General features: G+C 39.3%; 3 protein-coding genes and 2 long non-coding RNA genes across 7 annotated transcripts; 2 read left to right on the forward strand and 3 right to left on the reverse strand.

The window, feature by feature from the left end:
- Nucleotides 1–22967: 22967 nt before the first annotated feature.
- On the reverse strand, nt 22968–23663 carry LOC122025418. Of its 3 annotated transcripts, none has more exons than XR_006123702.1 (3): nt 23295–23663; nt 23089–23191; nt 22968–23015 (listed from the first exon to the last, which is right to left on the reverse strand). It is a non-coding gene; the product is annotated as an uncharacterized LOC122025418 (long non-coding RNA). The 3 variants fall into 3 exon arrangements; XR_006123701.1 differs by having other exon boundaries at nt 22968–23023; XR_006123703.1 differs by having other exon boundaries at nt 22969–23026.
- A 3699-nt stretch (nt 23664–27362) lies between these two features.
- On the reverse strand, nt 27363–28149 carry LOC122025005. Its single transcript, XR_006123572.1, has 4 exons — nt 28079–28149; nt 27873–27975; nt 27715–27799; nt 27363–27427 (listed from the first exon to the last, which is right to left on the reverse strand). It is a non-coding gene; the product is annotated as an uncharacterized LOC122025005 (long non-coding RNA).
- A 13648-nt stretch (nt 28150–41797) lies between these two features.
- On the forward strand, nt 41798–42844 carry LOC122024696. Its single transcript, XM_042583369.1, has one exon. The coding sequence runs from the start codon at nt 41918–41920 to the stop codon at nt 42662–42664; it is 747 nt and encodes a 248-aa protein (XP_042439303.1). The 5' UTR covers nt 41798–41917; the 3' UTR covers nt 42665–42844.
- Nucleotides 42845–44068: 1224 nt separating this feature from the next.
- LOC122025278 (metallothiol transferase FosB-like) lies at nt 44069–44806 on the forward strand. Its single transcript, XM_042584056.1, has 2 exons — nt 44069–44264; nt 44396–44806. Exons 1-2 carry the CDS (start codon nt 44107–44109, stop codon nt 44673–44675), a joined length of 438 nt encoding a protein of 145 aa, XP_042439990.1. The 5' UTR covers nt 44069–44106; the 3' UTR covers nt 44676–44806.
- A 4099-nt stretch (nt 44807–48905) lies between these two features.
- Nucleotides 48906–50529, reverse strand: LOC122025125 (probable protein S-acyltransferase 22). Its single transcript, XM_042583887.1, has 5 exons — nt 50445–50529; nt 50095–50223; nt 49918–49998; nt 49386–49580; nt 48906–48923 (listed from the first exon to the last, which is right to left on the reverse strand). The coding sequence occupies exons 1-5, from the start codon at nt 50463–50465 to the stop codon at nt 48906–48908; spliced, it is 444 nt and encodes a 147-aa protein (XP_042439821.1). The 5' UTR covers nt 50466–50529.
- Between the last annotated feature and the right edge of the window lie 10419 nt (nt 50530–60948).

Consider the following 60948-nt stretch of genomic DNA (forward strand, 5'->3'; position numbering starts at 1 on the left):
ATAGAATATTGTCATGTCCGAGAGTCGAGGCGATGAATGTTGTGGGACGTGACGCTCCTGTTGACCGTGCGTGGACTCCAAACTAGAGGGACCTGCAACCACAGCAGCGTTAGTGCCGAGCCAAGGAAGGGTTCCTCGACGATGACCCTCCAACACTCAAGTCAATCACCGGCGGTGTGAAAGCAAAGAAGCGGAGTAAGAGAAGCAGAGTAATAGTGTGGCTACAGTAAAAACTAGCATACCTTCGTTGAAGTTTGGGGCCCTTTATATAGGGCTCCAGAGGCGCGCGTGCACGCTCCTCGAGGCATGTACGCTTCTCAAAGCTTTCTTTAACAAGACATGTCTGGAAAGTGTCCCTGACACCATACTTTAACGATCCGAGCATATCTCTGACGTGACAGTGGAAGCTTCCGTCGTACGATCCACTGCCAGACCATGCCGCCGACCATGTCCTCTGTCGGTGGCACGGGCTCCCAGAAGGATATCGGCAGATCCTCCTTTTGTTCGTTATTGGGCCGGGGGGGCCCCTGGCCAACCATCAGTCGTCCGACCGCTATTGTCCTCGGGCCAAGTGGGATAGTCACTCGGCCTCCCTTCCACTGGCTGAGCTTTGAATGTAATCTGCTCAGTCGTGGCTCCGCTTTGCTGGTTCCGAGACTCGATGTAAGTTTGAGCGGGCTCGTCGTTCGGCGTATGCCTCGTCGATACTTCTTTCTTGAGCGTCAGAAGTTCAGTAAAAGGCCGAGCTATGATGATATCTAATCGGGCCTTCTCTATCCTGGTCGGGCGAGTGGGTCGTCCGATCGGTCGGTGATACAGGGGCGTTGATTGCCCTGACTTTGACCTTTGACCTCCACCGTTGCAATGACACTCCACTGGGTGGGCCCCTCATCATCGCATTAGAATACAAAACATAATCGTCTATCTACAAATTGGGACCATAACCCTTATTTATAGAAGCCTAAGTTTGCTTACTTCTAATTTGACCCTTCAACAAATTAGAAATTGCACATGATATCCACATTATTATATTCATAACAATTAAGCTCTTATGCCAATCTTTAATTCTAAATTTGACCACATTGATTTATAATTTATTTAGATGATGACATTAGGCATTTACAATTACAATTATGGTCCCAAAATTCTAATACTGGCTAATCTAGGAAATCAGATTAAGCACTCTATCCTATCACCACAAAAAAAAATGCTCTAATGTGAATTCTCTATTTGTAGGAAAACTTGGCTGATATATGAGTTTTTTTGTCAGATTATTCTTGAGGTATCATAGAATCATTTGCTTAAGATCATTATAGAATGGATAACCGACGGCTAATGACAATCATCTTAAGATGTATTCTTGAGTTAATAGCATTTTTGAAGTATCGCAAGATTATCTTAAGATGTATTTTAAAAAAACTACAAAAGCTTAGATGCGACTGAGTGATCATCTTGGTGTCACATAAGGATGTCGCCAATATACAAGTTACTAACTAGAGTCAAGTTTCATATATATCAGGAGAATAAACATTGAAAAATGCCCATAAGGCTAGCGTTAATGGACTAGCAAAGGAGGGTTAGTTATTAATTTGGTATCATTTTGCTTCATTAATGGCAAAGGAGGCTTTACTTTCTATCTGTGAAAAGTTTGAGTAGGAGAGTGAAGTGTACATTTCTGATCCTTCTGCTCTACTTATATACTTTGAAAATTATATTCCACCAACAACTTATCTAAAAAATTGGAAATTAGGAGACACAGAGAATCCTAAATCAGCAAGTCACCCATGTGATGAAAATTTAAGTCCTACTATGCAATGTAGGAGATCTGTAAACAATTATTCCCCATTTGTTTAAAACCCACAACACATGATTGCTATTATTCCAGTGACAATTATGATGTTTAGGTTGCTTCTTGTCTCCTGTATATTTCTTCAAGATGCCTTGCCATTGTGTCCTGCTTGTCTCCTACTGCTCTTCCAAACTAATCCAACACCATAACTTGCTTCTCGATCTCACGTATAGGTTTCTAGTTCATTGAACTTGAGCACTGAACTTATTATTTGTCAGAAAACCAATTTATATGCGCTAAGCTTCTTGCTCATTTCAGTGGTTGCCTAAAGGTTGTCTGCTCGAGTTAAAATAATAGCTGATGCTGGTCGAGCAACGAGCATGCTGTGTACCTCTGTTATGAAGAAATACATTTTGCCGTACTTGGATGGTACATGCTACTGTCAAAAATTGTAAATGCAAAATGCTAAGGTTTCAAGGTAAAGGACCTCTTCATCTTAAAGCATACTTTTCAAAGTTCCGCTTTAGCAATGTCTGAATATAAAGGTAAAATGAATGACCTCTAGTATTACTCTCAAGACTTTTAGACATTAGACTACTTAGATTTAGCTTTCCAATACCCAGCCATAAAGATTATAACCTCTGATTAATTTAAACATAGTTGTTCTATCAGGTCGAGGACTTTTATCAGTGTACATGATGAAAACCCACACTTAAATACCATAACAGACTTACTCATCAGTTTAGGGAGTTCATTAGCATCTCAACAAAAACAAACTCATCACATATTGGAACAAGTAGCCAATAATTTCACACAACAAACACATACTTTAAGTGACTTAAAAATAATATAGACTTCTTGAAAGAGTCACAAGATTCTTTAAATAGAAGGTTTAATCAACTTAATCTACTGAGTATTCCAATTAAGAAAGAAATATTAAATCTCTCAAAACTTACTGAAGAAAATAAACCTAGAAATTTCGAACTTCAATCCAAAGTTATACTACTTTAAATCAAAGAATATATTACAACAAATAAAATACAAGTAGGAGAAGAATTTAAACTTGTACATATTATATGTAGAAATCAAGTATAAATGAACAAACTGAACTTGAAAATATTATTATGAAGAAGCGTTAGAAAATTCAAATAAATTCAGTGGAAACACAAATTCAGCTAAGTGGAAACACAAATTCAGATGACAACTATTGTAGTGTAAAATAAACCATTACAAGTGGAAACACAAATTCAGATGACAACTCAGGCTACTAAGTGGAAAGAAAATCTAGATAACTTAACTAAGAACTTAAGCAAGTTATCTATGGGAAAGATTATTCTTAGAAGACAACCTAAAATTTATTCCTTTTTAATTTCTACCCCACAATCAAAATGAGTCTAACACGAACATAAATAAAAACTTTCACATGTCCTTCCCAAATAATAGGAGGAGGAAAAACGGGAAGAACTGAAACAAACACAACTTCTTGGTTAGATTGTAGCAATAATGTGATTATGCTTACTCAGGCATCCCTCACAGCGCCTCCCCTGGTTATGTGAAGGGAGGTAAATTACGGGGTCAACTTATAATTGACCGCCAAATGATTAGAGGGTTGGAGGATGTTTTTCCCTAAGGACATGCGCCCATCGAGAATTGACCCCTTGCCCCAACTTCTTAGTTATATAATTTTAGAACTAGAAGACATAATAGTACTTTTACTTATTGATTAGAAGACTTAGTGGACATAGAAAGACATGTAACAATATTTTTGAATGAACAATTAAACTCACTTAATCCAAGAAAACTATATAATCAAGGAATCCTTTCTTTCAACAGTTCAATCTTTTGCCATCATAGAACTCAACCACTTCACCATCCTGATGGAGGAGAAGAAAAATTAAATCTTATGATTGAAGAATCAACAAGAACACTCTTACAAAGAAGACATAATTACATTCATCTAAGACTCATCACATTTGGTCTTAGATGATTAAATAGGAAAAACATAGAAGCCAAAATCTTACAAGTAGGAGAAGAATTTAAACTTGACTCGGACAAGCTAGGGTTGGTTAATTTGAGTCCCAACAGGTCACGGTTAATCGGATATTGGGTTTGGGAGCCCTACACTTGACTCGGGCAAGCTAGGGTTGGTTAATTTGATCAAGTGATCAAATTGGACCAAGCCCAATCGATAAGTCGATTGATTGGGAGCCTAAATCGCGAACACAAAATGCAGCTCAATCGATCGGTTGATCGATTGGAGGTTGGTTTTCTCCCGCGATCGCGAGAAAGCCTGAATCGATCGGTCAATCAATTCAGGCAGTTTCTAGCAGAGCACAGAGGCACTTTGAATCGATCAGCCGATCGATTCAAGCCTCCCCAATCGATTGGGATGTGACCGTTGTGAAGGAAGTGTCGAGTTTAAAGTCGTCTTCTTCGCAGCGTCTTGGTATCTCTCCAAGCTCTCCTCTCTTACGATTCTCGTAGGTTCTCGCCAGTCCTTGAAGCTTTTTGGAGCAAAGTGTTGCTCCACTTCCAAGGTCTAGAGGCGTTCTACACAAGAAGAAGAAGCTAGCTAGGGTTTCATTTGTGTAAAATCTTGTAAGATTTTCTTTGTATTTGCTTCTTCGTTTCTTCTTGTTGTATTGAGAGATTGTACAAGGCTTCTCCGCCTTCGGTAGTTACCGAGAAGGAGTTATTTCATAGTGGATGAGTGAGTGAGGGTTGGATCCTTGAATTTGTCACCTCTTCTTGAGGTGGATACAAAGTAAATCCTTCGTGTTAGCATTGCAAGTGTTGCTTTGAGTTCATTCCGCTGCATATCATCATCACGAAGTAAGCAACTGAAGCGCGACAAGCTATTCACCCCCCTCCCCTCTAGTTACAAATCGACCCTAACAAATGGGAGAGAGAAGGAGCTTCCCAGCCAGACATCATCGTCGTAGGAGAGGAATCGCCACCGCCGAGAGCAAAAGATGGTTAGGGTAGGGGGAATTGGGTGACTTGAGTGTTTTTAGGGTTTTCTGGCGATGAAACTATTTTTGTCACCAAATTGCAACCTAAGGGTAGGGAGAATTAGGTGACTTGATTGTTTTTAGGGGGTTTTTTTTTTGACAAAACTATTTTTGTCGCCAAATTAGTCATAATTTGGCGATGAAAACGTGTTTCATCGTCAAATTGATGATGAAACAGTGTTTTAGTCTTCAAATATTGTAAAATTGTATTTCACCTCGATTACATATAATATAATATTCGTAAATTCACGACGAATCAGTTGATTTGTTACAGAATGGTGATGAATCCATGGATTCGTCATAGATTGGTATAAAAAATAAAAAATAAAAATACATTATCAAACATTTGTAGAACAACCTACTCATTCTCAACAAATCTAAATTGATTTACTCATCCAAGTCATCCACCTCACCTTGCTTAATCAACCCTTAGTTTCAATCAACATGATTAAATCATTGAACCAATTTGACCTTATTGGCTTGTCTAGCTAACGTACATGCATGATTCCTTTAACCAAATTAGCTCTCATCGTACTTAATTAATTCCTTTGCTCTCTCAAAACTTCTACTCTCACTAGTATGATCAACATGACCAACATCATTGGCTAAGAAAAATATACCATAAAAGAAAACACAAACATAAAACATTTGATAATATTTTATTTATTTATTTTTTTTTTTTACTGGTTTACGATGAATCCAAAGATTCATCACAGATTGATGACGAATTATCGAAATCCTGTAATGAATCCATGGATTCATTGGAGACTCCGTAGATTCATTATAAATTATCAAAAAATAATTAAAAAGAAGAATTAGTAAACGTTTGTGTGATTATTTTAATAAACTTTTATAATGTTGTGATGAATTTAAAATTGATTCACTCATCCAAGGCATCCACGTACCTCACCTTGGTAATTAATCATTAATTGAGCTAATTTGACCTTATTAGCTTGTCGAGCATATTTGATTCTTTTAACTAAATTAGCTCATCTACTTATTAACAAATTTGTTTGCTCCATCAAAACTCCTCTTCTCACTAGTATGATCAATACAGCCAACGTCATTGGGCTTGATTGCCCTAATTAACTTAATTGGATCATTTAAACCCAACTAATGGTCCATCTAATTTGACCAATCCAATTAACCAACTCATATAATTCTTAATTTGTTTATCGTAAGTAGACCCAATCTGTGATGAATCCATGGATTCGTCATAGTTTTAGCAATGAATCTATGGATTCATCGCAAATTTAAAAAATTAATTAAAAAAATAGCAAACATTTGTGTGTCCATTTTAGCCAAATTATAGAGTTTTGCAACGAATGACAAATTCATTACAAAATTTGTGACAAACGATAAATTTTTTGCAAATTTTGCAACAAATACAAAAGTTGTCACAAACCTTTGCGATGAAATTGAAATTCGTAGTAAATTTTGCAAAGAATTTAGAATATGTCACAAAATTTACAATTAATTCTAAATTAGTTGCAAAATTTGTTATGAAACTTATATCCATCGCAAATTTACAATGAATATTTATTTTTTATTAGAAATTGGAAATGAATTTGGCAATGAAAGTGTTTTTGTTGCTAATATGTGATGAAAAGATTTTGTTGTTAATTTTGTTGCTGATTTGTGACAAATTCTATTTTTGTTGTTAATTTTATTGTAAATTGGCGACGAATATATTTTGTCACAAAAATTTGTTGCTAAATCCTTATTATTATTATTATTTTTGTAATGATGGTAGGAGGGGCTATATCATGGAAAAGCATCAAATAGACACTAATAGGAACTTCTACTATGGAGGTAGAGTTTATAACCTGTTATGAAACTTCCAGCCACGGGATATGGATGCGGAACCTTATCACAGGATTACAAATTATTGGGGGCATTGACAGGTTATTAAAGATCAACTATGATAATAATGCAGCAGAATTATATTCCAAGAACAACTGTAATTCATCAAAATCTAAGCACATCAACATAAAGTTTCTGGCGGTTAAAGAAAGAGTTCAAAATGGTCAAATTATAATATATCATATAAGGGCAGATTCCATGTTAGCGGATCCTCAGGGCTTATAATCTAAGGTGCTTTATCTATTGTTGCAATCGACCTCCAAAGTTTGATATTTATTTATCAATATGTTTATTATAGTTTGGTCAAGGTTAACCCAACTAGAGAAAAATCTAGTCAGGTCAAAGGTTGACTAAAGGACTAGCAATAGAGAAGTCTAGTTAGGTTAAATGTTGACCGGATGACTAGCAAGGGAAGTCGTTGTGAGTGAAGCTAAGCTGTGAAAGTCTTAGTGAGTGGAACTATATGATGAAAGTCCTAGTGAGTGAAGTCGAACAGTGAAAATCATAATTAGTGAAGTTACACCCTAGTGAGTGAAGCTAGTGGTGAAAGTTCTGGTAAGTGAAGTCATAGTCCTGGTAAGTGACGTCATGCGATGAAAGTTCTAGTGAGTGAAGTTAGGTGGTGAAAATCCTTGTGAGTGAAGATAGATAGTGGAAATCCATAATGAGTGAAGCTAGACAATGAAAAATCCTAGGGGAGGTAACCCTAGGCAATGAGAAGTTTTGAAGGAATGAACTCCAAGCATGTGTGACCAGCGAATCTTAAATGCTGCTAACACTGCTTTACTTTACTATTTTATATTTATTGTGCTAACTCAGTGTTCCAGCAAAGACTTAGTCCATCAGGCTGAATAGACACTAAGCAGGACAAGTGAAAGTCCAAACAAGTCTGGAGAACTGGATGTTTGGCGAGTAAGTTGAGATAAGCTTCTGGAGTGGGGTCGTGTCCCAGTTCGAGATAAACCTTAGGCATTGATCCAACTAAAGAAATCAACGGAGGTTTCTAAGCTGGGATCAAGACAATCTTAACTGTCATACTCATATATTTATTTCATCTATTATTTAACTCTATTTTACAGGTCTTCCATTATTATTTTATTGTGCTAACTTTATTTTGTAGATAAACAAAGTTTTGGGTTGACCGAGGGTTCAATAAATTGATAAATGAGATCAGTTGACCGATCTGGCCAGCATGACATAGATCAGATCAAAGTTCTGCAAATTTAGTATACAACATGTTTCGTCGACGGATTAATGGGATTAGTCGACTGATCCAAAAAGGTAACGACAGTCAATCAGATTGAATCGCGCAGAAAAGGTATATTGAGGGTTCCATCGAAGGATAAACTTTATCAGTCGATCGAATAGAGAAAATCATAGGATTGAGCAGATCAGATCGGAGCAAACAAGGAAGGGTACATAGATCAGTCTACGGATAAGATATTCAGTCGACAGATAGGTTCGGTCAACGGATCATGTTTTCAGTCGATTGAATGGTGCCTATAAAAGAAGCTCTTGGGGTCTGAGCCGAACAACAATCTCACTCATTGCTTCATCTCTTCTCTGTTGATGTTGTATCGGTCAACCGATAAGCGGTTCGATCGACCGATACGATAAATTTGCTATCATCCGAAGCCGACTGTTAGATGTTCGATCGACCGATCCAAGGGGTTCGGTCGACCGATAACTTAAAGATGCACGATTTTTCGTGCACCAACACAAAGTGAATGGTGGATCATAAAGAATTCGGTCGACCAAAAATAGTGATCGGTCGATCGATGAATTAATTGTTCATCCATTTTTAAAGAATAATTGACTGGTTCAAAACAACGTATGTTCGGTCGACCGGTAAATATGATCGATCGACCGATCATTTTTTTTAAAAAAATAAAGTTTATAATAATTTTTTAAGTTTAAATTTAAAATAATTTTTTAAGTTAAGTTGAAAATAATTTTTTTAAGTTTAAGTTTAAAATAATAAGTTTTCAAAATAATTTTAATTAAGTTTAAAAATAATTTAAATAAACTTTTTTAAAAGTTTTTAATAAAGTTTTTAAAATAATTTTAATTAAGTTTTAAAATAATTTTAATTAATTTTTTTAAAATAAATTTAATTAAGTTTTTTTTAAAAAAAATTAATTAAGTTTTTTTTAAAAAAATAATTTTAATTAAGTTTTAAAATAATTTTAATTACGTTTTCAAATAATTTTAATTATGTTTTTTAAAATAATTTTAATTAAGTTTTTTAAAAAAAATAATTTTAATTAAGTTTTAAAATAATTTTAATTAAGTTTTTTAAAATATTTTTAAAATAATTTTAATTAAGTTTTTTAAAATAATTTTAATTAAGTTCTAAAATAATTTTAATTATTTTTTTAAAAAAATAATTTTAATTAAGTTTTTTAAAATAATTTTAATTAATTTTTTTTAAAATAATTTTAATTAAGTTTTTAAAATAATTGTAATTAATTTTTTAAAAATAATTTTAATTAAGATTTAAAATAATTTTAATTAAGTTTTTAAAAATAATTTTTATTAAGTTTTTAAAATAATTTTAATTATATATATTTTTAAAATAATTTTAATTAAGTTTTTTAAAATAATTTTAATTAAGTTTTTTAAAATAATTTTAATTAAGTTTTTTTAAATTAATTTTAATTAAGTTATAAAATAATTTGAATTAAGAATTTTAAAATAATTTTAATTAATTTTTTTAAAAATAATTTTAATTAAGTTTTTTTTAAAATAATTTTAATTAAGTTTTAAAATAATTTTAATTAGGTTTTTTTAAAATAATTTTAATTAAGTTTTTAAAATAATTTAAGTTTTTTTAAAATAATTAACTATTTAATTAATTTTAAATTATTGAATTATTGAAAAAGGTTATTGAACCCATGTTAGATTCAAACTTAGCTTTGGGTTAATCAAGCAGACTTCTTAAGGATAAGTTTTCAGTTCAATGGCGAGGCATATGACCTTCTTGTGTATCAATGGTGGACCACTTGCTGAAGACTTTCCAAACTGTTCCCACTCAAAAAACTTAATACTAAATTTTGGTTTAACTAGCCCATGTTTGACTGGGGTAGCTTCGGTCAGATCCACTAAGTCTAGTGCACCAGGTAGAATACACAAGATTCAGCCTAGACATGCCTTCGACAAAGTTTCCTTGACGTACTATCATTCCAATCCATTCCGATGCTATGTTATATATAGGGTTTGGTAAACCTTTTTTATCTAACCGTTCTAAGCATAAAGTAAATCTAATCCTAAGTGTATGAATTTGGTTAATCATGTTGGTTGAATTGTCTTTCTAGTTGCTCCCCCTGAGTCATAGCTTAGATAAGGTCTATCTAAGTAATGAATTTAACTCTTAGAGATTAAGTATAAGTTCGGTTTAATTGGTATGGTTAAATATTTTGTTTGGACCCATGCTTGGACTTGACTTCTAACATTTTGACTAATTAATGACAAGTATGATTTGTTTGTTTGTTTAGGGTTATAACCAAGTCCTGATTTGTTGTTCACGGCTCGTTGCGATCCAAGTACCATATTTAGACACTTGGACCCTAGTGTTAGGACCGATGATCACGGCTAGAGAGGGGGGGTGTGAATAGGGGTGTCAAAAATGAACCCGACCCGACGACCCAACCCGAGTCGACCCGAAAAAAATCAGGTTCGGGTTGGGCATTTTCGGGTTCGGGTCGGGTTCGGGTTGGAGGGTTGGAGAGCAAAAAAATTTCGGGTTGGGTCGGGTCGGGTTCGGGTTGACCCGGGTTGACCTGGGTTGGCTTAAATATAGGGTTTTGTGGGTTTTTTTGGGGTTAAATCAAATTTTATTTTAAAAATTTATATGTTTTAATGTATGTTTGTATGATAATGATGGAGTATTGAGATAAAAGTGAAGAATTATAGGGAAAATAGCCCAAAAAAGTCATTTTGAATTAGATTTTCGGGTTATATGGGTCGGGTTCGGGTTGATCGGGTTGGTTGGGTTCGGGTTCGGGTTAAGGTGTTTTGGGTTGAACTCGGGTTCGGGTCGGGTTCGGGTTGGGTTAAAAAAAAAAAAAAAAAACTCAACCCGACCCAACCCGACCCGACCCACCCGAATTGACACCCCTAGGTGTGAATAGCCGACCCCAAATCTTCGCGTTTCTTCCTACGATTAGGGTTAGCGCAGCGGAAATAACTAAATAGAAACGAAATGAAGATGATCAAACCTTAGACGCAGCGATGTAACGAGGTTCGAAGATGATACTCCTACTCCTCGGCGTGTCCGTAAGGTGGACGAAGCCTATCAATCCGTCGGTGGATGAGTCCCCGGAGAACCGGCTAATATATACTCCTTGTGGGTGGAGAAACCTCGCCACAATAACTTGCAACAACAAGAAGGAGTACAAGAAATACAAGTAGAAAGACAAGAACAATGTACAAACACTAACTCGCCTTCAACAACTTCTCGGACAACAGCAACAGCTGACCGTCGACTGGAAGCTCACACGAAGCTTACTGGGGAGAGCTCAAACAAAGCTCAGATCGCAAGCAGCAGCAAGCTAGAAGAAGGAGAGGAAGAAGAGAGACTCAGCCCTGTAGCCCTCGACCTCTTTATATTACCTGTGCCTGCGAAGAACCTGCAACGAAGACAGAAGACGCAGAACCTAGCCGTTGTTACTCACAACGGCTAGATCCAGACCGATCAGGCTTCACCCTGATCGGTCTGGGCCTTGCCTGATCGGTCGTGGGGACCGATCAGGCCCTGTGCTGATCGGTCCCCAGACCGATCAGAAGGCTTCACAGAGAGTTGCCCAACTCTCTGTGTGGAATCTGATCGGTCCCTGGACCGATCCCACCTCAGGTGGTAGCGTCCCTGATCGGTCCCGGGGACCGATCAGGCTCCATGCTGATCGGTCCCGGGGACCGATCAGGCTCCATGATGATCGGTCCCCAGACCGATCAGTAAGCCCACAAAACCATGATCGCCTTCTGTTCTGCAGACCGATCCAGAGCTTGGTTTTTGCCCAAACCAAGTTCCACGCCTTCCAAACCAATATCCGGTCAACCTTGACCTATTGGTATCTCATGCTTAGCATCTGGTCACTCGCTTGACCTGCTAAGACTCACCACCAAGTGCCCGGTCAATCCCTTTGACCCACTTGGACTTTTCTCTTCGTGTCAAGTATCCGGTCACTCCCTTGACCTACTTGACCCTCTCAACACCAGATGTCCGATCACCCTTGATCCATCTGGATTTTCCCTTGCCCGGCTTCACTCACCAGGACTTTCACCTAGCTTCACTTACTAGGATTTTCACCTGGCTTCACTCACCGGGACTTTTCCCACTGCCTGGCTTCACTCACCAGGACTTTCACTTTCACATCCGGTCCAGAGAACGAGCTACCGAGCCCTCTCTGACCACAGTTCGGAGAACACAGCTACCGAGCCCTCTCCGACTTCCATCCGGTCCAGAGAACGAGCTCCCGAGCCCTCTCTGACCTCAGTCCGGAGAACGAGCTACCGAGCCCTCTCCGACTTCCATCCGGTCCAGAGAACGAGCTCCCGAGCCCTCTCTGACCTCAGTCCGGAGAACGAGCTACCGAGCCCTCTCCGACTTCCCATGCCAAGTTTCCATACTTGGACTTCTCCGTGCCAAGTCTCCATACTTGGACTTTTCCCGTGCCAAGCTCCCTGCTTGGACTTTTCCGAGTCAGGTCAACTCACCTCGGGTCAACCAGGTCAACCTTGACCAAGGTTGCACTAACAATCTTCCATCAACATACAACTCTTCTATTTTCGTCAAACATCAAAATACAACTCGAGTTAGGTTAACTCGAGTCGGGTCAACCAGGTCAACCTTGACCTAAGGTTGCACCAACAATCTCCCCCTTTTTGATGTTTGACAAAACCATAACATAACTTAGGTTTTCTAATGTTCTTCCTTGAACATTCTCCCCAAACCTACACTCTCCCCCTTTTTGACACACATCAAAAAGAGTGAATCAAGGTCAAGAGTTTCTTCCTAATGAAAGTCTCATACCTTTCATTGAAACTCTTAATTCCCTTGATACTAAGGTCAACAATTAACTTAGTGATAATCCCATATCACTCAAGTCTTTAGGAGTAAAAACTCCCCCTAAAAGTCAACCCCCCTGACTAATAGGTAAAAACTCCCCCCTAAAGGTCAACTCCCCCTTGACCATTACACCAACAATGTCTTAGAGAGTTTCAACTCTTTAGAAAACCAAAACACCACTTCCACAGCTGCAATTTCAGACAAACAGTCGAAATTCAGCAAGTTGGCACGCCCTGATCAGTCACCGGACTGATCAGGATTCCTCTGGATCGGTCCAGTGACCGATCCACACAGACCTGGACCGATCAGGGATCCTCCTGGTCGGTCCACAACTCTGATTTCTGATTTCTGAATTTTTCTTCTCCCGAAATTCAGAAACCTCTAGAAAATTACAGAAAATTCCAAAAATTGTAAAATTTTGAGAATACATTCCTCATAACATATACTATCATGGAAAAATAGTTTTCTATGAAAATAAGTTCCATTTTCAAATCTTGATACAAAGTTCAAAAACTTTTGAAATAGTTCAAAGTTTAACTCATCTTTGTATCATCTTGCTCAATGATGAATGCTATCACTAGAAAAGTTTCATCAAGGTTTTTCAAATCAATTTTGAAATGATTTTAAACCCTTTAATTTAGGACCACAATCTTAGGGCTAAATGTACATGACTTGTACATAAGCTTTCCCTATGATCCCCAATTAGAATTAGGCTCATCTAGGTACAAGAACTATGCACCTTGTTCCTAACTCATCATCCTAATATCTCACACACATCTAAGGTGTATCAAACACATCCAAGTCAATTTTGATGTGAGATATGGGTTTAGATTATCTTAGGTTAAGGTCTCATGCATTTTCTAAACATCAATTTGATCTCCATATCAAATTGTGTTTTTAACCTTAAATCAATTTCATTGATAAAAAAATGCAAGAAATGATGACATGGCATAAAATGATATCATACATAATAACATGTGTCAATGTCATGATGTCATGGCATAAAGTATGAGACTTAAATAAAACATGACATATAAATAACCTAAGCATTATCATGACATTTTAAATGATCATAAAATAAATATGATGTCATGACATGGCATATGACAAACAATATATGACAAATAGCACATAAAGGTATAGAAAATACCTAATTCTAGCCTTAGTTGCCATTTTTGATAATTTTGACCATTTTGCCATAATTTCTATATTCCTAAGTGTAATAAACCTAAAAACAATCAACGACGACTTTTAAATCACTATGTGCCAACTAGATTGATTCTAGAAAATTCCTCAAATGTGGTTGGCACATTTTAATCACCTTAGGAATAATATTCACTTTCATTTTCAAGGCTTGATTGCACCTTGAAAATTCCTAAAGTGTCACCTTTTGCCATGATTAGGTTAACTACCTATTCAAGTAAGGTTGGCACACCCTAACTCATCTAGCGTGATGAAATCACGCTCCTAGGAACCCAATACCTATTGGAGCTCATTGGGTTCACTAAGTATTCACTAGGGATGACTTCCCTAGCAACCCTCCTAATGACCCTCCTAGGCTTTGAAGCCTTGGTCATTTAGGACTCATCAAGATCAACTCTAGGGGTGACTCCCCTTGTGACCTTGGTGATGGTCTTCCTAGCCCTAGATTTTGTTACATAATCGAATGGAACATTATGATAAGTGGGCTTGACCACTTGGGACTTAGGTTTGTGACCCAAACCCTTCTTGTCCTTGGACATTGGTTTTTGACCCTTAAACCTTAGAGTCAAATCCTTAAGAGCCTTTTCTAGAGAGTCAAGTCTTGACCTCAAGACTTGATTTTCTTTCTCTAATACCTCAAACTTTAATTTATCATTCTTCTTTGAGGTATTCCTAGGCATATGTCTAGATGATTTGGGATTTCTACCTAGATTTTCCTTAGCCTTAGATGGGTTAATTCTAGGGTTGACATTTCTAGTATTATCCTTATCTAGGTTAACATGTTTGGCTCCTAAGCTCATGTATTGGTTCCTAAGGTTATCATGCTTATCATTCTTGACAATAGCAATAAGGCTACTAGCATGCATCCTACTAGAATTGCAAGAATGTGCCTTAGAGATTACCTTAGGGTTTGCCCTAGCTCCCCCTATACATGTGCTCGATCTCTTGTCCTTGTGAGATTGCCTCCCCCTCGGACATTGACTCCTATAGTGTCCCCTTCGCTTGCATTGGAAGCACACCACGTGCTCCTTGCCCTTGCGTATCGGGACTCCAGCTTCCTTGATCTTTGGCGCCGGTGGAGTCTTCCTAACCCTCTTTGGACACTTACTCTTGTAATGTCCAAATTCCCTACACTCAAAGCATAATATATGCAATTTATTTGAAATTGAAATGCTTGAGTTACCTAGGTTTGAGGGTGGATGAGAGCTCTCTTCTTCATCCCTTCCGGAGGTAGACGCTTCTTCTTCTTGCTCCGAACTTGAAGAAGAACTCTTCTCCTCTTCTTCTTTAGATGTTGAGTGGCCCTCAACTTCTAAATCCATTCCTCCATGAAATGAGCTCCTTGGCTCACTTGACTCCTCTTCATGGCTTGAAGTGGAGCTCTCCTCATGAAACTTGACCAAGTTATTCCACAACTCCTTGGCGTTGTTGTAACCACCTATTCTACACAAAATGTCATTAGGTAAAGAAAATTCAATGATTTTCGTTACCTCATCATTGATGGTTGATTGGTGGATTTGCTCCTTGGTCCACTCCTTCTTCTCTAGGGTTTCTCCTTTCTTGTCCATCGGAGACTTGAAACCTAATTGAACACAACTCCAATTTTCAAGGTTAGTCATAAGAAAATACCTCATTCTTACCTTCCAATACGCAAAGTCGCAGCACTCGTAGAATGGTGGAAACGTGATGTCTTCTCCGAGTCGATCCATTCTCTAGCTTGTGCTCCCCCGGGTGTTAATCCGACGAAGAGCAACCTCGCTCTGATACCACTTGTTAGGACCGATGATCACGGCTAGAGAGGGGGGTGTGAATAGCCGACCCCAAATCTTCGCGTTTCTTCCTACGATTAGGGTTAGCGCAGCGGAAATAACTAAATAGAAACGAAACGAAGATGATCAAACCTTAGACGCAGCGATGTAACGAGGTTCGGAGATGATACTCCTACTCCTCGGCGTGTCCGTAAGGTGGACGAAGCCTATCAATCCGTCGGTGGATGAGTCCCCGGAGAACCGGCTAATATATACTCCTTGTGGGTGGAGAAACCTCGCCACAATAACTTGCAACAACAAGAAGGAGTACAAGAAATACAAGTAGAAAGACAAGAACAATGTACAAACACTAACTCGCCTTCTCGTCGACTGCCTGTGAAGCAACAACTTCTCGGACAATAGCAGCAGCTGACCGTCGACTGGAAGCTCACACGAAGCTTACTGGGGAGAGCTCAAACAAAGCTCAGATCGCAAGCAGCAGCAAGCTAGAAGAAGGAGAGGAAGAAGAGGGAGACAGCCCTGTAGCCCTCGACCTCTTTATATTACCTGTGCCTGCGAAGAACCTGCAACGAAGATGAAGATGAGAACCTGGCCGTTGTTACTCACGGCTAGATCGCCGATCGGCTTCACCGATCGGTGCCCGATCGGCGTGGGGACCGATCGTTCAGGCCGATCGGGTCCCGGGCCGATCGGAAAACTTCCGCAGAGTTGCCCAACTCTGCGTGGGAATCTGATCGGTCCTGGACCGATCCCACCTCAGTGGTAGCGTCCTGATCGGTCCGGGACCGATCGGGCTCCATCTTGATCGGTCCCGGCCGATCGGTAAGCCCAGAACCATGATCGCCTTACATTTGTTATCCGATTGGTCACCGGCACGATCAGATACACAAACGTATCACTGGATCGGTCTGCAGACCGATCCAGAGCTTGGTTTTTGCCCAAACCAAGTTCCACGCCTTCCAAACCAATATCCGGTCAACCTTGACCTATTGGTATCTCATGCTTAGCATCTGGTCACTCCCTTGACCTGCTAAGACTCACCACCAAGTGTCCGGTCAATCCCTTTGACCCACTTGGACTTTTCTCTTCGTGTCAAGTATCCGGTCACTCCCTTGACCTACTTGACCCTCTCAACACCAGATGTCCGATCACCCTTGATCCATCTGAATTTTCCCTTGCCCGGCTTCACTCACCAGGACTTTCACCTAGCTTCACTTACTAGGATTTTCACCTAGCTTCACTCACCGGGACTTTTCCCACTGCCTGGCTTCACTCACCAGGACTTTCACTTTCACATCCGGTCCAGAGAACGAGCTACCGAGCCCTCTCTGACCACAGTTCGGAGAACGAGCTACCGAGCCCTCTCCGACTTCCATCCGGTCCAGAGAACGAGCTCCCGAGCCCTCTCTGACCTCAGTTCGGAGAACGAGCTACCGAGCCCTCTCCGACTTCCATCCGGTCCAGAGAACGAGCTCTCGAGCCCTCTCTGACCTCAGTCCGGAGAACGAGCTACCGAGCCCTCTCCGACTTCCCATGCCAAGTTTCCATACTTGGACTTCTCCGTGCCAAGTCTCCATACTTGGACTTTTCCCGTGCCAAGCTCCCTGCTTGGACTTTTCCGAGTCAGGTCAACTCACCTCGGGTCAACCAGGTCAACCTTGACCAAGGTTGCACTAACAATCTTCCATCAACATACAACTCTTCTGTTTTCGTCAAACATCAAAATACAACTCGAGTCAGGTTAACTCGAGTCGGGTCAACCAGGTCAACCTTGACCTAAGGTTGCACCAACACCTAGTTCGAACTTTTCCAACGTTTTCTTGAGTCGCTTAACTTGACCTTTCAAGTCGGAATTTTCTTCCTCAAGTTTTTCAACTTGAGTTGAAGTTCCGGCTTGAACTTGGTTAGTCGAGTCACTCAAGTTAACTTGCTGCTTAAGATGGTTTATTTCCTTAAGTCACAAGTTATTTTGTTTTTCAAATTTAGACAATTTTTTAAACAAACATTTAACTACTTTAAGCAAGTTAGACTTAGAATAAATCGTTACCATATGTGGATCTTCCGATCCGTGGCTTCTCTCGGAATCAATGTCGATCTCGAACTCGTACACTTCATCGGACTTGGAGTCGAAATCTTTGTTTCTTGCCATAAATGCTAGATGGCTCGAATGCTTTGTTTGCTCCGTGTCGGAAGAAGTCTCGTCCCATGTCGCTTGAAGAGCCTTCTTTCGTCTTGTTGATTTAGGCCTTTCTTCCTTCCGATTTGGGCATTCATTTTTGAAATAACCCTTCTTGTTGCATCCATAACAAATCATTTCTAATTTGTTTTGGGTCTGGTTGAGAGGTGTCTTTTTGGCAGTTCTTCTAAATTTCTTCTTCATCAGAAGTCTCCGGACCATGTTGACCAGCTCTTCTTCATTTGTCGAGTCATAGTCTGACTCACTTTCTGACTCGATCTTTGTTTTTGATTTTATTTCCTTGCTTGGACCTGCATACAAAGCAACTCCTTTCTCTACATGGTTTACGTTAGATTGTTCATGTAATTCCAACTCACAAAATAATTCATCTAACTTTAGAATTGAAAGATCCTTAGAAACTTTGTAAGCATCTACAATTGATGCCCACAAAGTATTCCTCGGAAAGGCGTTCAACGCGTACCTTATTGTGTCACGGTTTTCCAAGTTGTGTCCGATCAGATGTAGGCTATTTAGGATGTCCTTCAGTCAGGCGTGTAGTTGCGAGTGTTGGTGCAACCTTAGGTCAAGGTTGACCTGGTTGACCCGACTCGAGTTGTATTTTGATGTTTGACTTGGGAAGATTGTCGGTGCAACCTTAGGTCAAGGTTGACCTAGTTGAGTTGCATGTTGATGTTTGACACTCGTGAGAGAGTTCTATTCTTGATGTGAGACAAGAATAGATGGTTGGGAGATTATTGGTCCAACCCTAGGTCAAGGATTGACATGGTTGACCTGAAAAGTCCAAGTATGGAGACTTGGCACTGGGAAAGTCCAAGCAGGGAGCTTGGCACGCGAAAAGTCCAAGTATGGAGACTTGGCACTGGAAAAGTCCAAGCAGGGAGCTTGGCAAGTGGGAAAGTCCTAACTGGGATGTTAGGCGGTGTGGAAAGTCCCGTGAGTGAAGCCGGGCAGTGGAAACTGGGATGTTAGGCGGTGTGGAAAGTCTGGTGAGTGAAGTCGGCAGTGGGAAAGTCCTAACTGGGATGTTAGGCGGTGTGGAAAGTCCTGGTGAGTGAGGCAGTGGGAAAGTCCTAACTGGATGTTAGGCGGTGTGGAAAGTCCCGTGAGTGAAGCCAGGGGGAAAGTCCTAACGGGATGTTAGGCGGTGTGAAAACCCTAGTGAGTGAAGCTAGGTGAAAGTCCAGTGAATGAAGGCAAGGGAAAATCCGGATGGATCAAGGGTGATCGGACATCCGGTGATGGGAAGTCCAAGTAGGTCATAGGAGTGACCGGATACTTGGTACGGAGAGAAAAGTCTAAGTGGGTGAAGGGATTGACCGGACACTTAGCGGGAGTCCTAGCAGTCAAGGGTGACCGGATGCTAGGCGCAATGTACCAACAGTCAAGATTGACCGGATATTGGTTTGGACTTGGTTTGGGCGAAAACCATGAGTCGGATCGATCCGGTGATCGATCCGGATATCATGAATATTCCGATCGGTCGGTGACCGATCGAAACATCGATGCATCTTGTGTAATAACCGATCGGCGGTGACCGATCGAGTCGTCGAGCGAGCGAGGCGGGCCGATCGGTCCGTCGGCAAGCCCGATCGGTCCCGGCCGTCAGAGTTCCTGATCGATGCGTGGACCGATCAGGAGGTTCCCGATCGGTCCATGGACCGATCGGGGACCCAAATTTAGCGAAGTCATATTGATCAGATCTAAATTTAAGAAATGAATTTCTTCTGTTTCTTCTTCACAGGTATAAAGGATCGAGGGCATCTTCGATGCGAGCTCTCTCTTCTTTCTTCTCTTCTGCTGAAGATTTGTGGGCTGTGATAAGAGCTCTGTTTGAGTTCCTTCCGAAAGCTTCGCGTGAGCTTCCCCGACTGGAACAGCTGCTGTTTCATCCGGACTCCAGTCGACGAGAAAGCAAGATTGGTAGAGTGCTTGTGTATTCTTATTGTATTTCTTGCTTATTCTTTGTACTTGTACTCCTGTTTGCTGTTGCAAACAAGTGTGGCGAGGTTTCTCCACCCAGAAGGAGTTTTTATTAGCCGGTTTTCCGGGGACTCATCCACCGACGGATTGATTAGGTTCGTCCACCTTACGGACACGCCGAGGAGTAGGAGCATCATCTCCGAACCTCGTACATCGCTGTGTTAAGGTTTGATATTCTTCCTTTCATTTCTAGTTTATTTTTCCGCTGCGCTAACGAATTGTAGGAAGAAACGAGCGATTTGGGGCGGCTATTCACACCCCCCCTCTCTAGCCGAGTACGAACGATCCTAACAGCGAGGTCGTTTCTCCGGGAAACATTTTAATGTTAAACAAGTTATTTAAAAGTAAATCTCTTTTATTTACCTTAGATTCGTCAATCCCTTCGTGTAGTTTGACTAGAGAGTTCCACAGTTCTTTAGCGTTGTCGTAGGGGCCAACTCGGTTCAACTCCTCCATTGTGAGCCTGCACTGAATGGTATTGATCGCCTTATAGTTCAGTTACGCTTTCTTGATCATTGGGGGAGTCCACTCTTCTGGTTCTAATAGTGTTCCGTCTTTCGTCGGAGGAGTGTAGCCTTTCAAGATCGTGAACCGAAGCTCGATATCGGACTTCAAGTAACACTCCATTCTATTCTTCCAATAACTAAAATTTTCTCCTTTGAATAGTGGAGGTCGGACAGTACTGTAACCTTCTTGATACGAGTTCGACATCCTTGCAAGAAAATAATTAAAGAAAAAATATTTCCAAGATTTTCATCTTGGGATTAGTAGTGTTTGAAAAATAGAGATGAGAAAAAAATATTCTAAAAGAAAAGAAAAAGTTTTTAAAAAAATGCTTTGAAAAATAATTAAGTTATTTCATAGCTTACGAGGCGCTGATACCAATTGTTAGATCGAATGAGTGTGATAGGGTGGGTGAATATCGTACTTTTTTAAAAACTTCTCTTTTTCTTTGAAAGCAGAGTCGTGCACAGCTAAAAAGAAAGACAAGTTTGTTTATTTCGTTCGGAGTCTAGGTCGACTCCTACTCGAAGGTCCGCGATCCTTGATTGCGCCGATGGGCAATCCACTATAACCCTTCTTTCCGAAGTCCTCGGAAAGAAGCATAACGTACAAATGAGCAAGATAGTAACAACCTACTATCTTGCTTAAATTAATTACAATGCAAGCTAAAATATACGGACAAGTTGTCACGCCCCGAGAGTAAGGTTGTCCGACGAAAATCGGATAGCACCTCCTCTGTAGCAGTGACAAATAGAACCGGTATACAACACCACAGATAATACATATACAAATATATATGTCAACCACGCAGATAATATACAGCCCACACGGCTGTAAAGTCAAACACAGCGGAAAACAAGAATAACAAAGATAAAATAACAAAAACTCACCGCGGGCCGGCCCGACTTAACTCCTCGACAAATACAAAACAAGTCCACAATCTAATTATTACAATGCTAAATTCAAAGGTTTAACTCACAATAAAAAGGAAACCAAAATCATAAAACCGTCCTCGGAAGTGATGTGGGACCGGCAGTCGGGATCCTCCTCCAAGCGTACTAGCATCGCTATCAGCTACCTGGTGAAATTACCAATGCGGGTGGTGAGTATAAAAACTCAGCGGGTAATAGAGTAGACAGTGCATGAGTATCATAAACAGCTAAGAGTACAACATGATACAGTCTCGGGAAAGATAAATAGCAGATACTACTGGGTAAACAAAGTATATATCCATACCTGAAACCATATCCTAGGCTAGTAAGGGAAGGTAGATGTAGCAAAGTCCTGCTACAGTACTGCTCATAACTACATGGTATCATGTGAGGTATATACAGGTCAACAGTAAGTAAGCCAGTGTCTAAACACCTAACATAGGTATAAATCTCAACCTAAGTAAGCATAACAGCATAAATAAACAACAGCAGCATAATCTAGCAACAGCAGCATAGATAAGCAACAACAACATAAGTAAACAACCAGCATATATAATAACAACAGCGTATGTACGGATGGTCACCCCGCCCACCTCTCTGCACCATGACCCCTGTATGGGCGAGAGGTCGGATCGATGACAACTGTACCACCCAAAGGCCGCCACTACTCTCGAGTGACCGGATGGACAGGTGCATAGTAGCTGAATAGCTACGGTCCCTGCTGCCGCGACTCCAGCAATCACTACCCATGAGTGTGCGAGTGGGGGCAAGACAGGACATGCGGCACGCTCCAAGCTACCACTACCCATGAGTGGCCGAGCGTGCGGCCCGGGCCAACGACCGTCTCAACCACAAGGGAGCCAAAGTCGTCGGCTATGCATGCAATGACATGATGCGAATAATGCAACAGTCATCATATATATATAACGGGAAATCAGGTACGCTACATGAATCCGCATGCTCAATACTAAGCATAAATAAACAGTAATCAAAGCAGGTAAACATGGTATCAGGTGTCCATATATCCAATACCTACTATCTAATGTCTGGTATCTGGTATCCAATACCTAGTACTATAGTATCTGCTAAATATCATGAATAGCAACGAGAGACTGTATAGATACAGAAACGAGTAGCTCAAAGATCGAGTGGAAGTATCAAACACAGGAAGAATAAGAGTGGAGTCAAGATAGATACAGCAACTATCTGAACATAAAGCTCATGCACTAGGATCAAAATACTAAAGAGATAAAGCAAGAAATACCCGCCTCTAAGTGTAGGCTGAATCCAACGCCAATCTCGTCACGACGTTCGTCCTGATCAATGTCCTGCATCAACGTATCAATTTTAACCATATACGTATAGAACCAAATAGTTAAGCCAATACTCAAATCAGGCATGTTATTCTGGGCTCCTTCATTATCTAAATAAACCCCACACTGATCTACTCCAAAACAATTCCCAAACCCTAATTTATGTCACCATTCCAGCACACACACTATGACAATTTGGATTTCCAATCATGCATTCGTTCCCTAAATACAAATGCACAAATTCATACTCAACTAAACTAAGTATCCAACCAATCCAAATCTTTACCCAACAGTGAACTCACCTCTGTTGTCTCCCTGCCTAGAGATGGAATTAGCCAGCACAACCACAAAGATGCTGCTCGCTACCTCAGAAGCACAACCACAATTCTACAAGGCTACTAACAATTGAAATTGCACTAATCTGTAATTCCAACCGAATTCAACACCTAGCTCTACCAACCTCACATCTGTAGTTGTGACCGAGCCTTCACAGTGAGTCCCCACTAATCTCCGAGTGAAGAACAGTTGCTGGAATTTGTGGCCGGAACCCCTACCGTGAATCACTGCCAAAACAATACCTAAATCAACATATGCTTGCATCCTGGCTTCAAATCACAGCTTCCATAGTTAAGAGAAAACCCTAATCGAAACCATACTTTGACCTACCTCACTGCCCGGAACCACCACAAGCGGCGGAGAGAAACCCGACAGCAAACCCAGCTTTAGGCCTGGAAAGACGACGCAGCCTCTTGGAGCGCAAGTCCTCAACCAAAAATTAAGCTCGGGAGCAGGCAATCCGACTCCAGCATCACCGGAGTGCAGATCCCCTCACCCAACCGAGAAGCTCTTGTGCGAAGCGACGTGTTGAAGGGAGACTCTACAGATGGGACCTCCGATGAGGGGTTGAGGAAATCAGAGGCTCGTCTGCGACAAGGCGCCGGCGATCAGGTGCGAGCGTGCGTCGAGGTCGAGTCCATCGGCGAGATCGGGAGGAAAGGGTGAGGAGTCGGCGAAAACAAAGGAAGGGAAAAGGCACAGGACGAAGCTAGGGCACTGTTGTTTCCTATTTATATAGGAAAGGTTTAATTTTTCTACCTAATCAACTCTCTAATAAACCCCTCAAATGATGATCTCCAATACATCTTAAGCCCAATAACTTATCCCCTTAAACCCTGTCATAAGTCCTCCAAATAAATCCAGAAAATGTCCAAAAAATTTCAATAATCATTATAGGTTATTTTATTTTGCCGTATCTCACATTCTCCCCCTCTAATAAAAATTTGGTCCCCAAATTTATAACACAAATATCGGACCATCGAAACCAAAGAACATCCTCCGTCTTCTAGACGTACAACAAGTACCTCTCTAAACGGTAAAGATACTGCTAGGTAACGCGTCTAGCGTGTAGGCAACACCCCCCCAAAGATACTTGAGAGATAAACAAATGGGTTCCACTAGCATCTATTAATAGTCCTATAATAAACGTATAAAGTAAAATAATACCTCGGAAGACCGATCTCTCCGCTCCCTGTGCCTCCTCTCGTGTGACAGCATAAACACGACCCTCCTCCGAGCTCAGCTGAGTCATGCCTGGGGTGGTCTGTGCTGGAATCGAAGGTGGAGGAATCGGCTGCTGATACTGAGACTGAGGCTGCTGTTGGAACGCTGAGTAGGGCTGAGGTGGATGAAAATCCTGCTGTACAGGAAATGCCTGATGAGAAGATACTGTGGCAGAATACTGTGTAGTCGCTGGTTCCTGCCCCTGCACATGATATATCTGTCCCTGAGAAGGCTGAGGTCTTTGCTGATTAGGAGCACTCTGATTCGTTTGAGATCCTCTCTGCTGCCATGGCTGGGTGGGTCGATCTCCCTGACAGGTAACTTTAGTAGTCTCCAACCGAGCCTTCAGGGTACATTCCCAACTCTCATGGCCCGGAAGCTTACAATAGAAACATATAGAGTGATCCAACGGACAATCGGGTTTGAGGTGACTTTTCGAGCCGCACTGGTAACACCTGGTTTCACTATTATCATTCTTCCGATTTCTCTTAGGGGAACTAGTAGACCCATCCGTGGTTCGCCCTGATTTCTGTGGTCGTGAAGATCCTTCGGAGGTAACTTGCAAGTCTTGACCCTTTTTCCCTCTCTTCTGCGACAGCTGCTTGTCATTACTTTTCTCCTGAGCCACTTGTTGCTGAGTTATCTCAATGAACAATGCTCGATCCAACACCTCCCGGTAAGAACTACCTGGAAAACCTGACATCCGAATCCGAATGTATGCAGCAAGACCCTGGGTGAACTGCTGCATCCGGTCATAATCCTGTGCCACCAAATGAGGACAAAATTCTGCCAACCTACAGAATTCAGCATTGTACTCCATCACTGACCGGTCGCCCTGCTTGAGATTCAGAAATTCTTGGCGTCGAGTTAGACAGAAGGTCGCTGGGAAATATTGCCGCTCAAACGCGTCTCGGAACATCGCCCATGTGATGCGCTGCTCTCCAAAGATCGTCTTCTGCATGTCCCACCATGTGACTGCTTGATCTCGGAGATGATACGCTGCCAGTTCCACTTTCTCCTCATCCGTGCAACTCAGGTACTCAAAGGTGCTCTCTACATTCTTCAACCAACTTCGAGCAGCCCAAGGATCTGCTCCGCCCAAATATAAGGTAAATCTGTCCTTGACGGACCTCGCTAGCAACGGTATCCGAGCTCTGTCCCTCATCCAATCAGTAGTAGCAGGAGTAGGAAATGCTGATGGTATCCCAGAGGGAATACCCTGAGGCTGAAATTCCCGATTCCTACCAGATGGTATGACTGAAGGGATCTCCTGAGGCTGACGTCCCTGATCTCTAGGAGTCTGATGGGTCTGTCCCTGACTAGCCGTCTCAACATCCGTCGGATCCCTAGAAGAATCCGCCTCCTGAGTCACTGGTTCTGGTTCCTCGGCCTCAATGGGTTGTTTCCGTGGTCGTCCCGGACCACGACGATAACCGGCTCCCGCTCGACCACGCCTCATACCTGGTGTAAACCACTAATAAGTACTACAAACAATATAAGTTCGTACTTATAAAACTTACAGCCAATAACTTGGAGGTGTTCCGCCGCCGCCTGGTCCCAAATCCCGAAAAGTCACTTCGAGGAATAAAATCACGAAAAATCCAAAACGTATGAATCTGACATCGTAAACCTGTAGCTCTGATACCAATAAATTGTCACGCCCCGAGAGTAAGGTTGTCCGACGAAAATCGGACAGCACCTCCCCTGTAGCAGTGACAAATAGAACCGGTATACAACACCACAGATAATACATATACAAATATATATGTCAACCACGCAGATAATATACAGCCCACACGGCTGTAAAGTCAAACACAGCGGAAAACAAGAATAACAAAGATAAAATAACAAAAACTCACCGCGGGCCGGCCCGACTTAACTCCTCGACAAATACAAAACAAGTCCACAATCTAATTATTACAATGCTAAATTCAAAGGTTTAACTCACAATAAAAAGGAAACCAAAATCATAAAACCGTCCTCGGAAGTGATGTGGGACCGGCAGTCGGGATCCTCCTCCAAGCGTACTAGCATCGCTATCAGCTACCTGGTGAAATTACCAATGCGGGTGGTGAGTATAAAAACTCAGCGGGTAATAGAGTAGAAAGTGCATGAGTATCATAAACAGCTAAGAGTACAACATGATACAGTCTCGGGAAAGATAAATAGCAGATACTACTGGGTAAACAAAGTATATATCCATACCTGAAACCATATCCTAGGCTAGTAAGGGAAGGTAGATGTAGCAAAATCCTGCTACAGTACTGCTCATAACTACATGGTATCATGTGAGGTATATACAGGTCAACAGTAAGTAAGCCAGTGTCTAAACACCTAACATCGGTATAAATCTCAACCTAAGTAAGCATAACAGCATAAATAAACAACAGCAGCATAATCTAGCAACAGCAGCATAGATAAGCAACAACAGCATAAGTAAACAACCAGCAGATATAATAACAACAGCGTATGTACGGATGGTCACCCCGCCCACCTCTCTGCACCATGACCCCTGTATGGGCGAGAGGTCGGATCGATGACAACTGTACCACCCAAAGGCCGCCACTACTCTCGAGTGACCGGATGGACAGGTGCATAGTAGCTGAATAGCTACGTCTGCGACGGGGGTCCCTGCTGCCGCGACTCCAGCAATCACTACCCATGAGTGTGCGAGTGTGACACGACAGGACAAGCGGCACGCTCCAGCTACCACTACCCATGAGCGGCCGAGCGTGCGGCTCAGGCCAACGACCGTCTCAACCACAAGGGAGCCAAAGTCGTCAGCTATGCATGCAATGACATGATGCGAATAATGCAACAGTCATCATATATATATAACGGGAAATCAGGTACGCTACATGAATCCGCATGCTCAATACTAAGCATAAATAAACAGTAATCAAAGCAGGTAAACATGGTATCAGGTGTCCATATATCCAATACCTACTATCTAATGTCTGGTATCTGGTATCCAATACCTAGTACTATAGTATCTGCTAAATATCATGAATAGCAACAAGAGACTGTATAGATACAGAAACGAGTAGCTCAAAGATCGAGTGGAAGTATCAAACGCAGGAAGAATAAGAGTGGAGTCAAGATAGATACAGCAACTATCTGAACATAAAGCTCATGCACTAGGATCAAAATACTAAAGAGATAAAGCAAGAAATACCCGCCTCTAAGTGTAGGCTGAATCCAACGCCAATCTCGTCACGACGTTCGTCCTGATCAATGTCCTGCATCAACGTATCAATTTTAACCATATACGTATAGAACCAAATAGTTAAGCCAATACTCAAAGCAGGCATGTTAATCTGGGCTCCTTCATTATCTAAATAAACCCCACACTGATCTACTCCAAAACAATTCCCAAACCCTAATTTATGTCACCATTCCAGCACACACACTATGACAATTTGGATTTCCAATCATGCATTCGTTCCCTAAATACAAATGCACAAATTCATACTCAACTAAACTAAGTATCCAACCAATCCAAATCTTTACCCAACAGTGAACTCACCTCTGTTGTCTCCCTGCCTGGAGATGGAATTCGCCATCACAACCACAAAGATGCTGCTCGCTACCTCAGAAGCACAACCACAATTCTACAAGGCTACTAACAATTGAAATTGCACTAATCAGTAATTCCAACCGAATTCAACACCTAGCTCTACCAACCTCACATCTGTAGTTGTGACCGAGCCTTCACAGTGAGTCCCCACTAATCTCCGAGTGAAGAACAGTTGCTGGAATTTGTGGCCGGAACCCCTACCGTGAATCACTGCCAAAACAATACCTAAATCAACATATGCTTGCATCCTGGCTTCAAATCACAGCTTCCATAGTTAAGAGAAAACCCTAATCGAAACCATACTTTGACCTACCTCACTGCCCGGAACCACCACAAGCGGCGGAGAGAAACCCGACAGCAAACCCAGCTTTAGGGCTCGGAAAGACGACGCAGCCTCTTGGAGCGCAAGTCCTCAACCAAAAATTAAGCTCGGGAGCAGGCAATCCGACTCCAGCATCACCGGAGTGCAGATCCCCTCACCCAACCGAGAAGCTCTTGTGCGAAGCGACGTGTTGAAGGGAGACTCTACAGATGGGACCTCCGATGAGGGGTTGAGGAAATCAGAGGCTCGTCTGCGACAAGGCGCCGGCGATCAGGTGCGAGCGTGCGTCGAGGTCGAGTCCATCGGCGAGATCGGGAGGAAAGGGTGAGGAGTCGGCGAAAACAAAGGAAGGGAAAAGGCACAGGACGAAGCTAGGGCACTGTTGTTTCCTATTTATATAGGAAAGGTTTAATTTTTCTACCTAATCAACTCTCTAATAAACCCCTCAAATGATGATCTCCAATACATCTTAAGCCCAATAACTTATCCCCTTAAACCCTGTCATAAGTCCTCCAAATAAATCCAGAAAATGTCCAAAAATTCTCAATAATCATTATAGGTTATTTTATTTTGCCGTATCTCACACAAGTAATGAAGTTGAAGCTTCGGTCGACACTATCGGACGAAGTGACTTGCAGAGTTGATGAAGACTTGTAGCACGAGCAGCTTGCAGAAGAAAACTTGAGTCGATCAGAAAGTGTTATCAGCCTCAAACCTCGAGCCTCTTTTTATAGGTGTAATAGACGTTCGGTCGACCGATCCCTCTGTTCGGTTAACCTAACCAGCTCCCTTCCTTCCTGGCTGGATTCTGACGCTAGCTTGATCTCTGGCATTAATTGCTCATTAAGGGTTCGGTCGATCGATCCCATTTTTCGATCGACCGAACAGACTCCTTCCCTATTCGTTAAGATTTGCTGAGATCCGCATTTACTGTGCATTAATGGTTGATTGGTTCGATTGACCGATCTTACGGTTCAGTCGACTGATCATCTCAATTTCCTTTTGCTTCTGATCTGTGCTGATTCTGTGTTGAGTCATCAGGTTTCAGTCGACCGATCTTACGGTTCGGTCGACCGATCATGGCTTGATCGGACTCGGTCTGTTCTGGTCTGATCTGATCTGAACACTGCCTTGATTTCTTCTTGTTCGGTCGACCGATCCTCCGGTTTGGTCGACCGATCCAACCGGACCTACAACATAGTGTTAGACAGAAAAGAATCCTGCAAAACAGATGTTAGCACAATAATAATATTATAATACATGAGTAATATAAAAGACAGTAGAACTGTCTTGATCTCAACTTTGAAACCTTTCTGGTTTCTTCAGTTAGATCAGCGACCTAAGGTTGTTCCCTTCGGGAACTCGACCTCACCGTCGCTCCTCTAGTTGTTTATCTCAATCTACCTGCCAAACTTAGATCCTCCAGATCTAGTTTGGACTTTTCACTTAACTTTGATCGGCTCGCCAGGACTTTTTCCTTGATTTCTGTCCTCCAGACCTCTCGATCGCACTGCCAAGCATCGGGTCCCCTCGACCCACTTGGACTTACACCTGGATTCCACGATCTGCTAAGATTTCTCCTGCCTAGCCTCCAACTAGGTCTTTCTGATTGAGTGAACAACCTACACATTCAGTCAACTTGTTAGATCACAACAAGATTTAACTTGAACCTTTAACAACATCAAAACTTAGATTTGATTCTGGTGCAACTTGCACCAACGGTTAGTTTTGTACTTCATTCTTGAATTCTTTGAACTTTTCAGAGGATTCTGACTTGTGTCTCATCAGATACACATAGTCGTACCTACTGAGATCATCAGTAAAAGTAATGAAGTAATGTTAGCCTCCTCTAGCTGCTATTCTGAAAGGGCTACATACATCAGTATGTATGAGTCCTAACAGATCATTAGCCCTTTCGTCGTGTCCATTAAATGGAGTCTTTGTCATCTTGCTTTGAAGACAAGATTTGCATGTCTCATATGATTCAAAATCAAATGAGTCCAAAAGTCCATCTTTATGGAGTTGGGAAATACGACTCTCATTTATGTGACCCAAGCGACAATGTCAGAGATATGTTTAGTTCAAATCATTAGATTTGAACCGTTTGATATTTATGTTATAGATTGGGTTGCCAAAGTCTAGAACATAGAGGTCATTCATAAGACCTCTATGTTCTCCATAGAACATGTCATTGAAATAAATAGAACAATATTTATCCTTTATTACAAATGAAAGCCCTTTCTTGTCTAAACAAGAAATAGAGATAATGTTTTTGGTCAAGGTAGGCACATAACAGTACTCTTCAAGTTCTAAAACAATCCTAGTAGGTAAAGATAAAGAATATGTTCCTATAGCTATAGCAGCAACCCTTGCACCATTGTCTACTCGTAGGTCCACTTCACCCTTTGTCAATGTTCTACTATTTCTCTATCACTACATATTAGTACAAATGTGAGATGCACACTCGGTATCTAATACCCGTGAAGAAGAAATAGACAGATTGACTTCTATAACATATATACCTCAGGCAGAAGTCTCACTTCTCTTCCTTTTTAGTTCCTCTGGGTATAACTTGTAATTCCTCTTCCAGTGTTTGGTCTCACCACAATAGAAGCAGATTCCTTCCTTAACAACCCCACCTTTGGGCTTCAATGCATGAGTCTTGCCCTTTCCTTTGGCTTAGGTCTTACCCTTACCTTTGGGCTTTCAATTGTCTTTGCCCTTAGACACCATCAAAATGATACTAGGATTTGTCTTCTTAAGGTTGAGTTCAACAGTTCTCAACATGCTCAACATCCTAGGCAGCGGTTTGTCAATTTCATTCATGTTGTAGTTCATGACAAATTGACTATAGCTATCGGGCAATGACTGCAAGATAAGATTAGTGGCCAATTCTTGGCCTAATGGAAATCCCAATTGCTGTAGGTTTTCTACATATACAATCATTTTGAGTACATATGGCCTTACAGGTCTTCCTTCTTATATTCTGCATTGAAACAACGCTTTAGAAATCTCAAATCTCTCATGCCTTGCTTGTCCTTGATATAATTGTCTAAGATGTTCAACCATATCATAAGCATCCATGTTCTCATGTTGCTTCTAAAGTTCAGAGTTCATGATGGCAAGCATAAGGCATGATACATCTAATGCATCACCTTGATGCTTCTTATAAGTATTCCTATCAGCTCTAGTGGCAGTAGCAGGGGGTACTTCAGGAATAGGTTTCTCTATGATGCACAGTTTTCTTTCTTTCTTGAGAATTATTCTCATGTTTCTATACCAGACTAGAAAATTAGCTTCATTGATCTTGTCCTTATTAAGGATAAATCGCAAAGATAGTGTCTTCTATGTACTAGACGACATGGTGATCTACAATAATAAAATACAAAAATAGGTATCATATTAAGATCATTTAATTAGACCTTTAATTAAATGATTCTCCCACTGAATTCTAAAGCTTGTTAGGAGCAGGTCACTACTAGTTCTAAACCCAAAAGCAAAGACATTCAAGTGGGACAAGATCCCCATTATACCTCATCTTGAGTTAGGTTTGGCTAATCGCCCAAGACTTGTATACATTAGGTAGGCAACGTGTATCAATTGGACAAGATGCATATTATACCTTATCTTGAGTTAGCTTTGGCTAATCGCCCAAGATTTAATATAACTTAGGTAGACAACGTTTACCAATTACATCCTATGTAACTCTTGTATCTTTAGGTAAACAAGACTATTTGTTCGTTTGCCCATCTTATGAAATCTACATTATAACTCATCTTGAGTTAGCTTTGGCTAATCGTCCAAGACTAGTATAATGTGAAATTCATCATATAGAATATGCCTCTAAGTTCTCAACTTAGTTAAGTCACACCCAAAGTCCAATAGTCAGACATCACAATTGTCCTGTCGCACTCTACCAAGATAAAACGAGTCACTTTGCTTTGACAAACCTGAATACAAATGATCAAGGTAGTAGTGAGTATCAAACTTTGGTAGGCATATGAAAAAGGACCTAATTATGATAGCTACACATGCATCACATACATTCATGGCATACATCAACATATATGTTAATTTAAACGTGACATGGTTATGACCCCATCAATACGATCTTCTCAAGCCAATGAGAAGATCGAAAGGTCAACCTAGGTCCAAACATCTTCTCTAAGTGCTTCCTTGGTCGTCGTGTGTTGTTGTCCTTCTCCCCTTTTTCACCGTCATCTAGTAGACTAATTTCTCTCTAATTTGTACATTACAAAATCTAAAGAAACTTCGAGTTATATTCGAAGGTAGTCTAATTTTACAACAAGAATGAAAAAGCAAAGGCACGGCACGCAGGTCGTATTATGAATTACAACATACACACACATCCAATCACATTGGGGTTAAAAGCTATAACCATGCACCATGTCATATAACATTCATAATATTTTATGACATAAAATTTACTATGATTTCAACAACAAATTATGAGTCGCAACGCCACAGCGGTCCCACTAGTCGATTAGCGGGCGGGGGTCAAGGGGGGCAGCACCCCTTGCTGGGTTTTCAGGGGGCAGCGCCCCCGAAGCAGAATTTATTTTGCATACTCATTTTATGAGTTGCTGCTATACCCGAAACCCTACTACCCACAATACCAACTATGTTTTGTTCTAAACAAAACACCTCTGGCCGAGACCTTGCTGGTCACACACCAACTATGTTTTGTTCCCAACAAAACACTCATTTCGGTCAAGACTTAGGATTTGGCCGAGACACAAAATCTGGCCAAGACTCATAGTCTGACCGAGATTCACAATCTGGCTGAGACTCATAGTTTGGCCAAGACTCATAATTTTGCAAATCACAGTAAACCTATCATGCAATTTCTATATCATATATAAAATTTCTAACAACTTAGTATATGCCTTCGCAAGTGGTTCTGATACCACTGTTGGGATCTAGCACACTAAACAGGCTTAAGCGTAGAGGAAAATTAACTAGATCCTCTCTGTTGCACCCAAATGATGTCCACATATTTCCACAATGGCATGATATTGTCCACTTTAGGCCTAGATCCTCATGGCTTTGCTCTTGGGCTCTCTCCAAAAGACCTCATGCCAATGGAGATATCATGCATCCTTTTAACCCCATGATTTTTACCAAATCTTTCCAATGTGGAACTTTGATTGAAACCCAGCAATCCTCCCCTTAAACAAAGAACCACAATTACTCTCATAGTTCGGGCCTCCCCGCGAGCATCCGGTTATCCTGACCTGCTCTGGGCCTCCCCGCAAGCATCCGCGCCCGGTCACCTTGACCTACTTCGGGCCTACCTGCGAGCATCTGGCCACCCTGACCTACTCACCACACCGCAAGTACCCGGTCACCCTGACCTGCTCCAGGCCCCCCCCCCCCCGGCAAGTACTCGGTTATCCTGACCTGCTTCGGGCCTCCCCGTGAGCATCCGACCACCCTGACCTACTTGCCCCTGTAAGTATTCGGTCACCTTGACCTGCTCTTGGCCTCCCTGCAAGCATCCGCGCCCGGTCACCTTGACCTACTCCGGGCCTACCTGCGAGCATCCGATCACCCTGACCTACTCGCCTCACCGTAAGTACCCGGTCACCCTGACCTGCTCCAGACCCCCCGGTAAGTAATCGGTCATCCTGACCTGCTTCGGGCCTCCCCGTGAGCATCTGGTCACCCTGACCTACTTGCCCCCTGCAAGTATTCGGTCACCTTGACCTACTCCGGGCCTCCCCGCGAGCATTCGGCCACCTTGACCTGCTTCGGGCCTCACTGCGAGCATCCGGTCACCCTGACCTACTCGCCTCCCCGCGAGTATCTGGTCACCTTGACCTGCTCCAGGCCTCCCACAAGCATCCAATCATCCTGACATGCTCCAAGCCTCCCCGCGAGTATCCGGTCACCCTGACCTACTCCGGGCCCACCCTCAACTTCGTTCAAGGCCACCCCACATGGTATATGGTTCGTACCATGACTCTGATACCATTTGTTGCACCCAAAGGATGCCCACATATCTCCACAATGGCATGATATTGTCCACTTTGGGCCTAGGCCCTCATGGCTTTGCTCTTGGGCTTTCCCGAAAATGTCTCATGCCAATGGAGATATCATGCATCCTTTTAACCCCATGATCTTTACCAAATCTTTCCAATGTAGGGCTTTGATTGAAACCCAACACTCTCCAAAAGATCAATGCGAAGGAGAAAACAATCATATATTAAGTTTTTACATGAGAGACATACCTTTGTTGCGTGCCCTTCGCAAATCCCGATAGTAACTTTTCTTTGGATGCAGATCTCAGCACGTTCAAACATCCGCGCCTCTACGGTATCCACATGAACACATCATTCGTTCGTCATACGAATGAAGCCTTCGGAGAAGAACCATCTTCTTGTTCTAGCAAGAAAAAATGGTTCGTCCAAGAGCAAAATTCGCCCAAGGAGGGAGAAGGAGGAAGAAGAGGGAGATCAATAGTCACTTTTCTCATCCAATGAAAAAATAAATCCAAAAATCTATTTATATTCATCCCATGAATATCAAGGATTTTTGTCTCTTTGTATTTCTTTTAATGGGTTGAATTATTATATTGGATTAATCATTAATCTAATAACCCAATAAGTTTAACACATTGAGTCTAACCCATTAATCCAATGTGTCTAATTCAGATCAGGCTCAATTTAATGAGTGGGTTCATTTGAGTCTAACTCAATGAGTAATCCAAAAGGTCTAATCATCTCATGATTGATTTTTAGGGCTAATTATTAACATGAACTTCAATGACTAGTAAAATTAATGGTTAATATAATGGATTCAGGTTAGACTATTCGTTTGTTGTTCTTTTCGGTTTCTATCCAATGGCTAATGTGATGCTTTGTAATGCTTCGTAACTAGAATTCGAATGCTTAGTCAACCACTAGAGTGTGATCTGATCGCCGATATGTCTAGCACATAGATGGGATATCATCTACAAAATGGTATTTGCACAAAATCTTTGATATGTTTAGCTCGAAGATTTAAAAGGATACTATACATCAGCATTCTAGCAATGAAGAGGCTTCAATTACGTTAACTGTTTCAACTAACAATGGCCTGTCGCTCTCCTACACCTCTCAGGCCCGACATCAAAGAAGTCATCCTGTAGCTCGAAGAGACTAGTATACGTGAAGCACATGCAGGAGCCCCAAATTCAATTGTCAATAAATTTCATGTTTCCGCATTCAATCCATCATATTAAATTAAAACTGTCCTGTAAAATCTTGTCAGGATACCATACATGGTTTCTACCATAATGTGATTAGATATTCACATCTCTGTACCTCGTTAACATGCACTCGAATAAGGATAAGCATCCACAGTTGGAGATCTGTCTTACCTTCTCCAATATTTTTCATGATTGATTCATATTATTTTCGTTAGCTTCATAGTACCTTAGCGTGGTCCATTCCATACCTGACCTGAGTGTGGTAAATTTTATGCCTGATATCTGATGGTGACTATTATATTATAAACGCATTTACTACTTTATTTCACCGTATTAATCTTTCTTGTGTCGTATAACTGCCAAAATTTTCTAGTTTCCATATGAGTTATTGAATATAAGGATAAGGTGTCTGGATAGCAAGACAAGTTACTCTTGTCTCACCATGGACACTACTCATTACAACAGTATCGTCATCTTGGCTTTATTTGTTTATTAATTTATTTATTTATTATCTTGTATGTTATTCAAGTCCTACAAAGTCTATATTATTAATTCATAGTAAGGAACAATGAAAAGAAACATTTCTGATGAAATCATGTATAGGCTTTCCCTTTTGGCACTAAAGTGGTGTTGTGATTTTGTTGATTTGTCTAGTCACGACTTAAAACGGTTGTGCTGTGCATAGTTGTCTTCCCGACTAGATAACTCTACGTTCGTTTGCACTATCATGTGAATAGTGCATCATTTGAGTGAGTGACGGATCCAGAAATTTAAACATGAAATGACAATCACAATTTGAGCTGAGCGCAATTAATTTTTACACAAAACAAGAGACAGTATCCTCTATCTTCGCCAGTGAAATCTCATAATACTACAGGTTACACCGTCAGCAAAGGGGAAGTAACCGTCAATGCCGCCCCTGATTTGAGAGGCAGAAGAGAATAACTCATCCATGTCTTTGGGTGCTTAGCCCAAGTCATTTGCAATAAGGTGTACGTACCATTTCCTTTTTTAAAAGATGTGTGTATCTTTCTCACTTCCCAAACTCCACATTCCATCATTAATTCCATTCAACGGATGCCGAGTATCTCCATTGCCTTGCCTTGCCTTGCCTTGAGAACTTTACACCCACACTTTAATGTCTCATCATCATAATCTCCATGCCAAGTATCCCAAAGCAATCCCTTTCTTTCCTTCCCTATGGATGTTTTGTCCCCCACAAGCCTCACCACTTTTGTTTGTGGGCAATGAAAACTGGAGGGAATGCATGGGGTTGAGCAAAGAACACAATGATGCTAAAGCAATGGAGAAGAGGTGGTGGTGAAGCAAAAGAGCAAGCAGCTCTCCTTGTCCATCACTTTTTTTGCACATGCAGTAGTACTGTGTCAGTGAATGAATGCTTCTTCTTTCCTATTCCATTTATTGTGCTCTGCTCCATCTTTGCAAAAATGACTCAGAAATCACCATGGTCATGCTCGTGTGGATCGTACTTGTTATGAAAACAAAGTTGCTAAACAAAATTGGTTTAAGTGACTCCTGAGAGTACTGCTCGAGAACAAGAACCCCAAACACTTCAGCATGTAAAAGACAGACTGTTAATGAATCTCATGCTCTCTCTTTGTTTTTCCCTAGCTTATGATTTTATTTTTAATATTTCCAACTTTAGAGAATCAGTCTCAGTTGTTGCTGGAGCAGTGAAGCACCTTTGACTGCACGCTTGAATTAATAAGTATATCACCTTGAAATGGCAGGAAAATGATGGCAGAAGAAGAGGCCGGAGTTTGGTTTCTTGCTCTCCTTTTAATTCCATCAGCTGTACATCTTCAATTTATCACGGCTGATCATGTCTTAGAGTGCTGAAAGATAGCCACTGGCAGGGCCGTCTCAAGGTTCCATGAGACCTAAGCCAAAAAAAAAATTAGGCCTTTACTATATTTTTTAAAAAAATTCTCTCATCCGTTTTCATTCGGACTTGGGACCGACAATAGTGGATTTAAAATCTTTTTAAAAAATAAAATATTAATTTAAAATAAATTTTTATGTAAAATAAATTCTTCTATTTTTGAGATTGAATAAATTCTTCTATTTTTCTTTTTTTTCATATGTTCCATATATTCAGAATCATATTATTTTCATAGACATATTTATATTAAAATAATTTTAAAAAAAAAGAAAATATAAGTCCTTAATATTTTATCAAAATAAAATTACTTAAAATTAAATGAACAATAAAACTTGATTTACGTCATATAATTTTAATTTGATGATATTTCAAACGGATTGCTGAGTATTACCTATACAAATACAACAAAAAAATATAAAATATTAAATTTGATTTGAATCTATTAATTTAAGTAGTTTATATTTTATAATAAATTGTACTTAACAAATATATAATAAATTAGATAAGTGTACTTAAAGATTATTAAAAATATATGATTTTTTAAGTGCATATATGTAATTTGTTTGCATCGAGTGAGGAAAAATGAGAAAAAAATTTATACAATTGCTAATAATATATTTTTCCAACTATATTTGAGTCCATTTCATCCATAATTTATTATTTGTACAGAACAATAAAGAACATTTCAAAAATTAAGAAAAGATTGAAAAAAATATTATCCGACGATTGAGGAATGCTAAGGGTGTCTTGCCGTATTCTGAGACTGAAAGAATCACCGATGAGACAATGAGGGACAAAAAATATAGATTATAAAGGATCAAAGATGAGACCAAATTAAATTATGTAGTGGTAGTTTTATATAGGATTTTAGGAGAATATAATGATTATAATTAATATATAATTAGTTGAAGATTCTTTTCCGTCGGAATAAATGATTGTACAGTGTGCACTACTATGCACGGAAATCGAAGTGAGTTCATGGAATAAATGGTTGTACAGTGTGCACCACTATGCACAGAAATCGATGCGCATTCTTGAACTCGAAACGTCAATACTGAATAGGGTTCTAATTAAAATAAACGGTCAATTATTAAATATATTTTAAATTTTTTTAATACTAATGGGCCCTAATAAAATTGGGGCCCTAGGCATAGGCCTTATTGGCCTATGTCTTCAACCGGGCTTGGCCATCGGTCAACTATGTTAACTAGGTCACTGGACTCCAAGGAAGAAGTTAGATGAAGAAATTGAAGATCTTCGATCAGCAATGCCCTAACTCAACTACTCTGATGTTCAAATCAATCTTCGTAAGAGAAAATAGAGAAGATCAACAGTAGTAAAAGAAATACAAGTATGTGCATGTATTCATGTACTTGTACCCGCACGAGTGGACTCTTTCTATAATACCGTTAAGGTGGCATTTCCCCTTCATTAATCAAGTGTCATGTTATAGTTAAAAAAATATCACATCACTATATCTCTATCGTATTAAATAGTCACATCACTCATATCTTGCATTAGTTTAATTATATTACCCCACGTACTTTGACAATCCACATGTTTTATTTATTGTGATGTTAGCCCATGAAACATAACGTCCATTAGGCTATGGGAGCCCACCCACTAAGAGGGATCGAGTCGAGTCAGCGAAACTTAATAGACTAGAGTAACGTGTTGGGGAACTGAGCCATGGGAATCAGATAGACCGATTAAAGGAGTTGAGTGAATTGGTCTGACTGAATGAAACATTGAGTCTAAAGTGATGGGCCCCAGGAGTTAGATAGATCGCTAAAGGTCAATCTCAATCTCTGTTTAGCTTTAAAGAGTCGGAGGAAGTTTCTGATTGTGTGGAACCGGATAGGGAGATCCAAGCCCCTAAAGTTGGATAGACCAACGAATGGGTATCTGAACCGACTGAGCATCGAGGAGCTGAGCCCATAAGTTGGATAGACCAACCAATTAAAAACATCTCAACTGACTAAGCGGAGTGTGAGATTGGGAGAACTGAACTCTTAGAGTTGATCAGATCGAGTGAGTCAAATCGATCGTTTGTTTGTACTTTTTTGTCCCAGATAACCCAATCAAATAGCCCAATTAAGTTGATTTATCTTAACTTTGACGTTTACCTCGGCATGCCCACAATGGATCCCCGTCCTACATGGAAGCTTATGATATCCTCACATCAACGGCCAAAACAAAAGAGAGGATAATGATAAAAATAAAAATAAAAATAAAAATAGAAAACTCTTTCAATTTTTATGTAATGGATGTGTTGTATTTTCCATATTGCTTTTTAATCAACAAAAGTAATAGCATTGATGTTTAATGATATTATTCTATCTATTTTTTTAAAAAAATTATTAGAGATATTTTTTAAAAGAAGATGAAGTCAAATGAAACTCTTTAAAAAGAAAAGAAAATAAATGACAAAAAGACAAATGATTCTTTCTTTATCAACATGGGCCTAACAACAAGTCAATAAGCAAACTTTAAGTTGTTGAAAATTTTATTTTATTTTTTTATTCACTACCTGAAATTCATCACGTGCAACTACAGAGTTAGTTGAAGAAATTGACATAGCACAGTTGATAAGGTGACTAAGGTAGATCCCTAGAGTTAGGGCCGAAGTAAAAAGGCTAATTGATACAGAGATCATAGTTAACGAGGAGTCAATAATCATGACTAATATGACTGTAGAGAATTTGACCGAGCACTTCAATCGATGAGATTTTTTTTCCAATAGCTCTCAAGTTTTCATAGCTTGATTGAAACCTAAATCGTCTTAATCCAATCGGATCTTCTAGACATATTATTCGACTGGATTTTTTATTTGATTGAATGTCGAGTTCTCAAAGTATCTAACCCTCGAAAGCCTATCGGACCTGTTTAGGAGGAATGTTCGATCGAACAACAAATAGGAATCGGTTGACTCATCGTTAAATTATTACAATTAGTAGTTTTTCAGCCCAACGGCCCGATATTCCTTTTTTACGTAACCATTGTTAGAAGATCAAGAGAATATTCCCTGTGTATTCCATATGATACAAGTTGATGGAGTCAATTTAGGAAATACTGCAAAGTATGAGAATGGTAGATCTTATTTTAGTAATGTATTGATATTTGTACATAGAAAAAGAATAGCACTATATAAGGGATCTCTTCCTAAAAGCGTAGGTACACTATGCTCTTAGAATCCACTGTTCACCATCACTACCCTTCACTATTTTCTTCAACTCCTTGTCTAATTTGAGCGTCGAAGTGCCTATGCCGAAGACTAAGGATGTAAATGAACCAAACGATTTACGAACTGTTCGGAGCTCGATTCGGTAAAAAGCTCATTCGAGTTCGTTTGTTTATCTTATCGAGCGGAGCTCGAGCTCAAGGACATTTGACTCGTGAGTTCACGAACATGTTCATTTATAGGCTTGCGAGTTCGGACTTGAGCCTGGCTCGTTTAAAGGGCTCGAGCTTGGTTCGTTTAAAGGGCTCAAGCTTGACTCATTTAAAGAGCTCGAGCTTAGCTTGTTTAAAAGGCTCAAGAACATGTTCGTTTATAAGCTCGTAAATCGGGCTCGAGCTCGGCTTGATTAAAGGGCTCGTAAACATGTTCAATGATGTGTTGAGTTTGAAAGTTTAATGTAGTAGTTTGAGATGTTCAATGATATATTAAATTTATATTATTTTAATTATTAAGTTTGTTGAATATTTATTCAAATGAGTTTTCAAATTCGCTTAACAAACTTGTAAAATGAGCTCTAAATGAGTCTGAGCTCGCCTAACGAGTTAGGCTCGTTAACTATGATAATCGAGGAATAACAAGTCGAGCTCAAACTATTCGCGGGCTTTGTAATTTCAAAACGAGCCGAGCTCAAGGCTTGTGATAAAAGTTATATTCAAGCTTGAGCCCGGATATAACTTAAACGAGCCGAACTCGAGCGTAATATTGTTCGACTCGATTTGACTCGTTTATATTTCTACTGGAGATCTCTCTTTAGCCCGGTCACTAACATTCTTTTCCTTTTTCGTTCTTCTTTGATATGTAGGCTCGTTCGTGGCGCCAAGTCTCTCTTGCTCAAAATCTTTCCATGATCAACCTCGAAGTCACCCAGTCAGCATGTCATCTTTCCAAATCTCAAACACACAATCAACAGTGAATGAGGGAATATATAACTATTTTATCCATATCAGAAACATTAATCAGTATTAATAAAATTCACAAACAGTAAAAAAAATGCAGGGGCTTGAATGTTTGATCATAGGAGAGTCATTAACGTGGAAATAATTAAGTGCAAGATGGAATCATGTAGCTATTTAGAGATTAACTTGAATTAGTGGTCAGGTGAAACAATTTGATATAATACAATCTCCATTGTTATAGTTAGTATTTTCTTCCACAAGAAAATGTTTTTTTTTAATATTGTTATGAGGCTGCATTTATTGATGAAATTTGTCCATTGTTTGTTTATCTTTGATTTTAGGAATTTTTAATGAATTTTTTCTAAAGATTAAATATATTTTTAATAAAGTTCTTGCTACGATTAAAAAAAAATTACTCCACGATTAAAATTCACGTTGCCGGAATTCACAAACAGGACCACCAAATTATAACTCATCATCATTTATCTTCTTTCTTCTTCTTATCCTCTCTCTGTTCCTATTCCTTCTGCTTCATTCCCGTCGTCGATTCTGGCACTCAGCCGGCGTATCCGTCCGTCAAATGCCGACGGCATGGATCAAGTCCCTGCACTGCAAGACTAACACCGTCGACGACGTTCTCTACCCTTCGCGCTCCTCCTATTCCGACAAGAAGTCGCTGCTCTCCTCTGTCTCATGCGTCAGCTCCTCTCACGCTGTCCACGACGCCTACACTCCCAAGAAGCCGAAACCCAAGCCCAAGCCCAGCCCGGCACAGCCTCTCCCCTCGCCGGCTCCGGCGATCCTGCTCCCCGCCCGCTTCCCTTCCCTCTCGGAGCTCCCCCCGGGCCACTCCTCCCGTCGGGTGGTCGAGATCATCTTCACCTCCAGCTGGTCCCCCGACGCGGCGTTCCCCGGCGAGATCGAGATGCTGTTCCGCGTCCGCAACCCGGCCCGCACCGTCGCCCGCTTCGAGGAGCACCGCGCCGCCGTGCGCGCCCGCTCCGGCCCCGGAGACTCGCGCTGCGCGGCCGACGGGAACGAGATGATGCGCTTCCGCTGCGGCGCGGTCGTCGGCGACGCCGCCGGCGTCGCGTGGCCTGCAGAGCGTGTGCGGACCTTCTCCGGGAGCGGCGGCGCGCATGCGAGCGGCGGCGGCGGCGGGGCCGGCCGGCGGCGCGCGATGCTGGTCTGCCGGGTCATCGCGGGCCGGGTCAGGATCGAGTCGTCGTCGGACGCCGCCGACTCGGTGAGTCTGGGGAACGGCGAACTCGTCGTGTTCGACCCACGAGCTGTGCTCCCCTGCTTCCTCATCATCTACAAGCTCTGAGCCTAAATCCAATCATTGCTTAATGTCCTCCCATTTTTTCCCACACACAGCAATCCATCTGATCTCTTTGACTCAACCGCTGTAAAAATTTTAACCTTGTTTTTTCCCCCTTTTGTTGTTTATAGCATTCTTGATTTCAGCAGTCTCGTGTTGCAAGATGTTTGTGTCGTGTAGCTTCGAATTTCGATACATAATTTTCATTTTTTTTTTTTTTTTTTTGAGTGGGGACTCTCTTCTTAATTAATTGCAAACAAAAAACACAAAAGAACAAAAGAAAGAATCGATAATTTAGTGCTGCATGCAGCACTGAGTTTTATTTTATCCGTAGAATGCAATTTTGTTCCTCGATATTGTAGGAACTGATCGTCCCCAAGCGATCGACGATGGCAAAATTGGTGTTACAAGTCATTGAATAAGACAGCAAGCATGATGTGCACGTACCTAGCAATTTAGCTTGCAGGAAAACTTTTTGGGTGCCAACTGCCAAGGAATTCTCACTATGTTGCAGTTGCAAGAAGAAGAGGATCAGATGGCGTTTCTGACTTCCATTGTCAGTTACTGAGTGTTTTTACAGCACTGCATGGGGTAAATATATATTCACTTTTCAATAAATCATATATTAATTTCTTATTTTTCCTTTCTCCATTATAATATTTAGGAAATAGAATTCATTCTCTAAATTTAAAAAATATTATTCATAAATACATAATTTAATAAATAAATAGGATAATTGATATAAAAATTTTTTAAGCTAAGCTATTCAAAATTTAAAATATATATTTTTTTTCAATTGAATATCTGAGTTGGATGCACTTGTAACGCGGATTGACTTATAACGTTCCTATTAGCCTAATATAAAAATAAAAAAATATACCATAGAAGCAATACACAAATTATTGCATCTTATATCCATTTCGTGACACTATTTACGCGCATCACTGATTACATCATTTATCCTATCTATACACCCCATCAATTTCTTACTTCTCAAGCAAATACAATATAATAAAAACAAAATGAACAATCGATGACATCAGCAAATGAAGCAATCAAATAAAATACATAATTATACAAATGTCATAATATTATAAATAATACTGATAGATAGTATTGGATTCGATGTTAAGGAAAGATCAACCTCTATTGACTCCGTGTTTTCCGCAAGAAACACGCTTTCTTCGGCCATCGTTTACGAGCAACGAAACTTCCAAACAAAAACAAAATTACAATCAATTACTATTTTAATTAGCAAAAAAGAAAAAAAAAAAAGCTCACCGATCTTGTAGATGCTTCCATTTAGAAGACTGTATATCTTGCAATGCAATGACTCGGAAAGATATATGTATAAGCCTTCGCTAAGTCGTCAACGTGCGAAACAAGTTATAAGGAAGGCACGCACAGTATAAATACAGGTATCATCACCATGAACATGGATCAAGCAAATGAAGCAAAACCCTTCACTTCCTCCTCTTCCTCTTGTGTCTCTCAATCACGTCTCCTTCTTGTGTTCCTCTCTCCACGACTCCATAAAGTTCTATCAGGAGGTGCTCGGATTCGAGCTCGTCAAACGGCCTTCCTCCTTGGGTTTCGAGGGTGCATGGTGAGACTCATCACTTAGTAGTCAATATTATAGAGAAGCTACTAGTTTTTATATAGATATCTTCGTGAACAATCTTGTAACGTATATTTATGTGTTCTGTTCTTTTCTTTTGTTAAATTAATGGCATGCAGGCTCTACAAGTACGGGGTTGGCGTGCATTTGCTGCTACGAGATTCGCCGGCGACGACAGAGCCTAAGTCGCGAAAGATTGATCCGAAAGACAATCACATTTCGTTCCAAGTGAGCGACACGAGAATCACGAGAAGAATATTGGAAGAGAAGAAAATAGAATATGTGAGTGGAGTAGTGAGGGAAGGTGAGTTGGAGGTGGAGCAACTCTTCTTCCACGATCCTGATCACAACATGATCGAGATATGTGACTGTCAAAATATCCCCGTGATTCCTCTTTGATCTATTGATCGATGCATGATGTGATGATGAAGACGATGATAAAATATGTAGAAATAGTAATTGTAGCATTCATTGTGTAACATTTGTCATTTTGTGTGTTTGTTTTGAAATGATAATTCTTTATTATGATAATTTTGATTTATTTTAATATATTATAGCTGCTACGTGTTGTAGTATGTAGAACAATTATTATAAAAAATATTTTTGAGATAAAATTGAGTGTTATTTTGATGTCTTTTGAGAAAGAGTAAAAAAAATGACAAAAAAATCATAACAATGAGGGCCTTGTATTTAGTGGTTTTAAAAATAAAGAGCGTAAATGAATACCGTTAAAAAAGATCTTTCTCACTTCGTTGAGTAAATAAATGAATACGATTTAAAAAAAAATCTTCCTCTTGTTTGAGTTTGAGTGACCATTTTCATTTTTCTCTTTATTTTTTAAATTTAAAGTGATTGTTCCGATTAAATCCAGTAGATGGTCAAATGGTTAACGAACGGACTGTCACATGCACTGGAAATTATTAGAAAAGAGGATGAGGTAGACTTGAAATGTACTTCAATAGAAAATTAAAATATATAGCATGGGAAGGGATCCCGATAAATTACTCCGATACTTAAATTAGAATTTATTTAAGGTACGAAGTTAGTGGAGGAAGAAGAAAAAAAAAGTACGAGAGTTTAATGTAGCCGAAGAAAGTGTGAGAGTCCTCTTGCACTTACCTCCTCTAAGATTTATATAGTTATCAAATGTTGTATTCTCTTTTATCATCTTCATATGAGCATGTGAGGGGATCAGATCCTACAGCCATTAGTGTCTCTCCATTCACCAAATGCCACGTGTTTGATGTAGGGCAACTAGAAGATCAGATCTCATAACCATATAATCTCTTTTCTATTCACCTGGTGCAACGTGTTATGGAATATTCATAGTTATTGTCTGTATTTCCTTGGAGAAATAATCTTATTATTGAGGCGGTTATGCTACTTCTTTATCCACGTGCATCTTATGTGTTTTCAACGAGCCAAAGTAGGGTGTGGACCTGATCCAAGGATGAGGAAATGAGGTCAATGTTGAGTCGCTTTGAGGATAGATGAAATCAACAATTGAGACCAAGACAGGAAGGATGTCGAGATATGATGTTGATTCCTGGATGGAGTCGATGGCTGGGATAAAATTTGGGATGGTGTCGGCATCTAATGTCAAGTTCGGGATGATGTTGGCAGCTGAGGCCAATGTTGGGATGATGTCGGTGGCCACTAAGGCTGAGCTAAGTGCAATGCTGGGATCTGATACTGAAGCTAAGGGATGATGTTGAAATCTGAGGTCGAGGCATGAAGCGATAGAAATAAAGAAGAGATAAAGAAATTAAATAAGAACGGAGAATATAATTTCTGTATTGATTATTACTAAAGTCAATAGGTTTATTAATACAAATTATCCAAATAATAATAAAAAAGATTAAATATGACATACAATCATAATAATTATAATTATAGTATTAGATATAATAAATTTAGAAATATTATCTTTTCCTATTGATTCATGTCGATCTTGATTATGATTCCAAATATTAAAAATCTCGATTGATTGAAATCAATTCGAGATTATTATTCATTATTGTCATTACCCTTGATAAACGCAACGAGAGTGCCTGAATATTGACTTTGAGTGCTAACTTGATGAAACGTTGTCTATATAATAATTTGGTAAATATATCAACAATTTGATCTTCTATAAAGATGTAAGAAACCGAAGTTGTCAAATCACCACATGCTTATGAACAAAATGAAAATCAATCTCTACATCTTAGTACGAACATGAAAAATTGGATTTACGGCAAGATAAGTTGCTCTAATATTATCACATCAGATTTTTGGGAGTAGTGATTTGGGAAAAATGTCAAAAGAAGATATTATACACAATAATTTCGGACATCGCATTAGCTAGAGAATTTGATTTGGTTAGACAATGTGTGGTTGGATCAGTTTTTTAGTAAGGTACGAAATGTATTGTCAGATATTCACTATGATTCCACAATATCAAGATCTATTTTTGTTCAAGGGATTCTAGCCAATTGAAAGAATTTTCTGATCAATCCATAGATCATTTCGATTCCATTAGAAATAAGGATTCAGAATATCCCACATTGATAGATCAAACAGAGATTCAGCAATAACTATATATTTAGCTTTCGTGCTTGAGCGAGAGACTGTAGGTTACTTTTTTGTAAGTTAGGAAACAAAATTTTGCTCAAAAAATATGGCATATCCACTAGTAGAATATCTATCTTCGGGAGATTCGGCTCAATCTGCATCATTAAAGGCAATTAACTCTCATGAGTGTTGGTGCGATTAGTACCAATGGTCAAACTTATGTTTTGATGAATAACAAATGGTTTAAAGTTATATGTTATGTTTATCTAATACTTTTACCAAGTATACAAGAATGACAGGTCTAGAGGACTTGACACCAGCCTGAAGCCTAGTTAGGTCTAAAGACTTGATAATTGGCATAAAGTCCAAATAGATCAAGATGTAACCCGATATTTGGCAGGAAGTCCAACTGGGTCTGTGGGACCTGTCACTCGCTAAAGTCCAGTTGAGTTTGTGGACCTGATAACTAGCAGAAAGACTTAGTGGGTTAAGAGGTTACTCAAGTGACTACAAACACTACAAGAAAAAAGCTAAACAACAACGCTTTTTTGGCGTTGTCGTATGTACTTAAAAAGTGATGTTGTAGATGGTGTTGTAGAAAGTCATATCAAAGACAACGCTTTAAAAGCGTTGTGGTTGGTCACAAAGACAACGCTTTTTAAGCGTTGTCTTTTCGTTCTTAAAAAGCGTTGTTATAGATGCTGTTGTAAAAATGCACATATCAAAGACAACGCTTTAAAAGCGTTGTGGTTGGTCACAAAGACAACGCTTTTTAAGCGTTGTCTATTCGTTCTTAAAAAGCGTTGTTAAAGATGCTGTTGTAAAAATGCACATATCAAAGACAACGCTTTAAAAGCGTTGTGGTTGGTCTCAAAGACATTGTTTTTTAAGCGTTGTCTTTAATTACTTAAAAACGTTGTCTTTTTAAATTTATAAAAATTGTTTTTTAAGCGTTGTCCAAATAGTCAAAATTATAAAAATACTCAAAATTTACATATAATTGAATATCCACAACCACAATCATTTTTATAATAAGACTATTTAACAAATAAATAAAACTTTATATTATACAAACAAAATGTATACATATTGATCCACAAATTAAATTTGTATCATACAAGTTATCCTTAACTTCATGACAATAATTTTTCAAACACACAAGTTTTACAAAACCTCATCATTGACTAACCGTTGTTGTTGGTGTCCATCGCATGGAATTGCTTCTTTAAGTCCAGCAATCTCTTCTTCCGAAAGGCTTTCAGCTATCACTCTTAGAGCCATCTTCTTCAACTTGTCATCAGCACACCTGGGTTGTAGGCAATCAAGAAATTTTGTATGAAAACTTTCATACATGTAAATCTCGTACTAAATAATATGTCAATGTTATATATACATGTAATTCATACCGTAAGTGTGTTTATATCGTAACTGACAAGTTTTCTTTAGGGCCAACTTCTACTCAAGCTCTTTAAACACTGCATCAAAATAAAAAAATTGGCATTAGTTCTGTGCTAAATGAAAATCATATTTAGAGGAAAAAGCGGGAGTGCTGTAGATGGATATATTAACCAAGCATATTAATGTTTGACCTGTCTTTACAAGTTCTAAGCATATATATTAACCAAGCGGGAGTGCTGTAGACTCCGAACCAAGTAAAAATAAACTATGTTAGCAATTGTTTTTACTTAACTTATATTCTGCTGCATTTTACTCAATTGTTTTTAAACGAACGTGAAAAAGCAACGAGTGCTATTGACATTAATTTTGAACTAGAATTAATTTTGAACTAGAATTTCTGTAATAGAATCTAACTTAAGTTATACCATGAGATTGACAATTATTTACACAATTGAGCTGAAGCAAGGTAAAAGTTCAACTTGACATGACACATTCACAGTCCCAAAATCGAGGACGACATTCTATTCCCTTCCAACACCCATGCGTCATGGAAATATATATATTAACAAACTGTAGACATTATCCTACTATCAAATTCTCAGAAGTCAGAAGTTGGCAATGGAAATGTGAATGCAGTTCAATTTATGAATAGCTAATGATCAACTAAGTTGATTTTGGTTAGCTTTCCAGCGAGAGCTTGAATAAGAAATCGCATGCAGTTTACAAGATTCTTAGTTCACGAAATTCCATAAAAACGGGTTAATTATAACAACATTAACTACCCATATTAAAAGATATATTGCATCTTTCAAAATAGGTTCACAAGAAACAAATCATCTAAAGAGGTCAATGCATGAAAACAAAATTCAAACAGCACACACCTAAGTTCGCTAACCATTGAACCAAGTGTACAATAAGCAAGTGGATTACATTTGTTATTTCAATTTTTATTCAAAAATACGATAATGATGAATAAGGAGAAATGAATGAAGTGCTGATAAAGATTTACAACTAGGCTTTTTTACCAAAAAAAAACTTTTAATTAAATGGATTTGCCTCGTACAGTAAAAAAAATCTTATTAAAAGGTTTTTCAAAAATAATCTTAACCATGGTAAATTACATTCACAATAACTTTCTAAATAATGAAAGTATGATACCTGATCCTCAAGGAATAATCTTGGCGGAGTACACCATGCACCGCGATGGAATTGATTGAAAGAACTGGTGCTGCTTAGTCCAGTAAAAGAGCTCACTTGGGACATTTGCGGACTTTGCTGCCCACCAACAGCAAGTTGCTCCTGCTCCTGATCTTGCTCCCTCAAAGCAATAATGTAATCATAGGTGCTGATTCCCTGTAAGCGCATCCATGTAGAGTAGCATGAGCTAGTTAAAGTGTCAATTTTCTCCAGAATTGATGAATAAACAACACCATATCGTTCAAATTCTACTATTTGTTTTCCACTATGGAAAATCTATCAGTTAAATAACAAGCTGTAATAGTTCAGTTGGATAATAAGTTTCAGTAATGCTCAGTGTATGGATGAATGCAAAGAATTTGAAAATATAAAAGATATATTCCTTGAAATAGAGATATTTGACCGGATACATAGGTTTGTTTTATATAAATGTAGGAGCTGTGTAACTGGTAGTGTTTGCTGTGTCACAAGTAGAAATATGAAAGTAGTGTACCTTTTTTATTAAAAGAATATGGAAGAAGAAAAGTTGTGCAACTGGAAGAGTAGCAACCATGGCTAATAAAGTGCACACAGCCTGCATTATAGAGACATTATCAAATTAGTATCAGAACCTTGAAAAATCCTCATTATGATGTGTGATTTTCATTCATTTTCTCTTCTGAGTACTCACCACCACAATGATAAAGGGTGCCAAGGAAAAGCTACTACCCAGCTTTGAAACAATTTCAGCAGAAAATCTCCTTCTCTCAACAAAACACAGTATCAGCACAAGCATCCCAACAGCCCACTGCAGAATAAGCTGGCCCAAGGTGCACAAAGCATGGAGACCAATCAATAGTCAATCAGAATGAAAAGGACCTGACATAAAATGCATTCTATGTATCAGGTCCTTCACGTACTAAGAAAATAGTATCTTCTAAGTTGATGCACACAGATGATAAATCTACACTAAGAAAATAGTGTCAATCACTATGATTAATGAATACAACTATTGGAATGGTAGGAAATATTTGTGCTTACCAAGAGAAGAGCAAACACCATGAGGATGAAGAACCTTTTGTAATTTTTTCTTCCTATGCAGTTATTGATCCACTACAAGGAAAGATGAATACTGCATATTACTACAAGATAACAAAACATATAAGGTTGTGAATGGAGAAAACCCTCACCCTGCAATGATGATCAAAGCCATCAACGCATTTGTCACAGACTCTACAATGCTTACTATATTTTAGAACCTGCAATACAAACAGATAGAAATCATTAGAGAAAAACCAAGTTAATATAAAGCACATAAGAACTTTATTTTCTTGAAAAGATTGTGTGGCTCATCGTAAATGAGATCTCTATCACCTTTCTCCCTAATAACCAATATTCTGAATTATCCATCTTTTATGGTTATGCATTTGTCCAAAGGCCATCTGATCAAGCAATCAAAAAAAGTAAATTACTCATCTTACTGTCCTATTCTTTTTAAGACATCCTACCACACCACATGAGAAGCACCCACATTGTTTTGGTTAGCCTAGAAATTTGCAACTTATCACCTCGAATCCCAACGGTGGCATCACTCTGAATTATTGCACAACTTCTCCATCCATAGCAATCCAAACACCAGAACACGAAATGGCGAAGAAATATTACCTTAGTTAAGATGGAAGATTAAAAGTATTGATCAGGAAGAGACCAACAACTTTAGAAGCCTCGAAGTTTTAAATTTTGTCCATGCTGGTTGGCACAGGGAAAAAAAATTCATTCCATCTGCCAACTGGCACACGAAAAAGAACAAAACTACTGGTATGCTCCTATGAACTGCACCACCGCTTGCCGCCTTTAACACCTCATGTGTTCCTCTTTGTCGGTTGAAACCTACTATGTCACCTCATTGCCAATTGAAACCCACTGCATCCCCTCACGAGCAGTCTTCTGAACAGCCACCCACCGGATGAGGCCAATAGCTTTGAATGCCTTAAACACATGGTTTTAGATCTTGTTTGTGTCACTTAACATGGCCAATATATATGCTTGGAGAAGATGACTTGTTTCAGAAGCTTTTTAGATCAAAGATACGAAGTGCATTGTTATAAAACTATATGCACGAACACTTGCTTATACGGTTCTTGAAATAAAATACATTCGTAACCGTCACTAGCCCAAGCTCAATAAGGAAAATTCACGGTAAATGTGCATAGTATACCTCAGATACTGCAGATGATAGGGAAGGTCAGAAGACAGTTTGACGCAAATATTGAGATTGCCCAAGCCAATCCATGGTACTAATCCTGACAGCTCCTCCAAATCGCACTGACTTGATTGTGTCCACCCATCCTTGTTCATCAGCTTGGAACCTTTGAAATGAAAGCTGCATTGGGTACATGGAAAAAACAACAAAAAGGGAGGATAAATGATAGCCACCAACCTAATTGTTCACAAATATCTGTATAAGTTATTAAGGGTGTTCATAGAAGTTGATCCTTTAGTCGTGTCTGTTAGATGGTCAAATCTAGGCGCCAACTCAAAAATGTTGGCGTCCAAGTGTTAGTGTTCAACTACTTCTGATTTTCTTCATCTTTGAATTGTTAAATACATAGGGTATTTATAGGGAATACTCAAGATGTATCTAAATAAATACATGAACCAATATTAAATGACATACATTCATCATCCGAAGAGTCATTCATGAATCCTCCAATATTCATGCTCCAGATGACCATACATTAGATTATAAGTCCAATTAATTTGATTGCAAGGTTGTAAACAGTCCTTGAGGGCTATTGATAGTGATTCCAGTACGTATTGGAAAATAATGGAACAAACCTATGAAACAGCTATCAAGGGATTCACTTCAACTTTCCTAAACCAAAGAAGAAACAGATGGATTACAAAAGAAAACAATTTGCACCATCAAACTGAAACTTATAATAAGCCTTAATAAATTAATGAAAAAAGAATTGTTTAGAAGTTCACTGAGAAACATATGAAAATACAACAAATGCAACTGCAAAAAAAAAATAAAAAACTAGTATCCAATTAACTTTTTTTTATACTTTCAGATCAAAAGGTCAAATTTATATACTTTGGTTCATGTTCAAGCAAGAGTATAACAATCTCATCAACAACCTAACATAACCCTAAACCCTAATACCCTCAACCTCTTTGAGGTATGAGAACCAAAAAGGGCTAGTTAAACAGTCCACTTCCTCGTTCACAATGTTCTCCGCATAAACTGGACTAGCAATTCTCCAACAATATCCAACAATACCGCATTTAAATGTGACATTGACTTGAACACTTGTAGTATTTCTTCTCCAAGTCTCCTGTTACATTGGTGAAAATTGAAAAACATCCAGTAAATGAGGTAAAATATTAGCAAAGGCCCCCAAGAAAGTTGTCCATATCAAATTTCTTTAAAAAACAATAAAAATGTGAACTACCCTGAGAGCAAAATTCTGGAACCAGTCAAAGTACAAGACACTTGCAAACTAAAATTCAACCTTCAGCTATTTTTTGTGAGCTATTAATTGTTTCACTGCGAATGTGAAAAATGAGAGATGACATATTATAATTTCACAGCATAGACTCCAAGGGAATAAAACTTTTAGAGAAATTGCAGATGACATTACTAAACTTCTTTGAACGGAATATGGTTCAGTGGATAAGCAACCAGAACACAATAAGGTCACAGCATCCAGCACAATTAAACAGCAATCTAGCAAGTAGTATGAAGTACGAAGAAACGCAGATAACAAGATAAATGGCCTTGCCGATCAAAGGCGAGAAATGACATCTTTAACCTCGGCAGGTGTATATAGATGGTAAGTAGGAGCCACCTTTGCAATGTCAACATTATTAGGGGTTACTTGTTAATGCAAATGAGTAATTAGCAATGTAAAAGTTGCAATACTCTGCAATTTATGTAAAACAAAATGAAACCCTAGAACTGGATCCTTAAGCATCAGTCCAATTTACCCGTCTAATACAAAAGTACCCAAAACATACATTCAGGTCAGCTGGTACCAGATTGAATAGTGTATTCTCTCTTTATCATATTTAAATGCAGTGTTTATATGATTTAGAAGTAAACATCTAAGCACACCCGATTAGTTTATCCAAATAGACCAAGTAATAATTCATTAACCAGGAGCCTGAATGAACCTAATCCAGGTTTGATAACAGGGATGCTTTATCTATCTTCTAAAGCAGGTAGATACAGAAAAACCACAAGAAATATACCTTTTCTTCCATGACTTGTTTCAGGATGGAAAGAGCTATAGTTTCAGCTTCCAGAAGGGACAGGTCCTGGATAAACAAGCGCCCTCATGAAATTATTCTCATCACCACCACCACAATACCACAAACAGAAAATTACTATAGATCTAAGTAGCCACAATAGAGAAGGCTGCCGATTCTCTAAGTATTGTGGAGGTTCAGCCTGATTCTGCATAGCTTCGTCTGAAGTACATATTCTGCTTCCTACAGTATGTACTTGATTAACATTAGATGCTCATGAGTTTTATAATAAGAGAAATAACTTTACCCATCTAGCAGTGGTATGACAGAACAAACTTCAATAGCAGTCAGAAGGAAGAATTAAAGCACTTAAAACAACATTGTCCAGGCAGTGTGTTGTATCGAGATTACCATGTGAAATAACTGTACCAGTTTGTCAAAACAGTCAAACAAGTTTATCACCATAGCATTGCTGCACATTAAGAAGGTATAACAAACACAATTCAAGATTTTTCAAACAACGGAGGACCCAAATTATACAGTGAGGAAACGATAAACACTAAAATGATCGAAACTACTTGTAAGTAATCATTATTACTATTTTTTTTTTTACTTGTAAGTTTTTCATAGTTTAAATCAGACCTTGTTCCACCTTAATTCAGCACATAAAAAAGCCCAGTCTGAGCTTCAAATTTAAGCCCAAATTCTAGAAAAAAGTCAAGAAAGATGCCAAATTTGCCCACTTCATCAATCAGATTTATTTTCTAGAGATCCGACTGCAGTGATCAGAAAAGCATGATGTGAAGTAGGGGGGAATAAGAATACAAGAAGGGCATGATACACACAAACTTTGGACCTGTATTCTTGAAAATTTATAGATTGCCATCAGGATGTTAATAGAAATTGTAAATCCCCATGAATAAATCGAGATCCAAGTCTGGAAAGAGAAATTTAAGCAACTAATGTTAGAAGCCCGAAGGGGCAGTGAGCGCACCTGATTCACCGGGAGACGCCATTACGAAGGGATGAGAGAGCGAAGTCGAGAACGAGCAGTGAAGGTAAGGAAGAGCAGAGAGAGGGAGGAACAGTGAGGGCAAGAGCAAAGATATCGAGGAGCCGGATCGAAGAACCGCGTGGCAGTGCTACGGCTCCGTCGGATAGTAGAAGAAATTGAGGGATCTCGGCTCCGTCGGCTCCGCCGTGAGAAGATTAGGAAGGGTAAGCTGACTTTGATTGAGGAGATGGGGAAATGCGAGATTAGGGATCTCGACTTGGAGGAGTTGGGCCGGCGTGAGGAGTTTGGGTCGAGATTAGGGTTCAAAGGAGATCACGCGGCAAGGAGAGGAGAAGGAGAGGAGAAGGCACTCGTGGAGAGGAGTGGAGAGGAGAACTCGTGGAGAGGAGTGGTGAGGAGAAGGCGCGCGCGCGTTGAGGGTTTAGAGTTTAGCAAAGCGAGGGCTGCGAATTTATTTTAAGTGAGTTTAGGAGAAACATACACAACACTTTAAAAAACGTTTTTTAAAAAAATGTTGTCTTTGACCATAAACAACAACACTAAAGACAACACTTCATTAAAAACCGTTGTCTTTAGTAAAAAGTAAATACCATAGACAACGCTTTTCACTAAAAGCGTTGTAAAACAAAGAACGACAACGTTTTTATTAAAAAGCGTTGTCTATTGGGTGTTGTTGAATGCAAAAATTCTTGTAGTGAAATGGTAAGTAAAAGTAAGTCACTGGAGGAGAGTGAACCAATGAGGACGAGTCCAGTGTGATTGTAGGCGCTGGTTCATCTTAGGTCTATTTTTGGAAACATAAGCTGAGACTTTGTGTCAGACAGGTCTAATTCATACTATTAGAAACTGTGATAATTCTATTTTACAGGTAAAAATATTATTTTGTTAAGGCTAACAATTATTTTGCATCTTAAACACATGATTTACCTCAGATAAATAGAGATCCGAGGCACCTCAGGTTGACCAGCTTAGCCTCTGCATTTTTGAGGCGCGGAGGCACCTCCAGTGGGAAGAAGGTCTAAATGTAAAGGGTGCAAAGGTGCCTCAGTTTGATGGATAAGTTTTAAGGATATGAAGCGAACTTCTCATATCTGATCAACACTGATTGGAGGTGCCTCTAAAACGATTGGAGGTGCCTCTAAAACGATTGGAGGTGCCTTCAATGTCCTATAAAAGAAGTTGCTGAGCAACTATTTGCTCGTTCCTTGGCGTAATCAAGCTTCCAACTGTGATGCTGCTATGCTACAATGCTTCAACACTAACTCCAAGCTTCAATTTCCATTTACTATGAGTCGGTATATTTTAATTTAAGTTGCAATTATTTGTTACTAATTATTGAATAGAGGAAATCTAGAATTGTTACACTTTCTTCGATCAATTGTATTCGCATTACTCTTCTGGTGGTTCTAGAAGAGAATTTAGTGGATTACCCATCGATAAGTACAAAGGACCTGGGTCTTGGAGTAGGAGTTGTCGAAGGCTCTGAACCAAGTAAAAATAATCGTGTTCTGTTTCTTTCTATTTTTCTTACTAGTTTATTTTTTTTGTTGCACACTGATTTTAAAAAATCAAAAAGAAAGTTTTAAAATACACGTGATTCACCCCCCCCCTCTTACGTGCAATCAAACCTACTATGAGGACTGATGATATAAAAGAAGACCATGTAAAATAGTGTCTTTGAGATATCAAAGAATTCTCTTAACACATTTCCAATGGTATTCAGTAGGACAATGCATAAATTGACTAGCATGATTGACAGCGAAAGAAATATCGGATCATGTATTGGTGACATATTGTAAGACACTAACAATACTTTGGTAGATCTTGGGGTAAACCATTGAAGAGGATGATGAAGGTGTAGTGAAACCACCTTCAATTATTAGTGTGGAGATAAGACATGCACCATCCATTTTAGCTCATTGTAGAAGTCTAGTAATATATTTGCTCTAAGAGAGAAGATAACTTTCAGAATGTGAAAGAAACTCTATGCCAAGGAAAAAACAAGCATTGTCAAGATCCGAATAGGAAACTTTTGATGAAAAAGATAGAGTAAAGTAGCAATATCGTTCTGATCACTACCAGTTATTAAGATATCATCCACATAAATTAGAAGATATATTGAAAATTCCTCATTGCATTTATAAAATAGGAAGAGTCAATTTTTGAGTCAAAGAATCACTGAGTATGATGCCAGGTAGATAGATGATGAAACTATGCACGATGTGTTTGCCGAAAACCATATATATGTTGGTTGGTCCTAGGAAGATCGTACCGGTTCTACTGTACAAAAATTTTATATAAGTGTTGAACTTTTCCTAACAACCTATTGTGTTCTTTAGAAATTAAATTTCGAATCACAAACGGAACTTAACATTATTGATTCCAAAGTTAACTTATCTGTTCTTAGTGGTTTAGATTTGGATCACAAATGATACTTAACATTATAAATCCAAATCCACTTAGGTTACAAATTTAATTAAATATTTATTTTGAAAATCGGCTCCTAGGTCAAACGTGGTGAGACACTTGGCCTTCTTGGGTATGGAAACATCCACCACTGCCTCGACAAAGCCTCTTAACGAAATTCAATATTTAATTTTCTTATATAACCTTAGGTTTAACCAAAAAGAACAATCGAATCACAAGATCGACAAATAAAACAAAAGAAACACAACTTCAAATTACAAATCCGAAAATCTAGAATCTCTAGCCTCTTGTGTTTGGAATTCATACAAAGAAAAACTAGTATGATGCGGAAAATAATTACTAGTTATACCTTTCTTTGTAAGCAATAACCTCTTGATCTTCTACTGTATTACTCTTCTTATCTCGGACGTTGTGTGGGCAACAATCTATCGAGATGAGAACCACCAACACCTTCCTTCTTGCAAGATTCGGCCACCAACCTTCAAGCTCCAAGGGATGCAAGAGCAACGCCTCCTTTCTCTCATTCTTCTCCTAGCTAGAACCGGCCACCAAGGACTCCTCTAGTGTTGATGTCGCCGGCCACCAAGGAGGAAGAGAAAAGGAGAAGAGCAAGGAACTAGGGCCGACCACCACCAAGGAAGAGAAGAGAGGAAAATAGAATAGAATTGTGTAAGGTGAGGCACCTCTACCCCCTCTTTTATATTCCATGGTCTTGGTAAATAAGAAAATTTAAATAAAAACTTTCTTAATTTATTTGTCATGAAAAGGAAAATTTAATTGATTAAAAATAATTTCCTTTTCTTAAATCAACATGGTCGGCCACCTCATAGCTCCAAGGAAAGAAAGTTTTAATAACACAAGAATTAAAACTTCCTAATTTGTTTTCGGAAATTTTTAAAATAAAAATTTCTCTAATAATTTTTCCCTTCATGGTTGGTTATAAAAGGAAATTTTATAAATTAAAATCTCTCTTTTAAAACATGTGGATGATTTCTAAAAAGGAAAGTTTTCTTCAAAATTAAAATCTTCCTTTTAACTACAAATAAGGAAAGATATCTAATCTTTCTCTTAATCATTCGTAGACAACTATAAAAGAAAATATTTAATTTTTAAACTCTTCTTTTAAATCATTGCTTCCACATAAGGAAAGATTTTAAATAAAAATCCTTTTAATTTAACTAGGGCCCGCCACAACAAGCTTGGCCTCCAATCTATGGCCGACCCCCTCAACTTGGCTCAACCCTTGGCTTGGCCAGCCTAAGCTTGGGCTCCAAGCTTGCTTGGCCAACCACCTAAGGGGTGGGTAGGAAGGTGGGTATAAGTGGGTATAATTCTCTATATACAAGAGGCTACGATAGAAACCGAGAGGAGGAATTGGTTTTGATCTCCCAATGAAATTAAGCTTCCCGTGTTCACCCCAAACACTCAACTTAATTTCATCAATAATAATTCATACCACTAAAAAATTATTATTGAACTACCGCACCAATGCCAAATTACATTTTGGGCTCCTTCTTATTATGAGTGTGTTAGTCTCCCTGTGTTTAAGATGTCGAATGTCCATTAATTAAATGAGTTACTGACAACTCACTTAATTAATATATCAATCCAAGAGTAGTACCACTCAACCTTATTGTCATGTCGGACTAAGTCCACCTGCAGGGTTTCCATGACAATCCTTATGAGCTCCTCTTGGAGACATTATTAACCTAGATTACTAGGGCACAGTTTCCTTCTATAATCAACAACACGCACTATAAGTAATATCATTTCCCAACTTATCCGGTCTATTGATTTATCGAGCTAAATCTCACCCTTTGATAAGTCAAAAAAATAAATACTAAATATATGCGCTTGTTATTATATTAGGATTAAGAGCACACACTTCCATAATAATTAAGGTCTTGTTCTTTTATTAAGTTAGTATAAAAAGAACTTACCTTAAATAGTCCTGCTCAATACACTTAGAGTGTACTAGTGTAATTTATCAGTCAAGATAAACTTATATTTAATTACACTACGACTATTCCAATGGTTTGTTCCTTTCCATCTTAGTCGCGAGCTACTATTTATAATTTATAAAAAAACGATAACATGATCTTCTGTGCTTGACACCACACACCATGTTATCTACAATATAAATTAATTGAACAACTACATTTAGCATAAATGTAAACATTTTTGACCAATGTGATTCTTTATTTCAAAATAAATGTTTACAAAAGCTAGGCTTTTAGTATACACTCTAACAATATAGATGTTTAAAGTTGATACACATGTGTTGGAAGTTACGGGTGGATGAATCTAAGTGGTTGCTCTATAAAAATAATGTCTTCAAGGTGTTCGTGAAGCTAAGTATTAGAAACATCTAATTATCGTATTGACCAAATAGAGCTAACAGCTATAGAGAGTAACAATCTGGTAGTTATAATTTTAATGATTGGACTAAAAGTTGAATGCTTAGACAGTTGATAGGAAATGAATACAAAAGTTGATATTTATTTTCTAGCTCCAGGGGTCTTTTTATAACCCCTAGAAAATTCTATCCCAGGCTGGAAGGCACCTCCAACAAACTAGAAGGCACCTCCAGCAAGGCAGGCGAGGATAAAACTTTATCCTCCCCAACAACCACTTTTTGCCCAGTCTAAGGCGCCTTCAAGTGATTGAAGGCGCCTTCCACTAGAAAGGCGTAAGGGCGCCTCTAGTAGTGTTGGAGGCACCTCCAGTAGTTCCAGCAGCTCCATTTTGCTCTTCCGTTACTCCGTTCGCTTGGGTGATTTCGGCCAACCGGAATAGGGCTCACCTGAACATATTTTTCGACCATCTCCTCAAGCAGCCTTCCTCCCCGACTTCTCATCCCTCGGACCGCCGCGTGCATCTTTCTCGTCCACCGGTGTACTCTTCTGCAACACCTCGTGCCTCGGATGCACTGAGCCCGTCGACTTCCTTCGCGCACCATCCTTCTCGCTAGCTGCGTCTACTAAGGATGGTCATTCAAGAGTTCTCAGGAAGGCGTTGAGTGCATACCGGATTGAATCTTAGTTCATTACTGATTCTCCAAGATTGTTGAGTTGAGTGATGAATTCTTTGATCCGTGCTTGAAGTTACGCTACCTTTTCTCCATGGTTCATCCGCAGGTTTGTTAGCTGGGTTTGGAGGATGTCTCACCTTGCTAACTTTAATTCCGAAGTACCTTCGTGGAGTTCCAGAAATTTCTCCCAGAGCTCTTTGACGAATTCATAGTTATCGATTTGATTGACCTCATAGAGCGGAGAAGGATGTTCAGCAGATGGAACTCTGCTTTGTCATTCCTCATGCAGTCAGCTTGTTCTTTCTTCGTTCATAAGCACTCTTCTTTTACAGTTTCATGTTGATCCTTGGGGGCTACAAAATCATATTTTATAATTAATAGGATCTCAAAGTCTATTTTAAAAAATATCTCCATGCGGCATTTCCATTGCGCGAAGTCTCCCTAGAACTTCGGTGGATGAATGCTTGCATCGGCCATCCTTTCGTTACTTTAGTGGCGACTAGTCCTTTCTGAAGTGACCCTTCTCTGATACCACTTGTTGATTCCGGTAGGTCGACAAAAGGGGGTGAATTGCTTGTTAAAAAAAATAAACTTTTCCTGACTTTCAACTCAGATTAGTAGTAACAGTATAATTATAACAAGTAAATTAAACAACTATAAAATGAAAGAAGAAGCAAAGAAATTTACTTGGTTACAACTTAAGTGGTTGTTAATCCAAGATAAATGAAAAACACTAAAAGTCTCCTTCGATGAAGACGGAAAAACCTTTTATACTCGTTGAATCCTCGGACAGTTGCTAGAAAATGAATACAAGAGATGAT

The sequence above is a fragment of the Zingiber officinale genome, chromosome 9B, assembly GCF_018446385.1.
Source record: "Zingiber officinale cultivar Zhangliang chromosome 9B, Zo_v1.1, whole genome shotgun sequence".
In the NCBI taxonomy this organism is placed as follows: Eukaryota; Viridiplantae; Streptophyta; class Magnoliopsida; order Zingiberales; family Zingiberaceae; genus Zingiber; species Zingiber officinale.

Coding starts and splice junctions, on each gene's coding strand:
- LOC122024696 (XM_042583369.1), top strand. CDS start 41,918: ATGCCGACGGCATGGATCAAGTCCCTGCACTGCAAGACTAACACCGTC.
- LOC122025278 (XM_042584056.1), top strand. CDS start 44,107: ATGAAGCAAAACCCTTCACTTCCTCCTCTTCCTCTTGTGTCTCTCAAT. Junction 44,265..44,395: donor TTGGGTTTCGAGGGTGCATG/GTGAGACTCATC, acceptor AATGGCATGCAG/GCTCTACAAGTACGGGGTTG.
- LOC122025125 (XM_042583887.1), bottom strand. CDS start 50,465: ATGGTGTTTGCTCTTCTCTTG. Junction 50,224..50,444: donor TGGTGTTTGCTCTTCTCTTG/GTAAGCACAAAT, acceptor ACCTTGGGCCAG/CTTATTCTGCAGTGGGCTGT. Junction 49,581..49,917: donor ATATTCTTTTAATAAAAAAG/GTACACTACTTT, acceptor ATGCGCTTACAG/GGAATCAGCACCTATGATTA.